This window comes from Carettochelys insculpta, chromosome 2 (assembly GCF_033958435.1).
Source record: "Carettochelys insculpta isolate YL-2023 chromosome 2, ASM3395843v1, whole genome shotgun sequence".
Taxonomy (NCBI): domain Eukaryota; kingdom Metazoa; phylum Chordata; order Testudines; family Carettochelyidae; genus Carettochelys; species Carettochelys insculpta.
Genome location: NC_134138.1, coordinates 230,400,991 through 230,472,873, shown reverse-complemented (window position 1 = coordinate 230,472,873; position 71,883 = coordinate 230,400,991). Strand labels below are relative to the sequence as shown.

At 44.3% G+C, this 71,883-nt stretch overlaps 2 protein-coding genes across 3 annotated transcripts; one reads left to right on the top strand and one right to left on the bottom strand.

The window, feature by feature from the left end:
* The first annotated feature begins 2,040 nt into the window (after nt 1–2,040).
* Nucleotides 2,041–12,628, top strand: TAC1 (tachykinin precursor 1). Of its 2 annotated transcripts, XM_074986214.1 has the most exons (5): nt 2,041–2,163; nt 3,269–3,365; nt 4,356–4,379; nt 7,193–7,246; nt 12,012–12,628. In XM_074986214.1, exons 1-5 carry the CDS (start codon nt 2,041–2,043, stop codon nt 12,059–12,061), a joined length of 348 nt encoding a protein of 115 aa, XP_074842315.1. In that variant the 3' UTR covers nt 12,062–12,628. The 2 variants fall into 2 exon arrangements, with proteins under 2 accessions (XP_074842315.1, XP_074842316.1); XM_074986215.1 differs by lacking the exon at nt 7,193–7,246.
* A 35,349-nt stretch (nt 12,629–47,977) lies between these two features.
* ASNS (asparagine synthetase (glutamine-hydrolyzing)) lies at nt 47,978–71,612 on the bottom strand. Its single transcript, XM_074986213.1, has 12 exons — nt 71,396–71,612; nt 65,553–65,848; nt 63,632–63,869; nt 59,806–59,991; nt 59,436–59,537; nt 57,327–57,454; nt 55,784–55,910; nt 53,262–53,368; nt 51,582–51,682; nt 50,578–50,659; nt 50,150–50,305; nt 47,978–48,523 (listed from the first exon to the last, which is right to left on the bottom strand). The coding sequence occupies exons 2-12, from the start codon at nt 65,799–65,801 to the stop codon at nt 48,314–48,316; spliced, it is 1,686 nt and encodes a 561-aa protein (XP_074842314.1). The 5' UTR covers nt 65,802–65,848; nt 71,396–71,612; the 3' UTR covers nt 47,978–48,313.
* Nucleotides 71,613–71,883: the final 271 nt, after the last annotated feature.

The window sequence follows — 71,883 nt, the reverse complement described above, 5'->3', positions numbered from 1 at the left end:
AAGATGGTGTATACCTAAAGTTAAATGAACATCATCATGCATTCTGTAACAAATAAGATAGATGGGGCATTTGAACCTCAAGGGAGGCCAACTGGTTAGCTGAGATGAATATTTATAAGTAACACAAAACTGTCGTGTGGAAAAGGATAACAATCCAAAGTCTCTGCTGTGGCAGACTGGCACCACTCCAGTAAAGTCATTTGCACTGTCAGAGAGTTTGACCCCAAATCTTTATCCTTCAGCTGCCTTAGATTAGGAGATTTGGTAGTGGGCTATAGCAATGTTTAGGGATAAATGTTCCTGAGTTTAATGTAATTATGTCTCAGAATTCATTTCTGGTTACAAGCTAAGCTGCTGTAAGCCAAACAAGACCATCCAAAGAAATAATATTGCAGGAAGTAAATATAGTTTAGCCGTAATGGTAAAATAATGTATTTCCATAATATGCACAAAAATAAGCAATGTTATAATTAAGCGGAAAGAAAGAGCGAGAGAGATGCAGTAAGAGCTCACAGCACAGCACATTTTTTTCTGTAGGGATTTATGTTTCTCATCCGTACTTTTATTGTTGCTATAATCATCTCTTACCATTAAATACACCCTGCACAGTAAAGTGCAAATTACTGTCAAAACCACCTCTTTTATAACCACAAAAAGAAAAGACGGAGAGGGGGAATCTGGCAAATGAAGAACTGTAGTTTATTGCACTGCTTTCACCTGTCAGTGGATCCTCCCATGGGCACCCCACAGTTGACTTCCTTTTTCAGAGGTTACATGCAAATCTATTATCATAGCTGTGTCCATTCAAGAAAGAGAAACAAACACTAGAGCAAATCTTTTTTTCAAGAGGTGTGTGATAGAAAAAAATGCTCTGGGGGTAGCCAAGGTGTGAGAGAGTATCTGAGCCAAATATCACTGAAGTCAATGGAAAGGTTCCCACTGAATTCACAGGGCTTTGCATCTGGCCCTTCAGGCAAACTCAACCTTCATTATTTCCTTCTCCAAAGTACCAGTGGAAAGAGAGCCTGCAACTGTATTGGCCGTTTGAGGACAATACAAGAACCCCCTGATAAATGAGTGCCACTGAGCTAGCCAAGCTGACAAGGATACAAGATTCATCTCTTTGACTTTGCAGGAGGTGATCAATAGGAAAATAACGTTCTGCAGCTGAGTCCCACGGCTTCCTAATGCACCGTGGCTTACAGTCAGGGCCGCCGAGACATGGGCGTTATTTTCAAGGGCTCAGAGTGATTCTTCTGGTCTCCTGCAGCAACACTTGGGGGTCCCTTCCGATCAAAGTCGGTGCACCTGCCCTGACGTCTGACATAGCATCGTGCAGTTGCCTTGAGTGCCTGAATGCGTCATTTCCTCTGCTCGGATGACTAATCTTTGGTGTCAGGGGACAGTGGATCAAACCTTAGCTCCGTGGGATGGCAGGAGTTGCGGGTTAGAGATGCGCAGCCTTCCCCTAACACTGCGTCACTGGCAACCCAGGAAGGTAGTTCATGCCTGACCCCCAGGGGCCCCTCCGAGGCACGGCTCCCTCGGGCAGGCAGAGGCAGGAAGGGGTACCCGGCGTAATTGACTATTGATCGCAAAGCACCGCGGGGCGGGGAGGGGCGGGGGGGTTGTCACGTGTGTCCCATAACTAGAAGGGAGTAATTAGGGTTAGGCAAACGAAGCTGGCTTGGCCCTCCCCATCACCAGGTATATAAGCCGGCGCGCTCTCGGGCGTGTCTTCAGATCCACTCGGCGAGAGCCGCGGAGCGCAGCGCAGCGCCCCTTCCCGCCGCAGTCAGTGCGCTCAGCCGCTTTAGCCCGTGAGTTCCTCTAGGCGGGCGTGTGTACGCGGCCCCTCGCTGGCTCCTCCGCGCTCATAACGCGCGATCCCTCTCGGGGCGGGCGGACGAGGAGTTGCAGGCAGTCCTCACGCCTTTCTTCTCTCTTACAGCAGCCAGTAGCGCCTGGCCGGAGAGCCACCCCCACCGGAGCCCAGCAGCCACTGCACTAGAGGGCCTGCGAGCAGGAGGAGAGGCCAAGATGAAACTCCTCGTCGCCTTCGCGGTGTTCTTCCTCGTTTCCGCGCAGGTGTTCGCAGAGGAAATCGGAGCCGACGATGATCTGAATTACTGGTCGGACTGGTCCGACAGCGACCAGCTCAAGGTGGGAGAGAACCTGGGGACGCAAACGCAAGGGGGTAGCGGGGCAGCTTTCTGCTGCGGGCGCCCGTCCGCTGAGACCCTCCGGCTCTTTGCCCGGGCAGGCAGCTTCAGCGGCTGCAGTGGGTGATTTATACACCCGATGGAGCCCCATGGCCCCAGCAGCCCGGTAGAGGCGAGGCAGACGACTTGCTGGGTAGCTGCTCACAGGCAGCCCCTTAATAGGCGGGACAAACGATTTACAAGAGGACCAGCGCGTCCTCCGCTGGACTAGCGCGGGCATCCTGCAGGGGAGACCAGGGGCGCACCGAGTAACCGCGGGGCGCGGTCCCGTTCCGCAGTCCCCTGCAAAGTTGGGTTGTGGTTATGCAGTTGTAAGGCGGGGAGCGGGCGGACCGGCCGCAGGGAGAGGGCGATGCGTGAGGGTGTGCCGGGAACTTGAGTCCCAGGACTTTCGGGCTCTGCAGCTCTTTGCCCACAGGCGCGCCAGCTGCTCCGCCTCGCCGGGGCCGCGGGAGGCTGGCTTGAAAAGAGCATGGCAGGTGCAAAACTCCGCCATTCCCGCGCCCTTTCCCGCCTCGCTCCAACGCCAGCCACACCCGGTGGGGGCGCCAGGGGACGGGGAAACTAATGCAAATCCCCGTCCCCCTGCAGGGCGTGGCCGGGGGGGGCGCCGCAGTCGGGGTCGCTAAACGCCGTGCTCTCCGCGTCCCCCACCAGTCTCCGTGACGCTGCGGGTACCTGTTGCTGGACGGCCGCGATGTTCGAGGGCTTCCCGCAAAGCGTGCGGCTTGCGGTCCCTGCAGGCGCGCGGCTGTTCCCGGGGAAGCTCGGGTGGGTGGGGGAGCGGGGGGGGGACTTTGGTAGCCGGGGGACGGGGCCCGGGCCTGGTCGGCCCTTCGTGCACAAACCAGTTTCCTCCACTTTACACTCGGATCGAAACTGCCCCGTCGTCGGGCTGCGTCTGGGTTGCAGTGGGTCTGCGGGCGCGGCGGCTGCAGCCCGGAGCGACGGGCGGAAGTTTGTCATGGGGCTGGCTGCTCTGCCGGGCGCTCTCCCCCTGCCGGAGGAGCCAAGGGAAAAGCTGACGCTGCCCCTCTCCGTTGCAGGAGGAGCTGCCCTTGCCCTTCGAACACTTCCTGCAGAGAATCGCCAGGAGACCCAGGCCCCAGCAGTTCTACGGGTTAATGGGCAAGCGCGATGCCGGTGAGATTGCATGCTCGCGCGGGGCTGGGGGAGCGGCTCGCACGCGTCTGAGCCCGGGGGTCCGTTTCGCGCCCGCCTTTTAAACTCCTTCCCGGCTCACAGTTCCCTCTTAGCGACTGGGGAGGCACGACTCTCCACTCGTGGAGAGTCTGTGAACGGGGCGGCTGCCTGGGTAGGACATCTCGTTCTGAAGCACAGGTAATGAGAGGGGAAAATGGGGATTGGTTTCGGATTTTTTCTGTCCGGACAATAAAGATGACAATCGCTCAGGGTAACCACACACACAAATGTAAAGCTGACCCTCAATACCTAAAGAGAAAGCACATGCAAAGCTATGGAAATGTCTTGGTTTTGCTCCTCAGAGTCCAATCAGAATAAATTATTTTGAGAACAAATTTGGCTGGCTTATTGTCAGGACCAACTCAGAGGTACATCTTTGCAGATCACTTTTCAGCATAAGTGTCCAGGTGTTTATAATATTTGATAATTTGTTTTAAAATATGAATTGAGTTCACTGCAGCCACTGGAAGTGTTTTCTGTTACATATAAAATTAATCTTTCACTGGGGGGAAAAATACAGTGGACACATCTTTATAGTAAATAATTCTTAAGTGCACACATTTTTATAAACATAATTAAGAAAATAATCAAATAGTAAGTTGAGAACAAATATATATGCCTTTAATTAAACTTATTATTGTCTTGCTTTCTAGTTGAAAAGGTTTACCAGATTAAAAACAGGGAGGGAGAGTAGCTATTTTAAATCTTAAAGAATGTTAAGCAGTTGTCTTTATTTACAGATTATATATTATTCATAAATACGTATCTCCATGATTGATATGGAAGTAAATTATCAAACTAATTCTTCAGGACTGGGAATATACAGATTACACAATAGAAACTATATTTTTCTTTACCTTCATAGAAATAACAGATTATGTTTATATTTCATCTCTATTAAAACTACTCTTTTGTTTTCTCTTGCTCTAGGATATGGCCAAATCTCTCATAAAAGTAAGTTGAAAATGATTTTTGTCTGAACACTTACCTAAAAATTATAAAATGAGAAACTGAATTTCCTATGTTTAAGGTTACTATTATGTCACCATAGCAAAGTGTTAGTGTTTGTTACTAAAGACTCTACGCAAGAGTGTAGGAGAAATGTTTTCTAGCTCTGGGTTTACCAAATAGTATAGCTAGAGATAGGCTTGAACATGGTGACCTACTCTGAACAGCCCCTCTTTGCCATCTTTACTCACTGTCATTGTGTCCCAAAGCCAAAATACATTAAGTTGGCAGAAGTGAGGGAATTGGAATTTCAAACACATGAAGTTTAATTCCAGATTCAAAATTTGCACTTGAGAAATATCAGGTCCTAAGTTGTATCTAACTGATGAATGTGATGTCATGTAAGCAAGGGCACCTGGCAACATGGATTAGTGGCAACATACATTATTATGGACTCCTTTATTCCTGTATGTCATCCAGGAAGAGTCATATCTCTTACACTGGTATTTCTCACTCACTCGCACACAGTCAGAAAATGACAGATTAAGGAATTTTATTGAGCGAATGTCTGCAACCAGTAACAGCCAAATTGCATAGAATAAGAGCTAGAGCGCATATGTCATCTGCAGTGCAGAGGTGTGTTACAGCAGTTAACAAGCACTGAACATGGCTAACAGCTACAGATCATAGCCTGCCTTGACCTGGATACACGTGATTTGTAGATTACACTTTTAGCCAATATAACTACATTTAATCTTAGCCACAAAGGCCAAGAAGCAAAGATGACAATTTAGATGAAATCCAAAAGCTTTACTTTAACCTCCAGCTGTCAAAGAGGTTAATAAGCATCCCAGAGTTCTATGCTAATAGCTAGACATTATCAATGGGTTTACATGTCTGAATGACAATTTTTTTAAAAGGCCTCATCCAAAATTTTAAGCCAGATAACCAGATGTAGCTGCTGGCTGAAGTCAACCTTATAGTCTTAAAATGTCTCCTCTGAACATCTGAGAAATTGACTTGTGAGATGAGTATTTATCCTGTATTGTGAACAGATATTAACCAAGGGAAACTCTTTCCAAAGAAGAACTTACACATTTGTTCACATCTGAATACCTGTAGTAAAAGATAAGTAGACCCTTTTCAAAATGTTGTTCTCATTACTTGAAATCAGGCTAGCTACACTACATGTGCAGCATACTTGATGGGCTAAATCCTGCAACTCTTAACAACTCAGTCAATGCTTCCAGGATCACAGATGGAATAAGAACTGCAAAATGTGGCCTTGTGAGAAGTTAAAAATCCTGATATGTGACCAGGCTGTGGAGTATTAATACACGTTGGCAGTAACAGAGAGGTAGCCGTGTTAATCTGTAGTCCAACAAAACAAAACAGCAGAAATGTAGCACTATAGGACAAAAAAAGCAATAAAAACTGTCAAATCAAACACACAGGAAGGGGATTGAGTTGTCATCACCTATAGCCCCCAGCTCAAACCCCAGCAATACATCATTGAAGAACCTACAACCTATTCTGGATCGTGATGCTATATACTCCAGAAGGCCCTGGGTGACAGGCCTATCCTTTCCTACAGACAGCCTCCTAACCTAAAAGATTCTCACTTGCAATCATAGGCTACACCACAGTAATATGGATCCTGGAACTTTTCCTTGCATCAAACCCCACTGCCAACTTAGCCCACACTTATTCTGGGGACACCATCACTGGACCTAACCATGTTAGTTACAAGATCAAAGGCACATTCTTGTGCGCTTCTAGCAACATTATATATGCCATTATGCACCAACAATGCCTGCCAGTAAGTACATTGAACAGACTGGACAAAAGCTTCGTCAGAGAATAAATGGACATAGAGCAGACATCAGGAAACTCAATGCACGAAAGCCGGTCAGTGAACACGTCAGTGGAGTGGACCATTTGGTTAAAGACCTGAGAACTTGTGTCTGGGAGCAGAAAGAATTTAAACTGATTAGAGTGAGAAATATGAGTTGGAATTCATATTCAATTCAACATTAACACATGGTATGAACAGAGACATCAATTACCTCATGCATTACAAGGACTGCTTCCCTTCCTTTGATTCTTGTAATTATCTCAGACAGGACAATTAACATCCCCCTCTACGTATTTGATTTCAGTTTTTATTGCTATATGTTTTTAGTCCTCTGTACTTATAAATGCCAGTCTGTATTGGAAATGAGATTGATCTGATGAAGTGGGTCTGTCCCACGAAAGCTCATTGCCAAATAAATCATTTGGTTAGTCTTTAAAGTGCTACATATTGGTAGGTACTTAGCACTTACTCCTGTGTAGTGCTTTGACTGTCCAGTATGACAAAGGACTCGATTATCTAGCCCATAGAGAGTCCTTTGCTCTATAGAAAAATAGGAGGAAACATTTCTGCAAAAGAACTAATTCATAGGACAGATGAATCCAACAGTTCCAAATTATAGAATGAAAAGTCTATGAAGTTATGGGGCCTGATCTACTGCATATATTGAAATCAGTGGAAGTTTTATCATTGATTAAACTGATGCCAAAATTGGGGTCAATCTTTTCTGTCTGCTTAGTCACAATGAAGAGGCTCTTACTGGCTTGATGGAGCTTGGATCTGACCCTATGAGAGGCGGGGGTGATGATTCTCTGTTTTACTAATGCTTCAAGTGGTATCAACTTGAATAAGTAGGAAGAATATTTGTGGAGTCTACCTCTTCCTTGTATTCCTCATGAAAACACATTACCTCAGAAAAACTGCATATTGAAAATGTATTAAAACACCCCCAAATATATTTTTTCAGGGCATAAAACAGACTCCTTTGTTGGACTTATGGGCAAAAGATCTTTAAATTCTGGTATGTATAAACAATGGCTAAGACTAAAACTACAACCTCTTAATTCTACTACCTTTTTCATTCTCTACCAATAAACCAAAGAAGACTCATAACAAGAGTCTTAACAGATGATATTTTATGACAAAGTTGTTTAATAACAATATTTTAATCAGTCATTTCAGTGCTTATGAAAGTGATTGAGGATGGGCAATCGCTTCAGCCAGGCACAGTGCAGGGGATGCTGTATAAATTTCCCTAAAGAATTCTGCTTATGCGCCTCATCAGTCCTGACCTGTAGCATCCACGTTATTCTAGTTCTCCGCTTCTTCAGATCAGAAACAGAAAACCACATTAAATTTTGGTGACGTGGAAGTCTTCAAAGAATGAAAGTGTCAAATTCATTTAACGAGTGGGCTTGGACATAGATCACCTCAAGTAAAAGGCGTACTACTCCTGCATCAGCAAACTTTTGGAAATTTAAAGGGAAACTGATTTTATCATGTATGCTCCTGATGGCGATCATAAAGTCCTCCCATCAAAAGTGGCCCTATCTTGCCAAAAGGCATCAAGGTTTTCTGTGTTAAGCACCCCCAACCAACTTTTTTGTAAATGTTTAATTGTATTTCAAATAACTCAAACAAATTAAGCAGCACTTTAAACTACTAACAGAGAGAGAGCCATGTTAGTCCATATTCTATCAAACCAAAAAGACAGTCCAGTAGCACTTTAAAGACTAACAAAATAATTTAGGTGGTGAGCTTTTGTGGGACAGACCTGGCTCATTATATGGACCTTTTTTTTCCCCCCACATACTTCGCTGTATCTGACTCTTGACTTTCCTGCTTCCTGCCACCCCTAAGCTGTTTTGATTTGCCCACCTTGATTACACTTTTTTTGATTTGTTTACCTTTAACAATTTTTGGTTCTCTGTGCCTTTAAATATTGAGTCTTTTCTGGTGTGGCTATGGTCTGAGGAAGTGGGTCTGTCCCATGAAAGCTCACCACCTAATAAGTTATTTTGTTAGTCTTTAAAGTGCTACTGGACTTCCTTTTTGTTTTTATTTAAACTACTAAAGTATTGCAGACAACTGCTTACCGTTACTTTCCCTCCCTTTTTCCCCAATCTTCCCTGTCTCTGTGAATATCACAGATGGATAACTCCACTCTTCCATTAGCTGTAAATTCTTATCCATAGACTGTCACCTAACCAAAAAAGGTTTTTAAAGTGATCTAATGTCTCTTTAAAGTTACTGAACTAGTTCTTACCGTTTTATTTAAATGGATTATCAGAGTTAAATTGCTACATGACATTTATATTACTCAGGTGCATAGTTTACAATATTTTCTCTAATGACAGTTGTCAGTGATTTTTATTTTTTACTACTCTGTAGTCAGAGAAGTAATATAGGTCTGTATATCCTAATTAGTTTTGCAAATTGCCCTGCATCTGGAGCAATTTAGTATAATTCTGTTGGTGAGGGTAACAGCTATTAAATGTACATATATTTGTAAACACACATTTACCACTATAACAGTGAATGACATCAAATTATAAATCAGGTTCAGCGTGCCCTGGGATTAAATGTACCTATTTTACATATAATTCTGGGGTGCAATGAGTATAAAATGCTCTTCTTTGATTGCCCTAATTACTTTTAAATTTGCTGGTAACAAAGCTGTGCTCTGTTAGGGTTTCTAATAGTAATATGCTAGCCTAGTAGGTAAACTAGTTTCTTAGACTTTAGCATTTGTACTCCTCTAGTCAGGACAGGGTGGAAGAGAAATAGTATAGGTTTGATTCTGTTCTTGAAAAGTATGCAACAGCCACAATTTCAACATTGTTCTTTTTGCTGTATAAGTAGAAAATGGGTTCCTCAGGCAGATATTCTTTTAGCAGTAATATGACATACTGAAAGTGTGCTAGGTTTCTCCCCTCCTTAATATAATTTCTCCAAAAAAAAAAAAGTGAGCCCTGGCATTAGGAGAATCTTTTGGATGGAAACTATGCCAATGTTCCTTCTGGTGTATGGAAATGGAAATTAGAGGTCCCATGGCTCTATAATCCTGGTAATTTAGCTAACATTTCCTGTTTCAGCAATGCTGGTTCCGATATGTAATGCCTTGATCTGCCATGAGTTCATGCAAGCAAGAAGCTTGCACTAACTCAAAGCCTCACTGAAACCAACAGTCTGCAAATAGCCATAGTAATGAAATAACTGCAAATGCAGGGCTGATCAGTACTGAGAGGGGCTGCTGGAATTAGTGGTGTGACCATATTCTCTGACTTGAAGTTTTGTTCAGTGGTTTCCAGCAGCCCACTATAAAAACTGTTACAATACTGCTACTGTAGATAATTTGTATATAGTCTGGAATATAATAGTAATACCTGATACTTTTTGCTAAAGTAAGTAGTATTTTAGGGGTTAGTCAGACACAGACTGAAAACTGTCTTTTAATTTTGATCCTTGCTTGGTTTTTCTTTGTATGGTGCAAGTTGTAATTCAATCCCCTGCAAGAGCTGCACCACTGACTCACTCAAAATTAGTTGAGTATTTGCATGTAAAATTTATGCACCTGCCTGTTTTACAGAGCAGGGCCAGGAATATTGCTGATGTCAGAAGACAGGGCTAATTTTCCCCCATGATTTATGACCCCAGCCTTCTGCCTTGGTGGCAGAGCTATACATGGTATTATCATTAAAAAGTGATTCCATAAAAACAGACTTTGGAAGGGGCAGAGTTTGGTTGTAGTGGCTCCCTAAAAGCTTCCTCTAGAACAGCGCTTCTCAAACTTATTTGATTGGGCTCCCATCTTTGTGCCTTCAGGCATACATACACACTGCCACCCAGTTCTGGTGGCAGAACAGGGTAGCACCTGCTGGCTGAGCACCTACCTCTGAAAGCCATATCACTTATCACAGCAGACATAGTGCCCCAGTGTCACTTATTTCTGAGCTAGGTTGGGAGTGGGGAAAGAGGAGAGCCCAAGCAGCAGGCCTCTGAGTGTGAGCCGCCTCCCATGGAGGGACTGCAGAGCAAGAAGGAGAGCCCAGGGCTGTCCTGAGGAGGGAGCAGGGCTTGGGGTAGCCCTTCCACCTATATACACACACCCACTGCTCCAGGCACAGGCCGGGGGAACCCTCTTGCAGTGCAAAAGCCCAACCTCTTCTCCAGTCCCACCTCTGCTCTGCACACCCCGTGCCCTCCCCCAAGCAACACTGCCAGGTGGATCATGGGGCCTGGTGCTACAGCAGCAGGGGTCACCTCTGCTATTCATCACATGGGTGGCAGGAGCTGGAGCAGTACCCTTTCCTGCAGCCCTACCAGCCTACTGTGTCCTGCTTCTCTGTGGTTGTGGAAAGCGGAGCTTCCTGGTGCTGGGGCACCCTGCTCACTGCTGCTGCAGAGAAGTGTGATGCAGCAGGCCGGGAGGGCAGCACAGTAGAGTGGATCAGGCTGCTGAACTCCTGCTGTCCATGTGGTGGGCAACCCCTGCTACCATGGTGCCAGGTCCACTATAAACCCCCAGTCCTCCTGTCCATAGAACAGTTGGGGCAGCTGCTGTGGAGCCCCTAAAAGCATGGGGTTGGCGCAGCCACCCTGCTTGAGGCTATGGACGGGAGAGCTCTGGGAAAGCCTAAGCAGCAGACATCTGTCTGTCTCTTTTAACCCTGCCTCCCATGTACTCTTGGTCCTTTTCAAGTCACAGCTACTCTTAAAAATTCGTACACAGAGCTCACACACCTCCCTGGGGAAGCTCATCTCAGAGCTGGAGAACTTCTGCTCTAGAACAGAGGCAGAGCGCACAACTGAGAATTCCCACCTTCTGTGGGGCACTATGTGAAGAAATTGATACCACTGGCAAAGCAGGAAAGGAATCCTAAAGGACTCTGGTTTGTGCTTTTGTTTAATAAAAAAAAAATGCAAAAGGCCAAAGCAGGATGCTCTACATCCAGGCAGTGCTCCTGTTGTGGAAGGGGAGACCAGTCACCTCCACAGTAGTTTCTACCTCTCAAAGAGTTTGATATCTGTGAGGCAGTAGTGCATTGGGGCGGAGACCTCTCTGAGGAGAAAGAACAGTGTTCTGTCAACTAGCCTTCTGGAGAGTAGCAGGGAGAGGTGAACCTGGGCCACTTCACATTTTCCACATGCTGTAGTGAGAAGGTCCTCCTTAGAGAGGCATCCTGGGGTGGCTGGGGTCAGTAGAGTTCCTCATAACTAGACACTGTTAAGAACCATCCAGTAAGGAATCAGGGTTGGCCATCCAGCATACAAAGCTAGTGCAGAAGCTCAAGTCCTCCATGCAGGTATATATGATCTATTACTGATCCCAAGAGATCATCAGTGAGTTGTCGGGGGAGCCTCATACTCAATCCCTAATCTGGAAGTGACCTATCCTGTCTTGCTCCTCAACCTGGCTGAGATTGAAATTACTGGGGATCTAGCATGTACACAGAGCTACCAGGAGCAAACTGCATCAAGGAAATAAAGTACATGGGGCCAATCTTGAAATTCATATTGAAATCAGTGGGAGCTGAGAGCAGTGACAATCTGTTAGCATCGTGCCCTTTATGTAGTGCTCAGAAATGAATGGCAAATACAATTCCCGAATAAGCTTATTAGTCTTTTAGGTGCCATAGGACTGCTTGTTATTTGTGAAGCTACAGACTAACACGGCTACCCCTTTGACACAATGAAATGTGGCTGGTGATACATAAAATTTGTTATGTTTTATGCGAGTCCGAATGCTTGTTAAATTTATACAACACTTTACACCACTTTTTCAGGGTCCTCTGAAAAGAACACAGCACAGAATTATGAACGGAGGCGTAAATAAGACATTCCTGTGTATTTATTATATTTCATTTGTTTAAATGGCCAACGCAGTGTAATATAAATTATCCACTGTAAGGAATAATTATTTATTTAATAATTGTTGGGTTTTTGAGTTGTAAATTCAATAAAATGATTATTTTTCATAGTGTGGCAGCGATACATGTTGTGTAAGTGTGTTGTAGTTCTAAAACGAAGACTCCCTATGGAACGGAAATCAGTGACATTTCACAAAAAGCACATTATTTGATATGGCCTGTAAAGATATGTTCACCAGTTAACAAAAAAAGGAAATAAATGTCTTTTGTTAACTTAAAGCAATCTTATCAGCTTCACTACCCGTGCAGAGCAGAACTGATGTACAGGCTAGTGCCTCAATTTGTTTTCATGCTTTAAAATGTACTGTAATTTTCATATCAAAAATATATTTGTATCATTGCAGCATGTTTTGTGACTGGGTGTGTGTATATATATATATTTAAACAAAAGAGGTTTGACTATGAATCCAAAGTCTTCAGTTCATGATCTGGAATTTTATGATAGTAACGTTTTAAATAAACAATACTTTGGGAATTTTGCAACATACCTTCCTTGGGTAGAGTGACTGAATTATTTCAAACCCAGAATAATCTCAAATAAGATGCAAATAGAGGAAAAGACAGTGGCATCTGAGAGCAGAAGAAAGCCCATTGTAATTTATAGTACGGGTTGAACCTCTCTAGTCCAGCACCCTTGGACCTGAATGGTGCCAAATGAAAGAATTTGCCAGACCACGTCAGATCTAATGGCATAGCTAGAGTTGCGTATCTGGGATCGACTTTATTCCCTAGTGTAGACCAGGCCTTGCTGTTCTGTTCTGTTATTTAATCCTAAATGTCCACTGCTATTGTTTAGTATTGTTATCAACATTTCCACTGCTTAGTGGGCTCTTAGAAGACATTTAGGATTAAATAACAGCACAGAACTCTGAGGCCTGGTCTACACTAGGGAACAAAGTCAATCCCAGATATACAATTCTAGCTATGCCATTAGCATAGCTAGAATCGACATATTGAGATTGACTTTGTTCCCCAGGGAAGACTGGGGCTCTTCAGGCTTGCACCAAAGTCCCTTACTCCATGCAATAGCGTGGAGTACCAGGGTAGACGGCCAAACCCAAAGAGATTGATTTTGCCGTGGCAAGATCAATCTCTAGAAGATCAATTGCAGCGCATCAAACTCCCCATAAGTATAGATGTATCCTGAGGACCAGTACTTGTGGCCGTAAACAAACTTTATGGGACCCTGGGAAACTTGGTCACATCCATAAGTGGCCATCAGGCTACCTAAACTCATGCCGGATTATGGATATTGCCAGAGGAGAGAGTGCTGGGTTGAGAGGTTCAACATGTACTTCATAGTAGTAGGTATCCTTCAGTCGGCATAGACTATGGATCACGCCCTTTATAGTTTCAATTGAGGACTTCATTTACAGCGTTTACTGTGACTATGAAGACCCACACGAGAGTGACAGTCCTTACTGCATCTCTTGCAGATGTGGTGGGTGTCTGGCAAGTCCTTAGTGTGCTTTCTGTGTGCTCGCTTCTCCTCTGCTAGCTGTCTGATCCTCATCTCGCCCTTCTGAAGGCCCTTGTGTAACCCCTGCCTCCATCTGCTGCGGTCGTCTGCTAGTTCTTCCCAGTTGTCCAGCTCGATGTCTACCTCTCTGAGGTCTCTCTTGCAGACATCTTTGTAGCGCAACTGGGGGCGTCCAGGAGGTCTTTTGCCAGAGGCTAGCTCACCATACAGGATGTCTTTTGGGATCCTTCCATCATTCATCCTGTGGACGTGGCCAAGCCAGCGGAGCTGACGCGGCCTGAGGAGGGTGTGCATGGTTGGGACTCCAGCTTGCTCGAGGATGGCGATGTTGGTCACTCTGTCCTTCCATGATATTCCAAGGATGCGCCTGAGGCAGCACAAGTGGAAAACGTTCAGCCTCTTTTCCTGGCGGGCATACAGGGTCCAAGTCTCGCTGCCATAAAGGAGGGTGCTGAGGATGCAGGCTCTGTAGACTTGCATTTTGGTGTGAGTGTACAGCTTGTTATTCCACACTCTCTTGCTGAGTCTGGACAGAGTTGTGGCTGCTTTTCCGATCCTCCTATTTAGCTCAGTGTCCAACAACAGGGTGTCAGTGATGGTGGACCCGAGGTACACAAACTCGTGGACGACCTCTAACATATAGTTGTCAACGCTGATTGATGGGGATTCAGCAACATCCTGACCGAGTACGTTTGTCTTCTTTAGGCTGATGGTAAGCCCAAAGTCCTTGCACGCTTTGGAGAACTGATCCAGCAGTTTTTGAAGCTGGTCTTCTGTGTGAGACACTACAGCAGCATCGTCTGCGAACAGCATGTCTCTGATGAGGACTTCCCGCACCTTAGACTTAGCTAAGCTTTCTAATATTTGAAGGGGTGGGGAGGTTAAACCTTTGGGGAGTCTTTCTAGTTCTGATTTTTTTGTGGTAGGGACTCTATGCCACTGCTCTTGAGTTGATCTGCTGTGGGCTGAGTCCTACAGGGTGCTGAGACCATTCAACTTCTATTGAGGTAAATCTCCATGCTGTGTAAGGATTGGGCCCTGTGCCCAAACTCCCCTGGATTCTAAAACTGTGAGGCCACATAAGTGACTGTGGAATTAATCCCTTGCTGCATATTCATGCTTAGAGGCAAAGGATTTTTTTAACTATAGTTTTAGCCCATATAGCACAAGGGAAATATGCTCTGAGAGTAACCAATGCCATGATGTCCTACTGAGTTTGCAGACTAAGGGATTGGAACGGTCAAATTCATCTCCATGTGGTGTTGACTTTGAAACCTAAGTAAGAGTATTTAAGTGTTCACCAAGTCAATTAACTAAATATTCAGCTAATGTCCTTATTGTACAATCTCAAACTGCCACTCCCACCTGCTGATGGTTAAAAGTCCCCAGCTATGCCTTATCCAGCTGCTAAAACCTCCAGCTTTCTTTGGAAATTTCTTTGATGCCCTCAATACAGAATTCTATGAGCTAGCCAAGAAATTAAAATATGTATGGATCCTTTAAAATAAGCCAAATTTATTATCAAAATAAGTACCATGGGGGCCACACTGCTGGTTAGCTAAAACTCTCAAGTTGAAAAGCTTTCAAGATTTACTGATGATGTTACAAGCTATGAGAACATCCAGTTGCACTGTATAGGGACCTTGTTGCAACATCTAGGTCTAACTTGCTGCTGTGGTCATAGTACTTGTGCAAAGGAAGATCTCACTGCTGTTTACAGAATAGCTGATTCTAGTGAGGCTTTGCTGAAGAGCTGATTGTGTGTTCTTCATGTGACCTAATGGTGTCACAGATGTCACTGGAATACTGAGTGTGCAAGAAATGCCCAAATGAGTCCTTGGACCTTTCATGGAAATCTCCCTTTTTTGTCTTATATCATCATATGGCCCCATCAACCCCTAACAGGGAAGTTGCTAATGGGCCACAAGAGCAGTGCCTGGTTTCAATATGCCACTAGCCTAATTCCACTATAAGGATTGCAGGCTTTTGGAGGGTTGCACAGTATGTCTTCCATACGTTAGCACTCAGAGTGACAAGGACTCCCTAGGGTTCAGTATGCAAGAGAGAGTGTTGGGACAGGACAATTTTAAACCATTTTTCCTTGTGGTGTTATAAAATATGGGCTCCATAATGCAATGTTACCTCATAATTCCAGTAGTGAGTTGCAGCTGTACATGTGTATGAATGCAAAACTGAATTGAGTTAAAGGAACTTGTAAATCCACATTTAAGAACAGAGTCTGGCCCTATAGGACTGACTTACATTGACACACACTAAGAAATTCAGGCTATGTCTACACTAGAGTGATCTGTCAACAGAAATTGCCATCGGAAGAGCTCTTCCAGCAAAACTGTTGACAGATCGCAGCCACACATGAAAGCAGATCGCTCTTTCGATCTGTTCCATCGGCAGAGAGTGGCCAGACTGCCCAGCCGCTCTCTCAACAGAATGGGCAGCTGGAAGCACAGCAGTCAGAGCTGTTGATGACCTGGAAGCTCTGTCTCTCGACCACGGGCTCCCCAGAGGGCCCAGATAGCTTCTTTGTTAACAGACTCTGTCAAGAAAGGTGTCCTGCCTCATGGGGGCGAGGCAGAAGGCTATAGACAAAAATGCCAAGTTCTATCAGCAGTAGGTTGACAGAATTCATTTTTAGCGTGGACACTCCACAGGTTTTGTTGACAAAACACCTGTTTTATCGAAAAAACCCTCTAGTGTAGATGTAGCCTCAAACCAAAGCTAGAAACTCAGTAAAAATAAGCATGCTCCTCCTGGTCTTTAATTTATTTGGAGAACCTTAATGGGATATGTATGCGAATGCCACCTTTTACAGATGGGGAAATTGAGGCAGGAAGGTTACAATAGGCAACAAACCAAGCCCAAGAGGGGAAATCAGTGTAAGGAATGAGATGAAAATCCAGAAGGTTCTGTTACTGAGTTTTGTCTCAAGACCAGTGGATTATGCTTCTCCATCAATTTCCTGGGAGATCCAACTGAGAGAGAGATCTAATGGTTGGAATAACAAATGAGGTCAGAAGTGTGAATTTAACAACTCTCAGTTAAGAGGAGAAAATAATCCAAGACGCTTCTATCCTGAGGATCTAACCAAATCAGAAACCGTAAAATTGTAAACCATGAGATGTACAGAGGAAAAAGAGCTTTTTATATATAGCACTCACACTCCTCTGCACAAAAGCAAATGCTGAAAAGCCACTCAGCAGGGGAAACAATACATAGTAGTGATCTACATGTTCAAAAGTATTGTACTCATAATGACTAAGGGCAACTTATAGAGCTGGTCAAACAAAATGACTAAATATTTTTGTGTTAGAACATCCACTGAAATTGAAACACGGTCCAGGAATATGCCAATTTTAACAAAATTTGATTTTGAAAAAAATGAAATGAAGCATTTTTCATTTTTTACTTTGAAAAGGAACTGCACTTTGAGGTGATTTCCTCTTTATTTTTGTTAAAATGGAATATTAAAAAAAATGAAAATGGCGAAAGTCAAAGTCAAAAAGAAACATTTCAGTTCTAGTGATACAATATGTTTCTATGGATCTGAACCAAATTCTTTTTTAAAATTTCATTTGGTAGGATCTTTTAAATGGCATTTTCTTATAAAGCTAATCTCTAGAGAGGTGGGTAAGTAATAACCCCATTTACAAATAGCAATCTACCCCAGGCCCTCCAGTGAGTCAATGGCAGCACTAGGAACTTCAGATTCCCAAACTTGTTCATATTCCTAGACTAACATGTTTCTCTCACATAGCTTGAAACCCGGTATCTTGGTGTTTCATTTAAACACAAGGCTGTTGTAACAAACACTGTCTGCTAATTTTGGTGTAGTCAAACAGGTATATGCAACGGTCATTTTGCTTCTCAACCATCACCATCATCTTCCTTTTTCTGTAGTATGTAAGGGTAGTAGTGGTAGTAAGTGAAACAAAGGGACTGTACATTTAGTGAAGCTTAATCTAAAGTTGAAGAAAGTTTTAAGTTTAAAACCACATACTGCCTGCTGGGCTAAACTGCCTGTTGTCTTCATTATCATTCACTGAGCAGCTTTCTGTGTTTAAAACATAATTTGACTTTAGACAGCACCACTTTTCCTGCCGTCACTCTGGGTGATGTCAGCTAGTAAAAACAACTATACAGTTGCACCTGTCGTGCAGTCTGCCTTGCTTTCTAATTCATTACCAGCTTTCTGCGAGACTCATAGCAGTACGTGAAAGTCATCCACCTATTCTGGTGGTGAGAGGCTGCCATCACCCAAGCAGACTGAGACAGTCAATAAAGCTTCAGCAAAGCCATTGCTCAATAAAACACAAACAAGGTAAGAAAATTAAAGAAAAAAATATCCAGGAAGGCAGATATGAAAAAAGTCACTGAGTGAGATACAAAGTTATCCTCATTTTATATTCTCATTTAACTGTGTGCACTACAATAAGAAGAAGAATTAGGAAATTCGGCCATGTGAAAAGACAAGTTGAGATTGGCACAAGAGCAGAAACTCAGGCCTCATCATCGCATGCACAGCTCACAGTTATAGTGCAGTTATAATGCGGTTGCATTTAACACTTGTTTCTTTTTACTTTGGAAGTACCTTGCAATGCTAAGACTGATTTTTCCTGTTTTTGTTGGACCTGTTGCCACTCAAATTTACAGCACATTCTTTATGGGCTCTAAAATCTGAAGTATTGAATTTTTAACAAAAATGCCCCTGATCCAGCATAGTATTTAGTGATTAAAGTTGTGTGCTGGGAGATGAACAGTCTCAGGGATGGGTTAATGAGCTGCTGTGGGCTGAAGGGTTATGTCTGCACAGCCAAGTCATTTTGGAATAGCAGCCGCTATTTCAAAATAATTACAGGAGCATCTACACAGTGCAACCACCAGCCATTCCCCAAAACATGGTGAAGCTGGTGCGGTTGGTGATGGCCATGGCTACTCCCCCTGATCCCCAGGCCCCCACAGCCATGCCTGCCCTCACTGATCCCCAACCCCACCCTGCTCCCCCTGCTGAGCCTGACCTGCCACAGCCCCACCACCTCAGTACCTCGTTGTGCTCCTGGCCTCAGCCCAACTCTGACAGGAGCTCCTAACCCGCAGCAGGAGAGGATTCCCAAGGCCAGCACCACTTGGGGTCCCACGCCTCCATGGGGTTGCAGCTCCGCACCCCATCCTTGGACTGATGTTCTCCCACCCCCACCCCAATCCCCACCACCACTGTATATAGTTGCCTGGTGTTGCATATTGTACATAGGTTTTTTTCACAACATTTATTTTGAACACATTTTTCTATGTTGAACTAAAAAGTTATTTGTTCACCACCCTCGTGTCCTTCTATTGAGTAGGGTTTGGGAGGTTGTGCAGGGTACAACACGCTGCCACAACTTGGGGGATGTTGTGCTCGCCCACATCCAGCTGAGGAGGCACCTGAAGTATGCCTTGAGGTGGCTGAAGGCACAGTCAGCCTGGCTCAGGTCCAGCTGCCCAGTGCAGGGCTTCATAAGCCAGGGCACAAGGGGGTAGGTAGCATCCTCCACAATGCACAGTGGCATGTGCACGTCCACGACCACCAGCTCCCAGCGGGTGACGAAAGTTCCATCCTCCGTCACAGGCTGGAGTTGCAGAACACCCATGATCATGTGCCTGATACATACATGTTGAGGAACTGTCCCCCGTGGTTGACCAGGGCTTGCAGCACAATGGAGTAATATCCCTTACAGTTGAGGAATCTAGCTGTACAGTGGTCTGAGGCATGAATGGGGATGTGGGTCCTGTCAATCCTTCCAAAGCCATTGGGGAACCTGAGGGTGGCAAATCTGGCCAGGACCACATTTAAAACTTCTGGAGCCACTGTTGGTCATCACACTGCCCCGTGAACAGCTAGTCCCACCAGTTGGAACTGATCCTGTACCTCGTGGAGGGAGGAGGGGGCAGTGCAAGCCTGAGGCTACTCTATCACCGTGGCTAACTGGAAAGCAAGAAATCTCTCTCAGCTGTGCTTTCCCTCGAGGAGGTAGGCAAGTCTCAGCTTGGGCAGGGAATGTGTGTCTAGGGGAGCGTCCCTTTAAGAGTGTACCTCACTGGGGCTCCTGGAAGGGGTTGCTGGCCATGTGACCCTGTCTGATGGGGGTCTGTGGGCTGTTCCATTGAGAGAGCAGCCAGGCAGTCTGGCTGCTCTCTCTCAGCCGAGTGGATTGGCAGCGCGATCCACTTTCATGTGTGGCCGCCCTCTGTTGACTGAAGTTTTGGCAGAAGACAGTAACTTCTGTTGACAGATTGCTGTGGTGTAGACATAGCTTATGGGTGCAACTGATCGTTCCTTTCCCAGTGGAGGTCTCTGCATTTTGTCCTTACTGAATTTCATCCTGTTTACTTTAGACCATTTATCTAGTTTACCCATATCATTTTGAATAATAATCCTATCCTCCAAAGCACTTGCAACCCCTCCCAGCTTGGTACTATCTACAAACTTCATAAATGTATACGTTATGCTATTCTGCCAAATCACCAGAGAAGATATTGAAGAGAACCAGACACAGGATGATCACTGAAGAACCCCACTCTATGGCCGTTTCTACACATGCTAATAAATGGCCCGAAATATGCTAATGAGGCATGGATGCAAATTCCCCATGCCTCATTAGCATAGGGTCACATGATTTGGAGTCCAGAAGATGTTCTTCCGGACTCCAAAATGCCATTTAGAAGTGCAGCCCGCCCAGGGGTCTCCTGGAGGGAAGTCCTTCTTCCGGAGGCCCCTTCTTCCTGAAAATTTTTAGGAAGAAGGAGCCTCCAGAAGAAGGACTTCCTTCCAGAAGACCCCCCAGGGGCCACACTTCTAAATGGCGTTTTGGAGTCCAGAAAAATGTCTTTCAGACTCCAAATCACATGATCTTATGCTAATGAGGCATGGGGAATTTGCAGCCATGCCTCATTAGCATATTTTGGGCCATTTATTAGCATGCCACTTTTGATGTGTAGAAACAGCCTATATGCCCTTCCAGCTTGATTGTGAACCACTCATAAGTAGTCTTTGGGAATTGTTTTCCAACCAGTTAAGCACCCATCTTACAGTAGCTCCATCTAAGCTGTTTTCTACCTATTACGTATCATACTTTTGATTTAAAGTGTCTGTTCTTAGTGTGTCCACTTGAACTCGAGAAACTGGGGAAAATGCAAGCAGTCTCATGCACCAGACATTTCAAATGTTTTCAGTAGGAAAGTTCATTTTCTTATCAATTTTTGAATTAATATCCTAGGCACAAAACTGCTTCAACTAGAGAAGAAGCAATTTACTCAGATGAAAATGAAAAATGAAGACTTTTAAGCTTTACACGATAGTTCTTCATTTGTGATAGCAAGATGAGTTTGGGCAGAAGTACCTTTCATATCAAGCTCTCATTTATGGGCAGAGCACTAGAAAAGAGAACTTTATTTCGTAAATGGAGTTTTCTTAAAACAAAATTATTAGGCTTCTGGAATTCTCCCAAAAGACATTTAACTGCCCTTTGGCTAACATTGTGGAAGCGTCTGTACTGGATCTCAGCCAGCCAAATCTGTTCATTTCAAATAACAGTATAGGTAGAAAAGCTTGGTTTGCTGTTTGCTTTCTTTAGAAAAAGGATATAATAGCTGGAATATGTAGTAAAGAACTTGCTCCTATTCTTTACCTTCTTCCAGGCCCCACCAAGCTGAACCAATTTGTTACATTGTTTTTATATTCCTAAGGATTCAAGTCCTTACCTAAGAAATTCCTTGGACTATGACAGCCAGCAGTGATGCAACATTGCCAGTTCTCATGGTCTGATTTTTTGTTAAAACCCCAGCTCCCAGTGTCATGTGAGCTATGGAAGATGCTTTTTTTCGTTTTCTAAAGTACACTTCTAATCTAAATGATTACAAAGAAAATCTGGAAAAGGTGAACACTAAAGGCTCAAAAACCAGGAGACACTTCTCCCTGGCAGAATACAGTATTCTTAAAAATCTCATCATTAAAATCAGTCTCACGATTTTGGACACTGCACTCTTGCTTGGGATTGGCAACACTGTAAAATGTCAGAGGTGCAATACAGAAATTCAGGGCATAAATAAGTCACATAACATGGTAAGGCCCTGCAGGAAAAGTCATTTTCTTTTAACCATAAACTTTATTCTAACGAAGAAACAGCATTATCACTGAAAGTTCCTCCCCTCTGTTTCAATGCAGCATTTCTGCCTTGAACTTTTTACAACTTTGCCTCATGTCTGGCCGCCTGCTTCAAGTTCATGGAACAAGTACCCTATCCTCCCAATGCATTTCTGAACCCTCAATGACTATACTTGCTGCTGTAGCCTTTCCTAACTTGGATTTCAGATGTTTTTTTTCCCCCTCTATTTAGAATGTCTCACAAAGCAGCAAGGTTTCTTTTTCTCTAAATGATTTGTCATGCCTTCTCAAAGAGAATTGTATTGTACATTGTCATTCCACATTTTCCCCTTCTCTATGTTGCTTCTTCAGTAGTCATAACATTTCAGGACAAATCATAGAATCACAGAATGCTAGGACTGGAAGGGACCTTGAGAGGTCATCAAGTCCAGCCCCCTGCCCTCATGGCAGGACCAAGTACTGTCTAGACCATCCCTGCTAGACATTTATCTAACCTGTTGTAACCAACCAGGCTCGGGTTCCCCAGAAACGAGGCTGCACCCAGGAGGCGAGTGTTATATTTGGTTTATTGAAAGTGCATGACACCCGCAACGGGAGCCCCAGAGACGCCACAGTCACCAGTGCGGGAAAACCCAACGCGTCAGAGCTTTGCTCGGGGGTAGGGTCTGTAACGGGCCTCCTAACACTAGCTGCTAAAGCTTAACTCATTAACATAAGATTGCCTAAAATTGCCTATGCATTCCTTATCACTATCTCTTGTGGCCTCCTGCCAGCATAGCTTTGAAGTGTTGGCAAGCGTGCTTTGTTTTACAGGTGTTGTCATAGGATTCCTCTGAGGGTTCACAGAGGGGTCAGACTGCTCTCATGAGACCGTTACAAAATCTTCTCTCACCCTACACCTGTTCTTAAATATCTCCAGAAATGCAGATTCCACAACCTCCCTTGGCAATTTATTCCAGTGTTTGACCACCCTGACAGTTAGGAACTTTTTCCAAACGTCCAAGCTAAACCTCCCTTGCTGCAGTTTAAGCCCATTGCTTCTTGTTTTATCCTCAGAGGCTAAGAGGAACAAGTTTTCTCCCTCCTCATTATGACACCCTTTTAGATACCTGAAAACTGCTATTATGCCTCCCCCCCATCTTCTTTTTTCCAAACTAAACAAGCCCAATTCTTTCAGCCTTTCTTCATAGCTCATATTCTCTAGAACTTTGATCATGCTTGTTGCTCTTTTCTGGACCCTTTCCAATTTCTGCACATCTTTCTTGAAATGCAGTGTCCAGAATGGGACACAATACTCCAACTGAGGCCTAACCAGCACAGAGTAGAGCAGAAGAATAGCTTCTCGTATCTTGCTCACAAGACACCTGTTTATGCATCCCAGAATCATGTTTGCTTTTTTTGCAACAGCATCACACTGTTGACTCATATTTAAATTGTGGTCCATTATAACCCCTAGATCCCTTTCTGCCATACTCCTTCCTAGACAGTCACTTCCCATTCTGTATGTGTGAAACTGATTGTTCCTTCCTTCCTTAGTGGAGCACTTTGCATTTGTCTTTATTAAACTTCATCATGTTTACCTCAGACCATTTCTCCAATTTGTCCAGATCATTTTGAATTTTGACCCTATCCTCCAAAGCAGTTGCAAGCCCTCCTAGCTTGGTATCATCTGCAAACTTAATAAGCATACTTTCTATGCCAATATCTAAATCGTTGATGAAGATATTGAACAGAACCGGTCCCAGTACAGACCCCTGCGGAACCCCACTTGTTATACAGTTCCAGCAGGATTGAGAACCATTAATAACTACTCTCTGAATATGGTTATCCAGCCAGTTTTGCACCCACCTTATAGTAGCCCCATCTAAGTTGTATTTGCCTAGTTTATTGATAAGAATATCATGCAAGACTGTATCAAATGCTTTACCAAAGTCGAGGTATACCACATCTACCACTTCTCCCTTATCCACAGGGCTCGTTATCCTATCAAAGAAAGCTATCAGATTTGTTTGACATGATTTGTTCTTCGCAAATCCATGCTGGCTGTTCCCTATCAGCTTACCACCTTCCAAGTGTTTGCAGATGATTTCCTTAATTACTTGTTCCATTATCTTTCCTGGCACAGAAGTTAAACTGACTAGTTTGTGGTTTCCTGTGTTGTGCTTATTCCCTTTTTTATGGATGGGCACTATATTTGCCTTTTTCCAGTATTCTGGAATCTCTCCTGTCTCTCATGATTTTCCAAAGATGATAGCTAATGGCTCAGATACCTCCTCTATCAGCTCCTTGAGTATTCTAGGATGCATTTCATCAGGCCCTGGTGACTTGCAGACCTCTAACTTTTCTAAGTGGTTTTTAACTTGTTCTTTTTTTTTTATTTTATCTTCTAAACCTACCCCTTTCCCACTAGCATTCACTATGTTAGTCATTCCTTCTTCAGACTTCTCAGTGAAGCCCAAAACAAAGAAGTCATTAAGGATCTCTGCCATTTCCAAGTTTCCCATTACTGTTTCTCCTGCCTCACTGAGCAGTGGGCCTACCCTATCCTTGGTCTTCCTCTTGCTTTTAATGTATTTATAAAAAGTCTTCTTGTTTCCCTTTATGCCTGTAGCTAACTTGAGCTCATTTTGTGCCTTTGGCTTTCTGACCTTACCCCTGCATTCCTGTGTTGTTTGCCCATATTCGTTCTTTGTAATTTGTCCTAGTTTCCATTTTTTATATGATTCCTTTTTAATTTTCAGATCATGCAAAATCTCCTGGTTAAGCCAAGGCAGTCTTTTGCCATATTTTCTATCTTTCCTACACAGCGGAATAGCTTGCTTTTGGACCCTTAATAATGTCCCTATGAAAAAGTGCCAACTCTCCTCCATTGTTTTCCCCCTCAGTCTTGCTTCCCTACCTACCAGCTCTCTAAGTTTACCTAAATCTGCCTTCCTGAAATCCTTTGCCTCTATTTTGCTGTTCTGCCTTCTACCCTTCCTTAGAATTGTGAACTCTGTGATTTCATGATCACTTTCACCCAAGCTGTCTTCCACTTTCAGATTCTCAATCTGTTCCTCCCTATTTGTTAAAATCAAATCTAGGAGAGCTTCCGCCCTGTAGGTTTCAACCTTCCGAAATAAGTTGTCGCCAATGCAATCCAAGAACTTATTGGATAGTCTCTGTGTCACTGTCTTCGTTTCCCAACATATACCTGAATAGTTGAAGTCCCCCATCACCACCAAATCCTGGGTCCTGGGTAATTTTGTTAGCTGTTTAAAAAAAGCCTCATCCACCTCGGTAGGTGGCCTGTAGTAGACTCCTAGCAGGACATCACCCTTGTTTTTTACCCCTTTTAGCTTAACCCAGAGACTCTCAGCACATTCATTTCCTATGTCTATCTCCACCTCAGTCCAAGCGTGTGCATTTTTAATACATAAGGCAACACCTCCTCCCTTTTTCCCCTGTGTATCCTTCCTGAGCAAGCTGTACCCTTCCATACCAACGTTCCAATCATGTGTGTTATCCCACCAAGTTTCTGTGATGCCAACAATGTCATAGTTGTATTTATTAGCACTTCCAGTTCTTCCGGCTTAAAAAGTCAGCAGGCTACTAGATGTGGGATTTGAATCCATGCCTGTGTGCAAGAGACTGCAACCATAACCTAGCACAGTAGGCTGCTCAACCACCCTGATAGCCAGCTCAATATTCAGACCTCTGAGCTATGCCTCTCCCTTAACCCCCTTGAGACATTTGCTATTGATTGTAGACCCAGTTACATGCAGGAAATAACTGGAGTTGCATTGTATATCTGGAAGGGTTTGTCTGTATAAATCACTCTTATACTGCTTTACCTTGTCTAAATTATGTCTCAAAAGAAGTATGATTTTTGCATCATGTAAGCATGTGCTAGTACATCTAGGCTACGTCTACACGTGCAGCCAACATCGAAATAGCTTATTTCGATGTTGCAACATCGAAATAGTCTATTTCGATGAATAACGTCTACACGTCCTCCAGGGCCGGCAACGTCGATGTTCAACTTCGACGTTGCTCAGCCCAACATCGAAATAGGTGCAGCGAGGGAACGTCTACACGTCAAAGTAGCACACATCGAAATAGGGATGCCAGGCACAGCTGCAGACAGGGTCACAGGGCGGACTCAACAGCAAGCCGCTCCCTTAAAGGGCCCCTCCCAGACACAGTTGCACTAAACAACACAAGATACACAGAGCTGACAAATGGTTGCAGACCCTGTGCCTGCAGCATAGATCCCCAGCTGCCGCAGAAGCAGCCAGAAGCCCTGGGCTAAGGGCTGCTGCCCACGGTGACCATAGAGCCCTGCAGGGGCTGGAGAGAGAGCATCTCCCAACCCCCCAGCTGATGGCCGCCATGGAGGACCCAGCAATTTCGACGTTGCGGGACGCGGATCGTCTACACGGTCCCTACTTCGACATTGAACGTCGAAGTAGGGCGCTATTCCTATCTCCTCATGAGGTTAGCGACTTCGACGTCTCGCCGCCTAACGTCAAAGTTAACTTCGAAATAGCGCCCGACGTGTGTAGACGCGACGGGCGCTATTTCGAAGTTGGTGCCACTACTTCGAAGTAGCGTGCACGTGTAGACGCAGCTATAATGTCATACAGGACACAGTAAATGTTGTGATGTCTTATATGTCAATTCTCTCTTTAGATTAGTACAGTAAGTAGGAGAACTGGTAGGAAAAACAGCACAGTATTGGAGAAAAATAAACTTGACTTTTCTTTCCACTGAAATTTCAGAGATCTGAGGCATGTCGGTCAGGAGTTCTCAGATTTCCTTGGACCACAACCCCCTTCTGACAACAAATGACTCCAGGACCTCAGAAAGGGCACTGAAGCCTGAGCCATCCCGATCTGCACTGCCCTGGATATGGGGACCAAAGCCTGAGCCTCAATGTTTTGGGCAGGGGGGCCAGATAGGGCTTCAGCTCCAGATAGGGTCCTTCAACCTGACCCCCGTTGACCAGGGTTGGAGCCTCTGGGCTTTGGCTGCATCCCTGGGCAGCGAGACTCAGGCTTTATTCCTAGGTCATGGTAAAGCCAGCCCCAGTGACCCCCATTCAAAGGGGAATCACAATCCACAGTTTGGGAACCACTGCTCTAGATATTCAGAGCTTTGCCACAAGCTGCTGAGGAATCTTAACCAAGAATGGAAGAATGTTTACAGACCACTAATTGGTCAGGTAGGTTCTAGAACTGAGGCAGTGTGAACACTGTCTGAAGGGAAGCAGCAGCCTGCCCTCCACAATGGGGGCATTGACAATACCCACTAGCAATAGGCCCGAACTTGTCAACTGGACTTCACCAGCCAAGGAAAGCACAAAGCAGTCGAAGTATGACATCATTCAGAGACTGGCATAGCAGTATATTTTACAACACTGCATTCTGTAAAGACATCTCAGAGCATCATTCATGACACCACTATAAACACAAACCTTTAATCCACTTGAAGCAGCTTCCAACCATCGTAAAATATAAGGACATTTCCTGCACTTTTCTAAGGCTTAATACTTTGTCAGAGTCCAACCATCCTAAGGTTCCATATATTGTCCCAGCAGGACTCCATGAAAGGAAAAGACAAATCAAAGGAGGCCACTGAAACAATCTGGAACATCGTTCTTGTTAATTTGTTGTGGTACACAAACCCAAATGTTTGAATTAAAACACCATGTTTGGTGAGCCATATGGTTTTTATATGCACTTTCTGGAGCTCCTGCACTTTGTATTTTTTAAATTTTGGTTTATTTTTATGGAGGCCTGGAGGAATCAATGAAAAAAAAAACATTTCTGAGACCGACTATGTGAACGCTTAGGCCAGGGTGAAGGCACTACATGTGTCTCTGCCCACCACAATGGAAAGTCTCAACAGGATAGCCAAGTTAATGTGTATCTGTAAAAACAATGAGTAGTCCTGTAGCACCTTACAGACTAAAGGATTTGTAAAGCTTATGCCCTAATAAATCCATTAGTCTCTACGGTGCTACAGGAATTCTCATTGTTGTTACCACAGTGGAAAAGCAGGCTGCAGCCAACCCCGACACTGTGGTGGGTACCGATATGGGGCAATGGGAGGCTCTAGCCATGGGAAGGCAGCAGGGAAAAACTCCTCCAGCAGGACATTACACTACTAAAACAGCAGTGTAGATATGCAAAGTGGTCTTGGGCATATACTGAGCCAGTGTACACTGGGTTGACCCTGGACTTCGGCAGGATCTGGGCAATGGGGGGAGGGGAGGAGCTAGAGAGGTTCAACCTATCCTATGGCAGCAGCAATGGTTGGATCCTTAAGCCCTTTAAATTTCCATGGGAGCCCCTTGAGGTACTGTCCAGGTGCCAGTAGGGGCTCTCTGGGGAAAGCTACCTCCTAGTCCCTCCCCTTCCACCAAAGGCTCTGTCCCTTGTGTCCCATAATGCAACATGATTTTACTTAGCCAGATATCCACTTACCATGGGTGTGGCTGAGTTTCCTGTAGTCCCATGAAGTTTGTTTACAACCACCAATCCTGGCTCTCAGGCTACAGTTACACTCCAGCGATCTGTCAACAGAAGTCATTGTCAGAAAAGACTTCCTGACAAAACTTCTGTCGACAGAGTGTGGCCACACGCAAAAAAGCCAGTCAGAAGAGCGCTCCGTTCTGTCATCAGAGTTGCCGGACTGCCCGAATGCTTTCTCCACAAAGCAGGCACCCGGAAGCATAGCAGACAGGGCTGCCCATTGTTCTGAATGCCCTGTCTGTCAAGAGAAGGTCCCTACAGAGCATCTGCACAGCTTTTCGTTGGCAGAATCTGTTGACAGCAGTGATACGCCTCATGGCTGAGAGGCAGCACGCTGCCGGCAAAAGTGCTGCATTTTGTCAACAAACACATTTTGTGTGTGGATGTTCCACCAGTTTTGTCTCCAAGGGCTGCACCGGCTGGGGTCACCCGCCCCTCATCCGGGACCAGGTGAAGTACAAGGCGAAGGAGCTCCAGCAGCGCTATTGCAGGGCCCAGGACATGGCCAGGCGGGTGGGGGTAGCACCCACCAGCTGCCCCTACTTCAGAGAACTGGACCGTCTCCTTGGGCCGCCCTTAGCGGGGTGACATGCTTGTGAGTGTGGGGTGCAGTGTGCCTGCCCATCCCCATCCCCTGCAGGGCAGGCCTCCCTGGGGCACTTGGCCTCTGCCCCCTGCGTGCCTGCCCGTCCCAGCCTGCCCCCACCCCTTCAGTTCCTGACAGTGCCCCTTGCGGTCTAGGTGTGAACCAGGCACAGCTTACCTCATTGAGGATGGCCCTGATGGTGGCCCTGCCCACCCTGAACTGGTGGCCGATGGATTGGTGACTGTCCAGGGTGGCCAGTTTCTAGAGGGTGATGGCCACCCTTTTCTGGAGCAGGGGCGCCGGCCTCATGCAGGTGTCAGGGTGCTGAAGGGTGGGGCAAGCCAGTGGCACAGCTCTAGGAATGTCCCCTTGGTCATTCTAACTTCTGTAGCCAGTGGTCATTGCCCCAGTCCTCCAGCACCAGCCAGTCCCACCAGTCGCTGCTTGTGGTGGCCACCCAGAGTCACTGGTACTCAGCGGCCAGGACCGCAGGCAGTGTGCCAGCCATGACCTCAATGGAAGGGAAATGGAGCTGCTTGGAATCCATGGGGGCCTGGGGTGCCTCCTCCGCTTGCTCTCCCTGCATGCCTTGGGACAGGTAGCTGGCCTTCAGCATATGCAGGCCGAGGCTTGGGGTGGGGGGCCCTCAAAAGGAACAGCAGGCAGCGGCCCCAGAAGGGCTCGTCCACCACACGACCCTGCCCATGGTGCTTCCTGCCCCTGTATGTTCTAAAGAGAGCCCTGGGACGTGTGGATGGTCTCTTTCCAAAGTGCAGTGGGGCCCTCTCGAAAGGGCGAATTGGACCTTCACTCCCCTTTTGCCCGTATGGACACTCCCTTTCAGAAAGCTGTCTGTCAACGTTTAGTTTTGAAAGCTTTCCTTTCAAAATGGAGCTGTAGTGTTGATACACCCTCGGAGTACAGTAGCTCCTGAAGTGGAGTTAACAAGGGACCTACTCTGAAGCTTGGCAGTTTGGAGATGGAAGGGCTGTTAGTCTGCAGGTTTGTTTGGACTTGTATTGCCCGTACTTGTGCTGTCCAGGAAAAGGTTTTGACCTTGATGTGACATGGCAAGAGAGCCAAGCCACAGAACATGCAGAGGGAGAGTCAGGAGAAGGTTCAGGCTGACAGAGTCCATTGCAGGTCCAAGGGAGTGTGCCAGAGACAAGGATCCCTGAAATGCCATTGTCAGGCTGTCTGGAATGACTCACAAATCTGGCTGCCAACCTCAGGGCAGACAATCAAGGAGAAGAGCATGAACCCCACATTGACTGTGCATTCTATAATTATATTTTAGCAATCCAATAACTAGTGTAAACTCCTAAAGTGTTACAACAGACACTCCCACTAGACATATGAGTCTATCTTGCCACCCACACAAGCCTGAGTATATGATAGATAATCCCTCACACATGCCCACACGCACAAATATTCAGGTTACTTTGAGTCCCAAAGGATGGATCACTTACATCAGATCACTTGCACCTCAGACCTCAAACCAAAGACAATACTTGTAGCCAATCTCCTAATAAATGAAAAGGGTTGTTGAGTAGGGAAAAGACATCAAAATCATTTACAGGATTGAAGCAGGTAAACATACACAAGACAACAAGACATAGTCTTAGCTTCTATAATTTGCAGGCTATATGTATTCCTTAGGGGTAACCCAGGCCAAGCAGCTTGTGGATCCTTTGTTTATGCTCAGAAACATTGCTCTCTCCAAATTCTAAGCAGCATAGTGATAATTTCTCTTTAACAAGAATTTTTGTCCTTTCCCCAAACCTTCAAGCTGTGATGGGATGAAGGCTTGTGAACATAGCCTCTTCAGAAATGTGGAAGAAACAAATTCTTTTGGCCACTGATGTTCCATCGTGGCCTATCCTGCATCCGTAAGCCTTCTTTTGTCTGGAGGAGGTAACATCTTGCAGTAAAGTAGTATTTCGCACTTGGCAATGCTTCTTCCCTGACTGTGGTGTTTACAGTCTAAAGCTATATCTACATTGCAGCCTCTGTCAGTAAAACTTACATCACTCAGGAATGACAAGTATCAGAGAGGTAGCTGTGTTAGTCAGTATCTCGAGAACAAGAAGAAGTCCTGTGGCACCTCATAGACTAACAGATATTTTGGAGCACTAGCTTTCATGGGCAAAGACCTGTTTCATCAGATGCAACTGATGAAGCAGGTCTTTGACCACAAAAACTTGTGCTCCAAAATATCTGTTAATCTATAAGGTGCCACAGGACTTCTTGTTGATCACTCAGGAGTGTGGCTATTCCACATACATCCCTGAACAGCCTAAGTTACAGCAACATGAGGAATGACGTGCACAGCACTACATCAGGGCACAGCAACTACCAACAGAGTGTACGCTGCTCATGGAGGTGGGTTCTTATGCTGACGGGAGAGCTCTCTCCTGCCAGCAGAGTTTCTTCAACAGACACACTGCTGTGGTGCAGCTGTATCAGTACAGCTGTGCAGCTGCAGCGCTGTATGTATAAACTTATCATTGGGCAAGGTCTGTATGAAAATATTAGTTTGGTATTACCATGTCACTCAGGACTGAAAAACCCATTCCCTTTAGTGACACAGGTAAACCAGCCTAAGCCCCAGCATAGACAGCACTGTGTCGAACAGACAGCTTCTCCCATTAGCGTGCCCCGCTGCCACTTGTGCAAGTGGAGTACCTAAGCCAATGGGAGAACCCCTCCCATCCACACGAGCAGCATCTTCACTCAAATGCTGCAGCACCCTAGCTGCTCCGGTGGTACTGCAGCATTAAATGTAGAGCTGCCTTTAACAAACATTTTTATAGTTTGAGAGCAAACATGTAAAGAACACCTTATAATATGGGATACAGGTGTTATAAGAGTAACACATGCAGCATCCTACCGGTGTGCCAGGAAGTCTGATCATCAAACACATTCTTGTAACGCTAACACCTAACAGTAACAGTACTACCACACAGGTGAGTCAGACTGATTTCCAGCTATGCATTTGTCAATGTTCAGTGAGGTCTGGAGGGTTTGGAATGAGGTCACAGCTCTGCCCAGAGGTGCCACACCGGAAGTAAAAGACAAGTTTTATGATGTGCTTAGTGATGCCATAGCACAAATACCGGCTTGCGAACAACTGTACATTCGGGGTGACTTCAATGCGAGCGTTGGAGCCGATCGTGACTCATGGCCTTCCTGCTTAGGCCACTTTGGTGTGGGAAAAATGAATGAAAATGGTCAGCGTCTTCTTGAACTTTGCACGTACCACAATCTGTGCATCCCAAACACATTTTTCCAAACCAAGCTACAGCAATGAGTGTCATGGAGACACCCACGCTAAAAACACTGGCATCAACTAGACATGGTCATCGCTAGAAGTGATAACCTCAAAAACGTCCTTCTGACATGCAGCTGTCATAGTGCTGACTGCGATACAGATCACTCGTTAGTTTGCTCCAAACTCAAGGTGATTCCCAAGAAGCTGCACTGCTCTAAACCAACTGGAAGGCCCCACATTGATGCCAGAAAGATGGATAACTCAGAGAGAGCTGAAAAGTTCAGAGTGACCCTGGAGGAGAATCTGCACAGCAACCCTGGGGGTGCCAATGTGACATCCAGATGGCAGCATCTGAGGGATACAATGTACAACATGGCCTTGTCGGTATTTGGAAGAAGAGCTTGAAACACAAATGACTGGTTTGAAGCTAACTCCGATGAGATGATTCCAGCCATCGAAAAAAAGCATGCTGCACTCCTGGAGTACAAATGTTCGCCAAGCCAGAATACCCTGCAAGCGCTCAGAGCAGCCAGAAAAACAGTACAGCAGACAGCCAGGCACTGTGCCAACAACTACTGGCTCGAGCAATGCAGCAGCATCCAGACCAGTGCTGACTTTGGTAACCTCAGGGGAATGTACGAGGGCATCAAGAAGGCATTAGGACCCACCCAGAAAAAGATGGCACCTCTGAAACCCAAATCTGGTGAAGTCATCACTGACAGAGCCAAACAGATGGAGCGCTGGGTCGAGCACTACTCCGAGCTGTACTCACGCGAGAACATTGTGGTCGACTCAGCCCTCGGTGCCGTCGAACTCCTACCAGTAATGGACGAACTGGACCAGAAACCAACTGTGGATGAACTGAATAAAGCCATCGACACCACTGCAGTAGGAAAGGCCCCGGGCCAGGATGGTAATCAAGTGTGCCACGGACACTCTCCTGGAACCCCTACATGAGCTACTGTGCCTGTGCTGGAGAAAGGGGGAGGTTCCACAGGACATGAGCGATGCTAACATCATAACCTTGTATAAGAACAAAGGAAACGGAAGTGACTGCAACAATAACCGTGGAATCTCCCTCCTAAGCATCACTGGTAAACTGTTCGCTTGCGTCATTCTCGGCAGACTCCAGAAGATTGCTGAGAGGGTGTATCCTGAATCACAGTGCGGATTCCGCGCAGAGAGATCTACCATCGACATGGTCTTCTCTCTGAGGAAGCTGCAGGAGAAATGCAAGGAGCAGAGGAAGCCAGTCTATATTGCCTTCATCGACCTAACCATGGCCTTCGACTTGGTCAGCAGGGATGGACTGTTCAAACTGCTCCACAAGATAGGATGTCCACCACGGTTACTCAAAATGATCCAGTCTTTCCATGAAGACATGAGCGGAACCGTCCAATACGATGGCACATTATCAGATGCTTTCAGCACCAGGAGCGGCGTCAAACAAGGATGTGTCCTTGTTCGGACACTGTTCGGGATCTTCTTCGCACTCCTCTTTAAACACGCCTTTGGATCTTCAACAGAGGGCATCTTTTTGCACACAAGATCTGATGGGAAACTGTTTAATCTTGCAAGGCTGAAAGCTAAATCTAAGGTGCAGGAAGTCCTCATCAGAGAGATGCTGTTCGCGGATGACGCTGCTGTCGTGTCACACACAGAAGACCAGCTTCAGAAACTGCTGGATCAGTTCTCCAAAGCATGCAAGGACTTTGGGCTCTCCATCAGCCTAAAGAAGACAAATGTACTTGCTCAGGATGTTTCTGTGTCTCCATCAATCAGCATTGACAACTATACATTAGAGGTCGTCCACGAGTTCGTTTACCTCAGGTCCACCATCACTGACACCCTGTTCTTGGAGACTGAGCTAAATAGGAGGATCGGTAAAGCAGCCACAACTCTGTCCAGACTCAACGAGAGAGTGTGGAATAACAACAAGCTGTACACTCACACCAAAATGCAAGTCTGCAGAGCCTGCATCCTCAGCACCCTCCTTTATGGCAGTGAGACTTGGACCCTGTACCCTCGCCAGGAAAAGAGGCTGAACGTCTTCCACTTGTGCTGCCTCAGGCACATCCTTGGAATATCGTGGAAGGACAGAGTGCCCAACACCGCCGTCCTCGAGCAAGATGGAATCCCAACCATGCACACCCTCCTCAGGCAGCGGCGGCTCCGCTGGGTTGGCCACGTCCACAGGATGAATGATGGAAGGATCCCAAAAGACATCCTGTATGGTGAGCTAGCCTCTGGCAAAAGACTTCCCGGATGCCCCCAGCTGCGCTACAAAGATGTTTCCAAGAGAGACCTCAGGGAAGTAGACATCAAACCAGACAGCTGGGAGGAGCTGGCAGCTGATCGCAGCAGATGGAGGCAGGAACTATACAAGGGCCTTCAGAAGGGTGAGTTGAGGATCACACAGCTAGCAAAGCGGAAGCGAGCCCACAGAAAGCACAGCAAGGACCTGCCAGACACCCATTACATACACAACAGATACAGCAAGGACTGTCACTCTCGTGTGGGCCTTCACAGTCACAGCCGACACTGCAAATGAGGATGCCAAACAGAACTACGAAGGGCACGATCCATAGTCTATGTAGACTGAAGGATGCTACTACATGCAGCATCCTACCGGCATGCCAGGAAGTCTGATCATCAAACACATTCTTGTAACGCTAACACGTAACAGAAACAGTACTACCACACAGGTGAATCAGACTGATTTCCAGCTATGCATTTTTCAATGTTCAGTGAGGTCTGGAGGGTTTGGAACGAGGCCACAGCTCTGCCCAGAGGTGAGTGGCCACCGATGTGCAGCTATGCTGGGCTTGTAAACATGACATAGAAAGCACAAAGTGAATGGCAGCAGAGCTCTGAATTTTTTCCTAAAACCTGATGCTGGAGAGAGAAGCATAAATGAAGAGAAGAAGACTGGATGGTGAACTAAGAGAAGACTCTTCAGCCCAGCTCCCCAAAAGTTATTTAGGTGCCTAACACCCATGAAACTAACAAGTTAAGCATCTAAATACACTGAAGACCTGAACCTTCCTCTCAGCAGCTCTTATTTCTCCCATGTGGGATCACATTCTTTTCCTCTTGATTTATCTTCCCCCTCTTTTCCTCTATAGCCAACATGGGCAATGGGTGAAACTGCTGTTTGGGGAGGCAAGCTCCCTAACCTGTGGCCCACAGGATGCTGAACCAGGGAGGTTCAACCTTTATCCCCTTCCCTCCTTTGCTGAAAGTTTCAAACAGTTCTGCAGCTCTTGAAGGCTTGGGCTTAGGTCTACAGAGCCCAATGGGAACAGTAAAAGCTGGAGGGGTCAACACAGAGCATTTCCTACCATTCTCCACTGCAGAGCAAGCAGGGGGCATCAAAAATTCATTGTAGAGATATCCGGAGGTTGGAGTGAGGGTTTGCTCAGCTACTTAATTCTCAGCTTCTGTCACAGCTGAGCATCTAGAAGGGAGGGTAAAACAGAAATGATATTCTCTAGTGCCATAATCTTGTAAACACTTGTGTGCATGCTTAATTGGACTATTATGCATAGGCATATTTATACAGGACTGTTCATGGCAGTGAAGTTAAGCAAGCGTGTGTTTACAAGACAAAGGCCTCGGTTTCCCTCCATCCCTGCTGATCATCACTAATGACCTGTGTTTTCATGAGAATCCTTCCTCCATTAACTCAAACCCCACCCTCAGCTGGGCTTCACGTCTTGGAGGAGACTTCAGGCAAAATATTGCCGGCAGTGATGAGGGATGATACACAAGATATGGATTTTCACTGGGTATGTCCCGTGGGAACTGCAGAGCCCTAGATCAGCCTCTGTGAATTTCAGGGTGGTGGGAGATGATCTCTCTCTCTCACACATATGCAGAGTTTTCTGTGTATCTTAGACATCCTCGGCCTGTACAGTAAACCCTGGATTTTACAGACCCTGATTTAGTGGCCTTGGGGAACAATGGCGTCCGTCATTACCAAAGTTTACTTAACTGGAGCCCATAAAACTCTAAATACTTGCTGCCTTCCCCCGACAAAGGACTTACCACTGTAGAGCCAGAGCCACTGTCTCTTCCCCCAGAGCCGCCATGAGCCCCTGCCCCCGCCGCCCCCCGCCACCAGGGCAGACAGCACTCACATATGCGCCCCACCACTGTGGGAGAAGTGTGTGGCGGTTTCAGCAACAGCAGTGGCTCTTCCAGGCGGTGGCAGCTCTTGCTGCTGCGTGCAGCAGGGATCCCAGACATGGCAAGGCCCCCCCATATGACTTTTGCTGCCAAGCACAGCAGGGCCACCAGCCATGGCACAGCTCAAGTGGGGAGGCTTTTGCTGTCACATGCAGCAGGACCCCCAACCACAGTCCCCCAGCAGTGGCAGCGGCCTCTGGAGGCTCGTCCTGTGGCAGTGAGTAGCAGGCATTTTGAGAGGAGGGGTGGAGGGGGTGGGGGAGCCTGGTGGAGGTGAGTTGTAGTAAACCCTCTGATTTAACAGATGCCTGGGTTTAACCCAGACACCCCTCCCGCCATTAGTCCAGTAAATAGAGGGCTTACTGTATTTCCAAGCATTCACCCTCTTGGCATCTTCTTATAGAAGGACTGAGCCCTGAGCTTTAGAAGCAAGCAATGCTGCAGCCATGCTCAAGGACTCTGTTCAGACCACAATACTTTCGAATTTCTCAAACGAAATGATTCTTATACTGAGTTAGCCAGACTCAACAAGTGCCCTGACTTGTAACTAAGCCCATCAAAGCACAGATTATCTAGCATCCTCAGAGGCTTTCCCCTCTATAGTTTGTCTCCTTTGTGGACCTGTTGAAACTTTTGATCCCTGAAAAACACATCAGCATCTCCTAATTTTGTACCTTGCTGTGTATTTTAACAGCCGCTACACTGTAAGTACATATCTACTAATACATATGAACTTTTTACAAAGTCTTTTCCATTATTCAACCAGTTTGTTGAATCTTATGTAATGGTTTGCATGCACGTGGATAAAAAAAAAACAATAGGAACGTTTGCTTATTTGAAATTGCACTTGGTTTTCAATTACATAATTCTTCACTTTAGGCTAAATTACTATGTATTTAAATAGAAACTGAATTTATTAATATTTCCCTAGTCATTACTGTCTAGACATTTAAAACAAATGATGGATTTAACAAGCATTTAGAATTTAAATCTATGCCACTAAATAAAGATAATGGAGAATAATTAAGTAAAAAATCCTATTTTTCTCTTCAATGCACTTTTATAGCACTTATCACCAGGGTATTTAAGGATGGGTTCCATTTAATAGAATTATTTAAGTATAAATGCATTCAGGGTGAACTTCACCCTTCTTAGGCAAAGACCAAACAATTGGGTTTTGAACATGTGTGACCAACACACCTAGATGTGGTTCACGTTCCCATGTAGTGGCACCTAGACCACTTGTACAGAGGAAGGATGAGTCTCCTTTACAGCCTCAGCTGACAGCCAGCTAGCTTTTAGCTCAAGCTGTAGAGGCTCATACACTAAGCTCCAGAGGGCCCAGTTTTGAGTCTGCCTCTGGGTGGCTACACATTGATCTTAACTGGTGTAATTCTTCCTCTCTGAAGAGAGGTGGAATCCCCAGTGCTGGCAAGAGGGCAATTGAAAATACTGTCTAGGTATTCATAGGCTGTTTCCACATATGCTACTTTCTCCAAAGTGGCATGCTAATAAATGGCCCAAAATATGCTAATGAAGCATGGATGTAAATTCCTGGTGCCTCATAAGCATAAGGTCACATGATTTGGAGTCCGGAAGATGCTCTTCCGGACTCCAAAACAGCGTGTAGAAGCATGGCCCCCAGGACATCTTCCGGAAGGAAGTCTTCCTTCCCGAGGCCCCTTCTTCCCGAAAATTTTTGGAAGACCAACCCCTTCCTCCCCCCCAGGGCCACGCTTCTACGCTCCATTTTGGAGTCCAGAAGAGCCATATAGCCTTCATTGCTGTAGCTTCTGATTTCCCTATAGTCACACATGAAGGCTTTGCTAGAGCTAGGAGCTGAATTCAGGTGTCCAAGCCACAAGCCAGTTCCAAATTCACTGTACCATCCCTGTCTGATCATAGGCTTTACTAATTCTTTTAAAATTTCGTGGGGGGAAGTCTGCTGCGGGTAGGGTGGAAAGACAAGTAGCTTCCTGTAACAGAAGAAAACAGCAGAAATGTAGCACTTTTAAGACTAATAAAATGATTTATTTGGTGATGTGCTTTCTTGGGACAGATCAACTTCATCAGATCCATCAGACAGTGGGTCTGTCCCACAAAAACTCATCACCGAATAAGTCATTTTGTTAGTCATTAAAGTGCTACATTTCTGCTGTTTTTTGTTGTTGGAGTACACACTAACACAGCTACCTCTGTTCCTGTAACAGGATCAGCATTTGCATCTCACAAGTGGCCCCCATTCTTTGGCCCATATACCTGCAATCACAGTTTTTTCAGCAGTCTTCACCTCTCTTCGGAGGGCCACCTTGGCTCATTTGCTGTGAGCCTTCTCTTGGCTTTAGTTCTTTCAAAATGGTGGCATACACCTGTCAGAAGTGCCCCCCTATTGATGGTTCTCTTGGTGGGTCTTCAGCCACTAAAACCACACACATCTCCCTTCCAGGATATACAAACCAAAGTTCCTTTCGCTAACCTCATCTAAGACCATGGTTCTTAGGCTTCTTCCCAGAGGCACCGCCTTCTTCAGCCTTCAGCTCTCATCCATCTTGGTACCCTCATCTGGTCTGTCCTTTCTTTAGAAAGAAACTTCTTTTTGAAAGAGCTTCTTTCAGAAGAAGAAAAGCAGTGTAGACGCAGCTCTTTCGAAAGTAAACCACATCTTCAAACTAACCCTTCCCTTTTTTTATGGGAAAAGGGGTTCTTTCAAAGATGGGGTTTCCTTTTGAAAGACCTGCCTCTACACTGCTTTTCTTCTTTCAAAAAGAGCTCTTTCAAAAGAGTAATATGCAAATGAGGTGTCAGATATGTAAATCTGCAACTTATTTGCATTTTTGATTTCCCTCATTTGCATGCCTATTTTGAAAGAGGAATACGAGTGTAGACACAGCCTTAGAGAGAAAAAGAATGAGTTGCCTCTACAGCCTTAGCTGCAAGCCAGCTGGCTTTTTGCTCAAACTATAGCAGCTCATACACTAAGCTCTAGAAATCCCAGGTTTGAGTCCACCGGAGGTGATTGCATCTCTTCCTTTGAAAAGCCCCATGGCATTTTTATAGATAAAGGTTTCTAAATGTCTTTTAGACTCATAACTGTAATACCCACTGTTAGCAATTGTAATCATAAGAGGAGAACAATAACCCAAACCTTTGCTAAAAAAATATTAATTTGCAACAAACTGGAAGAAGCAAGGGAATTCAAAGTAAAAAATAACATTTATCTTTCCTTCTGTACATTCTCCTCAACAGTTACTAGCAAGGGCAGAGTACCATCTATACCTGTACATTTTCTGGCACGTAGTATACCCCTGTTTAGATTATTTTCCTAATGTCCTAATCTTGCCGGCAAGATTTTTTAAATATAATCTTGCAGAAACAGTAGTCTAAAACCTATTATGTTCTTTTCTCCAAACCCAGTGCAATAATCTTAATGACTGTACTTGAGAGAACAGAAACAAAGGCGGCAAAAATAATATACTTTCTATGACAGACGCATGCCTTTTAAACAAATTATTAGCTACTGCCATCTGCAGACTACTCACAACAATAATTTGATTGCATATCTATATTTTTCAAAAGAAATCAGCAAAATCTGAACTCAGATATTAACATGTAGCAGTGCACTAAACACGTACAGAAAACACTGGATGACACTGTTTCTGTTGGTTATATTTTAATTTAAATAGTTATGATAATAGCACATGACACAACACACAAAGCAGCAGTGTACAAAACTACCTGACTCACCAGCTCTGACTTCTTGACACAGTTCCAATCTCAGCAGCTCTGTAACTGAGCATTAGGCCCCATAATACATAATATACAAGGGTGCATTAGGCAATTGATGTTTGCAAGCCACCTGCTGGCAGCAGGAAAAAATGTTATGTATCCAAAGACACACATGAAATAAAAATTATTTGCAATGGCTTATAAATTCCCCTGACTGGAAAAGTCTTGAGGCTGCTAAATGAAAGGGTGTCCAATGATGGGGGCATTGTGTAAGCCTGGCCTTAGGGAAAGGCAGTCACAGAGGTCACGCTGGGAACCAATTTAAAAATAAACTGGGGAAGAGGGGGAGAAATAGTATCTCAGGGGCGGGGAGAGAAGGCACCACAATACTAGGCAGCTGTGGGGAGGGCAATCTCAGCAAAATGCCTTTGGTGGCAGGAGGAGTAAGACAGAAAGAAAATAAGAAGTGAAGGATTTTAAAAATAGGAAGACTGTTTATATATCTCTCCTCAACTGGAAGATATCAAGACGGTATCAGTCATGATTCCACTCTTTGTTCTCACTTCAGTTCCCTTCGTCATTAAGCTTGTAAGATAGGAGCTATTATCTCTGTCCCTTAAATTTAGCTCACCCTTATCATTAAACTTTTTCCACTGACAACCCGGATGGGAATCACAAATTATTAATTCATATTATTTGGATTTCACTAGCACCTCCAAGTCCTAACAAGATCAGAGTCCTTCCTGTGCTAGGCATTGTATAAACATGTGCTAAATGACTGTCCTTCTTTTGAAAAATCTCGCAAAGCATCTACACACAAAATGCATTCTTTCAATATGAAATCGGAAGCACGCAGCACTTTTTTCTGAGGCCCTCCTTCCTCTCCTGGATGAGGAAGAGCACCTGGTTTTGAAAGAGTCTTTTGGAAAGAAAAAAAAAAAAGAAAAACCGTGTAGACGCCCTGGGGCTCTTTTTTCGATCAGATGTTTTGATCCCTGGCCTGTTCTTTCAAAAGAGGCTCTGGGAGTGCTCTCTATTAAAAGAGCAAATTGCTTTATTCAATCTGTTTTTTTGGGTGTGGATGGGCTCTTTTGAAAGAAGTTTTTCTCGGAAGAGATCTTTTGGAAGAACTTATTTCAAAGGATCGCTATAGTGTAGACATAGTGTTCTTGCTTTTTATCATTTTTCTGTGTGAGCGCATCCTACCGAGCAACGATTATCTGGCCTCACCCAAATCATTGTTATCGGGACATTGAGTGCTCTGGATGAGGTATAATCTATGTTGGGTTAGGTTGGGTTAGGCATATGTTGGACACATGGAACTTGAAGGGTTGTTGATTACAGTGGCATTGAAGATGTGTGTGCTGATTTTGCCTCGGTTGCATTGAGTGTGCAGTCCTGATTTGATGTTTCTTGGTCTGTGAAGACCTTGCTTGTGATGATAAGCATGGAGAGGTTGGAGGTTTTCTGAAGGCCAGAAGAGGGGATTCATGAGAGATTTCTTACAGAATGAGCATGAGTTGTAATTGTTTGATGATAACTGATGTGTGTGTGTGTTCCAGTATGGACTGATAGTGTGTACAGACAAAGAGTTTTGTTTCTGTGCTGAAGAAGGTCCTCTCAGTATCTTGTGGCCTATTGTGTGAACTACGTCTCTGGTGAAGCGTCCTTGTTCTGTGCAGGCCGCTTTGAGCATGTTGTATATACCCCAGTTTTTTAACTTGGAGTCTCTTCTGTGCTGAGGGCCCAGTTAAAGATATCAGATTTTCTAGTGTGTTTGGGGTGGTTACTGGATCAGTGAAGCAGGGTCCTAACTAGAAGAAAATGAGCAGAGCAGCCAACCAGGCCACAAAGCTGTTGGGGGTAGAAAAATGAGGTGGATAGGATTGGGCCCAGTGGTGTCACCCCAACCTCAACCCCAAAGGATCAGGCCCAGCAGCAGCATCTAGAGCAGAAACTGATGTGCTTCCTTTCACCCCAGCACTCCCCACATGGTGCTCAGCCTCAGCCTCCTGGCCTGTGGAACCCTGCTTCTCTCTGGGCACCTGGGAGGCCTCCAGCTGCTAAGTGGGGCTCAGCGGACCCAGAGGATGTGGTGAAGTGCAGCATGGGGAGTGCAGGGGGCATGGAAGGATGCTGCAGGGAGGTGATCCCCTGTGGCTGCTGCTGCCGCCCGGCCCTTGCCTCAGGTAATCCCCAGCCAGTTGGTCAGGGTGGGAGCAGAGCAGGGAAGGGGCTAAGCAGCCCACGGGAGGATCCAAACATCCCTCCCCCACACCCTATCCGCTGCATACAGACCTGTTCTGGTACTGAGTCCTGGGCCTGTGCAGCCATCCTCTGACTGTGACAGGGAGCACAATATTGCCCCACACCTTCCCTGGTTACCCCACTGTGCATACCACCATTATGGGCACCCTTCCAATATCCCCTGCACAACCCCCAAACATTCCCTCGATGGTACACACACGCCTTCAGCCCCAGAAATCTCCTCCTCGGTCACACACTCCCATCAAGCACCCCACAAATACCTCTTCCAGCATACACACATGCCTTTGGCAGCCCCCAAATAGCCCCTCCTAGATCACACACAACCCTCCAGCACAACCCCCCCAGTATGGACTCCAGCAAACCACCCCCACTCCCTCCGGCTCCAAGGTCACATGCACCCTTCCACAATCCCTACTAGTAAACTCACACACCCTTGCAGGACCTCCAGCCTGCATCCCCTCTTCAACTTAACCTCCCCCGCCAGTGTCCTCTCTCTGAGAACTTGAAATACGGCAACACTAGCTTGGTGACTGTTCTCACAGCCTCAGTTTCTGCAGCTTACGTAAGCAAGTCTGACCTGCCAGGAGCAGCCAGTTGCTCCCCAGTGCCTGCTCTGGACAGGCAGCAGCCCAGGGAAGCAAAGGCGCTACCACCTTGCACACAAGGGCTGCGTCTACACCAGCAAGTTCTTTCGAAAGTTTTTTCAAAAGAAGCAGGCTCTTTCAAAAGAACCAGCAGTGCGTCTACACACACAAAGTGTTCTTTCGAAAATAAATCAAAAGAACGAAGTGCTCCTTTTGAAAACTCTCTTCCATTCCCATTTAAGGAAGACCGCCCCCTTTGAAAGCTTCTTTCAAAAGAAAGCATGTGTAGACGCCTCACAGGCCCTTTTTTTCAGCAGAGCAGTCCTCGTGGGACCTGATTTTTTTGATCCCCAGTTCATTCTTTAGAAAGAGCAGGGGCTGTGTGGACGCTGTCTTTCGAAAGAGCAGGTAACTCTTTTGATCAGCTCTTTTTGTGTGTGGTTGCGCTCTTTCAAGGGAGATCTTATAGCAGGGCATCTTTCAAAAGATCTCTGTAATGTAATGTAGCCAAGGAGCATGGGGAAAGTAACCCGGCTGCAATGGCAGGTCCCCAGTTGGCGAGTGGGTTGCAGCAAGGCCGATGCCGGACGATGAGTACAGCAAGTTGCATCTCTGTCTCCAGGGGGTGTTGCTAGATGGTGCAAGGCCGTTCTGTGGCAGAGGCAAAAGAATGTCTGGGGTGCAGTTCAGAACAGTGCCGCCTGCCCTGACTGGAGAGTAGCTAGCCATGCATAGACAGTGTGGCTCAGGGAGCAAGCTACGAGGGCTGCCAGGCAGCCAGCAAATGCCTCAGCTCCCTCAGCACAGACAGACAGAGGCCAGAGTGGGCTGGGCAACCCTACCAGCTTCCAAGCTGCTGGCTGCTCAGAGGCAGTGAGTTTTCAAACTGTGTGAGTTATCCCCCAAGGGAGACACGCCTCACAGTTTGAAAAACCCTTTGCTAAATGGAAGACAAAAATCTGGGGGTTTCATGTGACCTCATGTGCCTCGCCACCACTTCCCCCCACATCACCTTTAAGGGGAACAAATATATTTGCTTGCCCCAGGTGCTAAAATGCTTGGTTACCGATAAAGTTAGGTGTGCCCATCTGCAGGTTTCATGTATACACTTCTCTGCAGAGTTCCATTACTGGAGCCAGTCATAGTGTTCAGAAACTTGAGGTGAGCTTAAGTGCATTCCAGAGAGTTTAATGGTTGGGTCTGGGTTGTAGATGGTGTGGTGAAAATCTGTGACAGAGCTTGAGTCATCAGTCCAGAACTTATTCTTCAAGCACATTTCCCAGACCTGAAGAAGAGCTCTACATATGCTTGAAACCTTCTCTCACCAAGAGAAGTCCATCCAGTTAAAACACAAAAATTATTTCACTCACCTTGTCTCTAATTTCCTGGGACGAGTTGCACATAATTTTGATTCCTGTAATTTAGCTTTTCAAAAAGGTTTTTTTTTGTTTGTTTGGTAAGCTTAGAAGTGCTAGTTAAGCATATACACCCTTACATGGTCCAGTCAGGTTAGGGTTCTCTTCCAGAGAAAGGGCCCCCTCTCCCACAAAGGGGTCACTCTATGCTGTGCTTAAGGAACAAACATCAGTTTCCCTCCTTGATGTGAATTTTAGGGCTCCTCTTTCAATAATTTATATTTTTGTAAAATTATAATTTATATGATGTATCAATTTCGACAAAAAGGTCCCAGGTTTGTAAGATTCTCTGTTGGATACTCAGTACTCATGGCTTGCCTGACAACATTCTGCAGTATCCCTGGAAAGCCAGTCCCAGGCGTGTTTGAACTGTATACTTAGGGCCCTTTCTCCTGAGGAGCTGTTTAGCAGCCAAAGTGCAAGGCAGTTTTTTTTCGTGTGAGGATAGGTGCAACTCCTACTGCAAAGGGGTTCTCATCCATAATAGGCTTCTGCACAACACCAACTTGTAAACCAGGGTCACCAACACCAGCATGGGTGCCAAGAATGGCATGTGAGCCAATTTTCATCAGCACGCGAGGCAGGAGCTCAGCCTTGTCCCTCCCCTCAATGCAGCTAGGAGCTTGCTTAAAGCCATGGCGCCTGTGGATTAACAAAAGACCAGCTAGTGCTACCAACCATTGCTTGAATGGTGAAGCTCTGCATCTTAATTTAGTTATTAATGGAGTTGTTGTAAGTAGGACTATTAGTGACTTTAAAAAGCGTCACTGGCACTCGGACCACGTGGAGGTCAAATTTCAGCACTCTGCCTCGGAAAGGTTGCTGACCCCTGTTATTAACCGTATAATCTTGATTAGCCAGAATGTGAACGTGTGTCAACCCAAATACAGCCATGTGCATAAAGCCACCAGAGAATTGTTCATGGGCTCCTGGATGCCACCGTGGGATTTCAGAAGATTCCTGAAGAGAAATTTAGCCCTGAAAATAATGAGCTCTCAGACATCTTCCAAAGAACCCTAATGCTTCATTTTAGAATATCACGGAGAAATAAACGTTTATTCAATATACCTAGATTTTTGTTACAAAAATCAGGAAGTTCTGTATAACTTCTACATTTCGTAAGCAATTTGGAGGTTGCCCGCTAATACTGAAAACAGTGAACTGATCACCATTAATATAAAACATGTTTTTTAAAAACATACCATCCTATTCAAATAGTCTGCTACTGGAATAATGAGCTGTGTGGAAACACATTTGGTATGCTACAAGGATATGTAGAAAACCTCTCATTGTGAAGGAAGAACTAAATCAGGGGTCTCAAACTACTTACCTTAGAGCCAGTACCAGTCCTCAAATCATCCTAGTGAGCGAGCAGGCATTCCTCAGTGGCAGGGCTTTTGTGGGCGGGGAGTAGGGATAGGGCAGGGGTTTCCATGCTCCCCTTCCTGCACCCCCCATGCATCCACTAGCCACACACATGCCCCACCCCCACCATCACTACTGGTAGCACAGTGGGGCTAGAATGGCTTCCACTGCTAGCACATCCCTCTGGCCCAGAACAGGTGTGTGCAGAGCCATCCCACCCATAGGATGGTTCAGTGCAGGGGCCCCTCAGTGGCCACCTCAACCATCCTATGGTTCCCCATACTCAGGCTAACCTGGGTGGGAGATGTAGAGAAGGGGGGCTATGCAGGAGCCTGCTCCACTCGCCTCTGTCTCCCAAGCCAGCCTTCACTGGGGCTGGGGCATTCTGCTTCCTGCCACCACAGTGAAGGGAACAACCACTGGCCTGGGAGATGGTGGTGAAGCAGAGCAGAGGCAGCTATGTAGCTCCACCTCTCCACAGTACCCACTACCACAGTGAGAGCGGGTGGTAGAGGAAACTAACTCCCTGCTGCTGCCCCGTGCCAGGCCCACCAGTAATCCCCAAAGCCCCAGCCCTCGGGGGGAGGAGGCTCGAGGGAAGGAGGGCCATGGAGGGGAGACGACCGAGCACAGGCTGGACTTGGAGGGAGTGGAGGGGTGTCCAGACCCTTCCCCCAGGACCACATGTGCCGGCAGCTGTGTGTGCACCTGCTGGCATTATGGAACTACTGGAGCTGCAGATTGTCCACAGGCCATGAGTTTGACACCCCTAACTAAATGCTCTTTCAGACAGGGAATCCAATCCTTACAGTCCTTACTCTGGTAAAATGCCCAGTGAATTCCAGGAGGGGGATTCAGTGATGTGTTTACAGGGGAGCCAGCACAGAAGACAAGGGGATCCTGCTGGCTTCTGGGGTGCTACTCAACCCATCACCACTCAAATCAGCCTCCAGCAGCTTTAACTTACTGCACCTCATCATTGTCTCTACAAGCCTGTGCACTACACACCTAACCCCAATCCACCACTAGACCTGTTCTTGGGAGAGGGGCAGGATAGGGCTGCTTACAGGTGAATTCTTCTGTTGTGACTCCTGTACAGCTGCTATATGCCACCAGGGTGGCTTATGAGAGCTGAGTGGGAGCCAGAACCTATCCCAACTTATGTGCTGTGTCTAAGAAAGAAGTAGTGGGTGGATCCACCAGTATGTTACAAGTTCCACTTACATGCATGTTTTCTTGTAAGTGAAACTTTTTATTATCACTTCTAAGTTTTCCCAGATGTTGTACAGGTATTTAAGCCACTTGACTCACATTAGAATCATGCCCCGTTCATCTTTCAAAATCAAACCCTTGAGCTGGAAATGAGTATATAACTAGTTAATTTTATTCCACACTATTCTACTTCTTACACCACACCCATGACCACAATACATATAAATAGGCCAGGTCTGCAAAGGCATTTCAAGTAGGTCTTTACAGGAACAAAAGTCTCATGGCACAGCTGCAGTTGGCCCCGGTTTGCAGTCTCATGCTCACAGGACAGTGGTTGAGGGGCAAAAAATTATTGTTTGGACATTCTGGCTTAGGCTCCAGGCTGAGCTCTGGGACCTTCTAACCTTTCAGAATCCAGAGCTCAAGCTCCATCCTGAATCTTTACACAGCTATTTTTCAGTCCTGGAGCCTAAGCCAGTGGACCCAGGCCAGCCACAGATTGCAGAAAATGTAGTGGGATTTTTCAGAAGCACCTAAGCAGCTCAGATAATCACCTGCTATTGACACGTTAGGCATCTAACCTACTTAAGAACTTCCATAAATCCTACTAGCTTCCTCACTGTACCTGTAGGAATTTGTAAATCTCTCTACGTGTCTTACCCAAGGTCTACAGTCACTATATGAATAATACACGTATTAAACACAGGAGCCTTGACAGAATGTCCAGTCCATAAATGTTCCATTTTATATCCCCAAGGTGAAATTCAGGCCAGTATAAAGTGTATGAACCATTCGAGTCCTCCAAAGAGGTTTTCCATTAGAAATACATGTATATTTGTAACTGAAGTCAACCAATATGACTGAGTAGTAACAAAGAGACATCTGTGCTAGTCTATATACTATCAAAACAAGAAAGCAGTAAAGTAGCACTTTAAAGACTAACAAAATAATTTATTAGGTGAGCTTTTGTGGGACAGACCCACTTCTTCAGACCATAGCCAGACCATGGCTGTGGCTATGGTCTGAAGAAGTGGGTCTGTCCCACAAAAGCTCACCTAATAAACTATTTTGTTAGTCTTTAAAGTGCTACTTTACTGCTTTTTTGTTTCAATATGACTGAGTGTGAACAAGAGGCAGAGATGTTAAATATGATGGTGCCCTTGCCTCACGATACTTTTTCAGATGAGAACGGTAGTTTAAGTAAGGCAGAGATCCCCGTGTAAGCTTCCTACAGTGAATTTCACACTATTCTATTGACTAAAGAGGGCTCTTTCGTCAGAAATATAGTTGTCCAAATCCATTCACGATACTCTTTAGACTATTTGGTTGAATGACCAGCTTTAGCGCAGATTGAGCTATTTGTCAACATGTTTCAAAATGACTGGAACGCTTATTCTTTGGTAGACGACTTATAATGTTTCAATGTGCGAGCTGAAGGATCAGTAGCTTCAATCCACCGTGGCATCCAATAATGGGGAAGCCAATCACCTCGCCCAGGGTAGTGGTTCTCAAAGATCTGGCGGTAGTAATAACCTTCTTTAGTCTTTGGAGGATTAAAAGGAAATTTCTCTGCTGCTTTTTCCAGCAGAAAGTCATCAACCTATGAACAAAAGTGAAATAAAAGCTAAGCTGTGACATTGTTTTATAAATTATTCACTAGACCATCAACTGCAATCAAAATACCGTCATCTCAGTGTATAAGGATTTACCATTAAACTCCACTGATTGTTAAAGTTGCCCATTCCAGAAAGAGATTAAAAGCTTTCTAAAAGGTGAAATCCTTCCCTAGGATGTACACATGGCTCCCCTTGAGCTCAGTGGGAAACTGATCTGCACTTTCGAGAATTAGTCCTGTAAATGGCCCTATTAGTGTGATATTGTTTCTGGCTCCACATTAGCTGTCAACTTTTTAAAATCTAAAATTCTCTTTTCCAATAAGTTTACAAAAGTATCTCCCCATTTCCTTCCTGACTCACCACTGAATGATTTCAAAACAGCTCAGGCTATGCAGTTACCTGCTTCTTGTTAGGTTTTCTCTTCTGCCTGTGTACAATGAATCTCAGTTCTTTCCATCAGTACAACCTAGTCTGCAGCCTTCTCATACCAGAAAGTAACCCAGGAGTAGGGGTGCAGAAGTCAAGTCAACTGCAGCTGCCATTCTGCCAAGAGCAGGCATGAAGAAGGTTGATTCCAGGGGGCTGTGCTGATTTGGGTGATCTCCTGATTAGCTTCCACTGGGGGGCACCAACAGAGCACAACCATAAAATTAATCTCCTTCCAATGCTCTCAGGGAAACAGAATAGGGATCCTATCAGCCACTCCCTGGCGGGGGTTAGATGTCTCTGCTGGCACAGCTTTCACTGTAATACAGGGGTATAAACTGCACCATCACAGGGTATGCAATTGAATCAGCATTGACACTACATGCAGGCAGCTCCCCTTTATACAACAGGCATAAGTTGGGCACTACTGTCTTATCACTAGTGATCGATCTCTCTCTCACACACACACACAAAATATCTACTTTTATACTCGTGTGTGTGTGTGTGTGTGTGTGTGTGTGTGTGTGTGTGTGTGTGTGTGTGTGTGTGTGTGTGTGTGTGTGTGTGTGTCCCCCTATAGAGAGCAAACAAAGCTACAGTTACACTACCTGGCTCAATAAGAAGTCAGCACAAAAAAGGGCCTAGCTACAAAACAGGTGCAGCTACCAAAAACCAACACTATACTAACTCTGCAGTGGATAGAGATGATATAAGTAGCTTGTGTAAAGCAGAGCAGCTGCCCTAAGTGGAAGGATGTCCCATAGTACCACAGCTTTCATTTCTCACATGAATCCGGAATCAAGATAGTTCGTCCATGAACTAAACACACAAAATTTTGCAGCCCAGCTATTTCACTCACTTAGCCATATCAATTACTTACACAGTCCTTCCCATGAGATTTCATTTCTTTCCATCTGAAATTTCACCTCAGGCTATGAAAACTGAGGTAGTATGAAGTACTTTCATTTCTTAAAATCAATATTGCTCCTGTAATATTCTTGAACAAATGGCAATCTGAGAACTTCAAAAATGCAAATATTTGTTTTTCTGGAGTACATGGAAATACCACCTTTCATTGGCTGATGCCATTTCTAAAACATCTGTAATGGCTTTAAAATGTAGAATGAAAGAAAGCATATGGTTCTGTAGATAACAAGCTGAAATTTTAACATAAATGTGTGTACCTGGAGATCAATATGCTCTTGGAGAATTGAAAACCAAGACTTCTTGAGAGATGTTATACCATCGCTGAAGGCTTCTTTGGGTCTCCAGAGTATTTCTTTTGGAAGCAAGTTAGAATCCTGAAATGCTTCTCTCAAGAGATGTTTTTCAATTCCATTCTATTGGCAGAAACCATAATAATGCTGTCAATGTTCAGAACTTAAGGGTAACAAACCCTACAAGACAATTTTAAGGCTAGGTTTTCAAAACACATTTTCCCCTTTTGAAGCCTATTCAAGAAAAAGAGCTGGCCACTGGCATCAATCCAGCAAAGAAATAGCATATACAAACAGTCCCATTAAAATCTATAGGATTACTCGTGCTTAATGCTCTGCTGAATCACAACCTTAACCTCCATGATGACTTTTGGGGGCTATGTATGCTTGTTTACCTTTGGAATTCTGAGTTCTGCTGGCAAGGACAAATAATAAGAGGTAAACCGGTGATCCAAAAATGGGACTCTCAGTTCAAGACTAAAACAAGAGAAAATAAATTACAACAGAAGACATACTACAACAATCCCATGACACATTACTTTAGAAATTCCATAGCTACTAACACGCATTTATTTTGAACAGAAGGAATGCAAAAGGTTAGTATTTCAGTATCTGAATATAAATTTCCAATTAATAAATTAGGACAATCCAGTAAGATATCAACCAAAAAAGGTTGAAGAGTTTTCTTACTGTGCATGCTGCCATCTACTGGAAAGCGTAGGGTATCACACAAAATGCAGGCATTCCTACTGCAGGTTCCACAAAGGCCTCCATAAAACAAAGCATTTTGCATATACACACTGAAAAAATCCTGTAATTCTAAAAGAATCTGTTAAGAAACAGCAAATTGCCTGTGAGGAGATGCATCAGCATGCTTTAAGTTGTTGCAGAATCTGCTAAGTTTCCCCCAAAAGCATATCTGAGTTTGGTTTTCAAATATGATTGCAATAAAGAAGTACCAATGGAAACTCTAAAGACATTTCATAGTGATGCTGCAATGCTCCCATGCAGCATTCCCACTAAATTCAGCAGGCGTTCCAAGTGCAGAAAGACTGCTTATGTTCAGGCCCAATATGTTGCAAAACCAAGCAATTAGTATAATTTCTAAGTCTTCAGATTTGAGGTATAAAATGAATTAAGAAGAATTTTGCCTTTGGTAGCAAGGAACTTCATCAGTCGCTCCCATACTTGCTTTAAACTAACACGCCCTTTAAAATATACTGAATTATAGAGGAAGGCAATAGAGGGTAATATGTTTCTCTGCGTGTTATACCAAATGCTCCACTGTTCAAAAGTTGGTAGTTTCAGAGAAGACAGCAAGATCTTTAAGATTCTAGTCTACTTAGGTTCTTAAACTATACCTACAACTGTGGTCTGTGGAGCCTAAAACAGGCCTTACCCATGAGCTGCAGTAGTTCTGTCTGCACGAAGTACATCAAACAGATACAGTTCTCTCAGAAGCCTCTCACTGTCTTCCATAGCTGCTTCGGGAGACGGGGCCTGTAATATACATGTCTATGTAGTACATGCTTACATTGCATAGATGTATTGCAACTTTGAGAACTTTCGGTAGCCTCTGGCAACTTCCAATGATTTCTTTGAACAGGCAGAAGTGGGTAATCTGCAGCATAATATGCATAGTACAGTAATGCACTACTTTTAAGTCATGAATGTTAGAGCAACTTGTACACAAATCTATATTACAGGCCAAAATTTCACAATTTCCAAGCGTCTGAAGAGAATACATACCGTCCGATGATTAGGACTCCTTTTCCCATCTCTCCTCGTACCCACAGGAACACACAACATGCATGCTTGCGCCCACAGGTTTACTTAATACGGTACAACAATAAAATGTGTTTTGGAAGCTATTACATGGAGATGCTGAATTTATAAAATGATTGTTTAATATTGTCCATTTGTTCCTACAATAATTCTCAACACAAGCCAAGAGGATGTAAAAGATGTTTATTACACAAAAAAGTATCAGCTGTTCAGGCCAGATTCTGATATGATGTAAGTCAGCATAGGGCAGTCTCAGTACAGAAGACAAGAACTGCAGGGAAAGAAGACTGTATTGTTTGTTCGCTCTTAGAAGTGTTCTCCGCAGGTCTGTGTTGAGACACATCAGCAGGACAGTATGGTGAAAACCTGCACTGCTGTTATAGGATTGTCCCTGTCCCATGAACAGGAACTAACAGAAAGATCCTCAGATGGAGAAAAGCATGAGAGCTTCCTTGCACTATGACAATTTACACTATTGAGGATCCACCCTTCAATTTCCAAGCTGGCACCTCAACCAATTCTAAATTTGCTTCTAAAAATATAGAAAAGAAACAAAATGTTTCAATTAAAAATTACTAAAATGTGTGTAACAATCTCTAAAAAGAAACTTCTATAAAAGGAGGAAAAAGGAAATGTCTGGACACAGCTGGCGACATTCTCTTAAAACCATTATTTGAGTTTAGTAGGACCACTCACATAAACAACTGCTTGACTATGTCTACACTAGCCCAAATCTTCTAAATGGCCATTTCAAAGACTACTATTGAGGTGCTGAAAATGCACATTCAGCGCCTCATTAGCATGCCACTGGCCACAGCTCTTCGAAATTGCCGCTTTTCACTGCTGAGCAGCTCGTCCTATCTCCTGATAGGAATAAGGGGATTTTGAAGTTCCCAGGGTCCTTTTGAAAAGGACTCCCATTTGTACAAGCTGCGCAGCAGCGAAAAGCGGCAATTTCGAAGAGCTGCAGCATGCTAATGAGGTGCTGAATATGCATTCCAGTTCCTCATTAGTAATCTTCAAAATGGCCATTTGCATAGTCATTTTGAAGATTTGGGCTAGTGCAGACATGGCCCTGGTGTGCAAAAGCATTTGAGACACTGGAGTTGTGAGAACTTTTTTCTTATATGTGCACTTTAATACATTAGTTATTTGTAAATGGACAGAAAGTACCAGTACCAGAAAGAATTAATGTGCTATTCTCCAAGGATCCTTTTCCAATTATTTTGTCCCAATATCTGCTCGCACAGATAAGAATACTCTTCTTTCCTTGAGAACAAAATGTTATTCTTACCTTATGGAAATAGATATAGCCTTGTGTAAGCTCATCTGAGCCTTCGCCTGAGAAAATGACCACACTGTCTGTTTTCTTGCGTATGTATTTGGAAACCAGGTACATACCTAAAATAATGAAATCAGATTTACAAAGTTATTGTAAATTCAGTTACAAGTGAATAGAATTCTCATTTCAGAAGTAAAGCCTGAAGAGATATTTTGATGTAATATTGCAGTGCCTCTCTTCCAGACTAGAAATTAGGGGGAGAGTAGCTGAAATCCACAACAGCAGCAACCCTTTCTGCTGTTCAATGCCATTAAAATAGCACTGCCTCACATAATTTTGGGTAAATGTTCTCAACTAAAATTGTTCAGCTGGCTGTGCTTTCCCATAACTAGTCCTTAAAACTCAAATAATTGAAGGGATTCTTTGAGTCAGGAAAACTAAGTCCCAGTGAAGTCAGTTGGACTTAAGCACATGCTTGAGTACTGTCCTGAATAGGAATGTTTTCCTGAATTATGGCTTATATTTGTAAGACTTAAACTAACCAGTTAAGAGAAACCTATAGAAGTAATAAGTATTTAACAGTCATATTGCATAGTCCATTTAATTTGCAAAGCACTTAATAAATTCTCCCTACAGGTTAAAACTCCCAAATCCAGCATCCTCTCATCCAGCCGGACCAGAGTCTTGGGGCTGGGAGTGGGAGGAGCCAGCCAGAGCAGCAGCAGGAGTCCAGGGCAGGATAGCCACAGTTGATGTGGTGGCAACGGAGGAGCCAGCAGCAGCCGCCACAGAGCCCCGGGCTGGGAGCAGCAGCAGGGAGCAGTAGCCTGGGCTGGTAGGTTGGCAGCACAGGTGGGGGAACGGGCGGCTCATGGCCAGAGCCACGGCTGTGCGGAAAACTACAGGCCCGGGAAGGTTTGGCTGGGGCTGTGCAGAAAGCTGCAGCCCCGGGAAAACGTTAGTGGGGCCGGGCAGAAAGCTACAGCCTGGGGAAGCTGCAGCTGGGGAGGGCTGGCTGAGGCCAGCAGCCAGGGCACCTACGTAGTGTAAGAGGGGTTGGGAAGCTGCCGTCGGAAAGCCCAGGAGCAAGTACCAGCAGGGGGGCAGAATTGACCACACCTGCTCCAGCAAAATCTGGGAGTGCTTAGGTCCCGAGGGTGCCAGACCAGGGAGGCTGAACTTGTCTTCTCTTTGTATACATATAATGACTTCAGCCTTTCATCACTGAATCTTTCCATGGGATTTACTTTAATAATAAAAATAGTTTGTTTTGTTTTAGAACATGATAGATTTTATTAACAAGTGTTTATGTCAGTGAGTTCTACTTCATTGTCATATTAAACCACACCTGAAAGCAAACAAGATGTGTAAAAAAAAATTGAAAAATGATTCGTTTCCATATCTGCACAGCAAAATAGTATGCATATTTTGAATTCACGAAACTGGCCTGTCTCTGACAGATATGCTTTAGTCAAAGTTTTTGTCTCAGAACAGGAGTAAAATTTCTATGGCTTGTGCTTCACAGGAGGTGAGATTAGATAATTTAATAGCCCATTCTAGTCTTAAAAATCTGGATCTCAGTCTTTCATTTAAGGATCTCAAAGCCTCAAAAAAATACCACAAAAGAACAAAAGTGCTGTTATCTGTGTTGCTGGTAAGATAAATAACTTGCCATTGTCCCACACTGAGCATTTGTCTAAAAAAAACATTTTGGCTATGTCTACACAACGGCAATCTGCCGACAGAAGTTAGTCAGAAGAGATCTGAAGAGATGACATCCACAGACAAAAGGGAATAAAAAAAGCAATCTGCTCCATTGACAGAGAGCAGCCAGACTGCCTGGATGCCTTCTGGACAGAAGGGCCAACTGGAAGCTCAGCAAACAGGGCTGCCTGGTGAACTGGAATCCACGTCTGTCAACAGAAGGCCTCCCAGAGCCTCTACATAGCTTTTTGGTCAATAGAAACTGTTGACAAAGGCATTATGCCTCATCATGGAGAGGCAGAACGCTGTCAGCGGAAGTGCCAAGTTTTGTCGACAGACTGTCAACAAAAGACTTTTCGTGTGCAGATGTTCCACAAGCTTTGTTGACAAAACCCTGGTTTTGTGGACATAACTCTCTAGTGTAGACATAGCCCTAGTTACACTACAGCTTTTGATATCTAGCCACACTAGCTTGAGACAAACTTAAGTGTCTGTGTAGACCCGCCTGCCATGCATTAACAGATCCTTAAGGACCTCTGCTTTACTCCTGTTTCAAAGCATAATAGATCAAAAAGCACAGGACCTGTTAGTGTGTGGCAGTGGAATCCACACCAACATTTTGTTTAGTACACAGCAGATTTACATCCAGCTTGCCATGGAGTAAGTGTTTGTTAAGACAAGCCTGGAGACAATGGCAAAATTGGCAACCAAAATCAAGATTCTTGTCTTCCAGGCTCTTTCTGACCATTAGACAGTATATAAGGATAATCCCTTTTGTGGAAAACAATACATCAGTACTTAGTAAAGATCATTATTAAATCAGATCTTACCAACTGAAGCTCTTACTGTTGTAATATCATAAGATTCCAAGCTAAAAATAACATCTTCTATTGCCTGAATTCCTTCTTCAGAATTAAATATTACTTCATGATGTTCACTGCCAATATAAGTAGCTACCTGTTTATAAAAGACTATATTAGTAACCTGCCTTTTAATCAAAGGTGCTTTGCAAAAATCATCATCACTAAAATACCAGAGCTCTTGTGCAACAAAAATTACAAGAAAATAAAACAGGTATCCACTATAAACTCTGGTGGAAAATATTTCCCAAATTATAATTTACTCCAATCCCAATGTTTACACAAAAATACAGTGGACTCTGTTATGGCTGGAAAAAGTTGTGACTTTTTTTCCCCCAAGTGCTGCATAATCTAAAAGAAAGCACAGTGTCCCCAAAAGATTTCTCTAGACTAGAGTTTCTATGTTCTGGGGAACATGAGTGTTCCGTGAACAACTCACAGGTGTGCCAAGAACATCTGAAACTTTTTAGATACCATACACCAATGATCTATATTTTCTGTTATTAAAACCAAATACAATGTTACTCCTACATTGTTAAAATTCCTGATTACTACTTTTTTTTTTTAAACCGCTGTTTGGGATTTTTTGGTCTGACAGCAATGTTTTGTTTTTAAAGGAAAATTTTCATAGATATTCAACATAAAAATATGGTTGCGTGTTCCATGGTTTCAAAAAGTTGAAGAAACACTGCTTTAGACTACAGCTTACAGTGTTACTTAAATTTGAGTACCTCAGGTTCATGGGCAACTAACTATTCACAGATGCTAGACACTCCCAGTGGTTCTTCCAAGATCTAAAAGTTTAATGGTAGAATCAGCCACAAATGGAGGCAGAATTGAGACATCTTTGAAAGCATGGCCCTTGCAGCAGAGCCTTGTACAGAACTCTTATTTTAATCCTGCTCCCATCCTTTACTGCAATACCCACTCCCAACTGCTCACACATTACTTCTTGTATTCTTTTATCCTGCTCTCTCACTCAAAAACCTTCAGTCTTTCAAGAGAGACAGATTTCACCATGCAAAAAAAAAAAAAAAAAACCTCTCAGTTTCATATATATATAATTTTTACCACTAAAAAACAAAACACAAAACTTTATTTAAACCTCGTAGTAAATGCCCACAATTTCTTGCTCTCTGGAGGTTTTTTTTTTTGATCACCCAATCAGTTCTGCAACAAAGCACTTTACTACCCACTCCTGGTATGGCAGCAAGTCCTGTAGGATCCCACTGCTGGGTTCTGCCTTGTAGTAAGACAGCAATGGCAGTTTTGGTTGCAAAAAGAACTTTCAAATATATAAGAACAAATAAAGCCAAATTATTTGTCACTTAATTGAGAAGCAAACCCAAGACTATGTAAACTTGGTTTTACTACAAATTCTGATTCTGCCCAAAAAATAATTACAACTACTACAAGGATACATTATGACCTTAAGAGAGGGAATATAGAAGCAGTATTCCCTATTCAGCTTGAGCACCCTAACTGTAGCTGAAGACAAAAATGATTACTATACCTTTCTGGCAGCCAGTAAATCAGGACTGTCTTCCATTCCAATTGCAAAAGTTTGTAATGGATAAATGATGCCCGACTCTTTCATCAGTTTCAGGAGCACTGCAGCAACCAAACTGGAATCCAAACCCCCTGTAAAGCATTTATTTCATTATGTTTTTCAAGACACAAACACCTGTACAATTCCTTGCTTTTTAAATTATGTATGAACCCCAGATACATGATATATAACTGAGGGTGAAAGAAAGAGTTCAAGAAGACAAAGACCATGCTGTACAATTTCAGAGGATCACCTACAGCAATAATTATTAGTTTATGTTCAGCCCAGGAACTGCAACATAAATCTTTCTTTACTACACACAAATAGATCACCTACCGTGGAATAATGATTCTAAATGAGTACATCTTCCCTCTGCCATCCTGCCAAGACTGGACTGATTCCCCAACTACTTCCAGTACAGAACTGTACTCTTCAACTCCTTTGGGACAGTGCTTCCACATACATCTAATATTCATTTGCCGTAGACTCTGCTTGTCCCTCATCTTTGCCAGTTGTTATCTGTTCATTCCCCATCTTTTCTGCTTGCAGATACCATTGCAGTCATCAGACATGCCCTGGCCACCCTCTGTCAACTTCACCATCCTTCCTGCCACTATCCTTCCTGCCAGTTTTACAGAATGATGTACAACCACCCTTTCATACTTAGCTCACTGACTGCCACATCCCTTGGTAAAACACACTGTTGAAACTTCACACAAAGAGACACACACAATTAGTACTTAGCTGGACTGTATTTATGGAAAATTACTTATGCTGTTGTAGCTTCAGAAATTTTAAATTTTGAAATAGTTTGATTTTGAGGGGTGTGGGGGGATGGAACTGCCCTATCCAAAGCACCACAATACCCTCCCTGGCTTTTACATAGGTAAGTGAAAGGAGATAGCAGAACTAGTCACACTCATGAGCCCTGTCACATTCTAACACACACTTGATAAGATACATCACAAGTGTGTGTCATTATGCCATGCGTATACACAACTTACCTTAATTCAGTCTGCCAGAACTGCTAAAAAAATTGTAACAAATGTCAGATCAAAGACTACACAGCACATCTCTGGGTTCTACAGTAAGGCTACATCTACATGGTATGCTGCTGCTGGCAGGTTCATGCAAATGAGGGCACTCGACAATGCAAATGAGGTGCTAATTTACAAATCACACATCTTATTCTGTTGCCACAAAACAACCTGTGTAGACAGGGTTCTGTCCACCAAAATGCCCCATGTTGACAGCCCTTTATCCCTCATTTTTGTCAGGCATAAGGGACTGTTGACAAGAGGGGGTTGGTTAACAGAAATCTGTCTACACGGCTTGTTTTGGCGACAGAAGCCTCTGCCCAGACAGCAATCACAAGAGAGTATGCAAATAAGGCATGCAGTTTGAAAATTATCACCTCATTTGCACTGTCAAGTGTCCTCATTTGCATGACCCTGCTGACAGCAGCATGCCATGTAGATGTAGCCTCACTGCCTCTCAGCCAAGACACTGAACTTCTTCCTTTATCTTAGATTATCCCTATTTGAAAACAGTTAGTTTCGGCCCAGATTCCTCGAAAGCCATACACAAAGGATATGTCTCCTCTTTCTCTGCCCCCACAAACACAAGGAGAGGTGAGGGGCAAAAAGAATTCATCTCCACAGCCAACTTCCTCCTCTTCTTGGGAATATGCAGAGGCCTCTCTACAGATTTACCTCATGATAGTGCAGTGACTTCTCACTTTTACTGGATATTTACCTTCACATAAAAGCCTTAATTTTATGACTACACTGAATTATCGCAAAAGTATTATATTTGTAACATCTTAGTGAAAAATGGCCAGATACTCTTCAATCCAATATCCCAGCTCAAGTATCATTTGGTATATAATGTGGCTCAGTAAAGACCATAACAATTTTCAAAAATTCCTGAAAATTTCTGTTAAAATTGTTGGTAGTTAGAAAAGATGCTTTGAAAGTCCTGCTATTTTAGATGCATCACAGACGGACCAAAGTAAGTAAACATTTTATGGGGAGAGGGAGGCAGGAAACAATCATTTGGGGTTTTGCTATTTACCTGACAAAAGACAACCAATTCTTCTGTGACTCATCAAACGTTTTCTAACAGCATTTTCAAACAAAATCCGAATGTTGCTTTTCACTGTTTCAAGATCCACACCTGCCACAAAAGTAAACAAGCAAAATGTCAAGTCAGGGTTTTCATCATCCAGGCTTTGTTGGATTCAGCAGAAAAGGACACACAACTCTTTGTTATAACATGAATTTCAGGCAAGGATGCAGGAGCTCCAGTATATTTACAAGCAGTCACATACAAAGAGAGCACCCAAACATCATGCCCCTGCAGTATCACTTTCTTTTCAGCTTTTTGACAAATGATTCTACCACTTATACCAAATTACAAAAATCAGTTATTTCTTTGCTGTTACCTGTAGGTAGATTTTCCACTGTATCATAAGCAGCATGCAGGGGTTCATCTTTAAAACTATGAAATTTTGCCAGTTCCACTGATACAACTTTGCCAGATGGCTTTAAATCCAACACTTCATAGTGTCCAGGAAGAAATGGCTCCACTTTAGGACAACAGGGCATAGAATGTTTTAAGCTGATAAGACCTGAGGACATGAAAACATGTGGAGAAGAAATTTTCAGGTGTTTTGAGTATTTACCATGCCCACCACCATGATCTCTCAGCTGCCTAAAATTAGATACAAAATACTTTTCTCCAGATTATCTATTAGGCTACGTCTGCACTAAAAGCATCAGTTGACAGAATAGTAACAGAGAGGGAGCCGTGCTAGTATATACTATCAAAACAAAAAAGCAGTCAAGTAGCACTTTAAAGACTAACAAAATTATTAGGTGAGCTTTCGTGGGACACATCCACTTCTTCAGACCACAGCCTTGAGTCTGTTTTGGTACGGCTATGGTCTGAAAAAGTGGGTCTGTCCCACGAAAGCTCACCTAATAAATTATTTTGTTCGTCTTTAAAGTGCTACTTGACTGCTTTTTTGTTTTGACAGTTGACAGAAGTTACTGTCAACAGAGAAATCTCAACAGAACCTTTGTCAACAGACGGGGCCTTCTGTCGACATAACTCAGGGAGCATCTACACACTTGAAGCATTCTGTCGACAGACTCTCCACAGAATTCTGCATTTGCCTTGACAGTATTATCCCCCCGAAAAATTTGAGGCATAACAATCTGCCGACAGAGTACTGTCAACAGAAGTGCAGTGTAGACACTTCTGTAGACAAAGAGGACTTCTGGTTGCCGGGCAGCCCTCTTTGAAGAGCTGTCATTCCGCTTTCTGGAACCAGAGGGCAGTGCAGTCTAGCAGTTCTCTGTCAACAGGGCAAGTTGTGTGAAGATGCTATCCACCGATAGAAAGAAGAATGGCAGCCTCTGCAAACAGTGCTGCCCAGGAACCAGAAGCCCTCTCCGTCAACAGAATGCTATGCCTCCAATTTTTGAGGGATAACACTGTCGAGAGAAATGCAAAGTTCGGTTGAGACTCTGTCAACAGAACACTTTATATGTGTGTAGACACTCCGAGTTACGTCAACAGAAGTCCCCTTTGGTCGATGAAACTCCAGTATAGAAACAGCCAAAGCCTTCCGTCAATAATCTTGAAGAAGTCTGCATTTGCCTTGACAGTGTTATCCCTCAAAAATTTGAGGGATAACACAGTCAACAGAATGTGCTACACACAACTTTCTCTGTTGACAGAAGTGTCTACACTACACTTCTGTCAACAGTAATATGTTGAAAGAGGTTCTGTCAAGATTTCTCTGTTGACAAATGCATCTAGTGTAGATGTAGCCTTAGAGATTAATTCTGTTCTGATTGGTGTAATGATGAGGAAATATACGCTGCCTGAAAACTCTTCTGAGGCAAGCATCCTGCCAATAAGAGATAGGACTGAGATGTGTTCTAGAGCAGCAGAAAAGTAAACTGCACAGAGATAGAATATGCCCTATAGCTAGGGCATGAGAACGCTGCCAAAAAACCCAAACCACCTCTGGGGGTCATGTTCCCAGGCTAGCACATTATCTTTTAACCCTATGAAGAAGCCAACCACATTGCTGCCTGTATGGAGAAAGAGGCTACTGACATTCACTTCATCACTTCATGCATCCGAGGGTCTGATCCTGTGCTTACTGAAGTCAATGTCAACACTCCTGTGCCATACAGGTCAGTGGGATCAAATGTCAATACAGCACAGTCAAACTTCACTAGAACTCAGCCCCTAGCTACTAGGCAGTATATTTTCCCTAAAACATTCTGGTAGCAAAGTGGCATAATTGAACCTAGTAACAAGGTCAAGTACAGTATATTTAGTCTCTGCGTGAGCTTGAAAGACAGAAAGTAATTTACATATAAAACCAAAGAGAGGTTAATATAATCACTCAGTGGTCAAACTTATAGCAAAGTTGGTAATAAAAAAAGTAATGGATATCAATTTAGCAATTCCAAAATCCCTAAATTACAGATCCCAAACCTGAAAGTGTTGTTTCTAATTAAGACCTCAGAATCAGATTTGCAATAAAATTCTCAAGGGCTGTATTTTGCTTTCATGCTGCACATCAAACTTCTGTGAAACCACAGGCAGTGTTTTGCAGAAATTGAACAGGGAATGCATCACATGGTCACCTGGACGCAGTCAACTGAATTTCAAAAAAAAAAAAAAAAATCAAGCTCTCAGAAGTGATGCAGACAGGAACTGTGAGCTCAGTCTCAAAGTCCTTAGTGGGGGGAAAAAAAACACCACAGACAGTTTTGCACAAATAAAAAAAAAAAAAACTATAGGGTTGCGTCTACCAGATCTCACCATTACAATGGTCTACCTAATTTGGATAGATTACTAAACACACATGCAGCAGTTCAAGGATCAATGTGAGGAAACAAGGTTTATTTGTACATGTTATTTTGTAAATAAACTCCCTTGCTGTCCCATTCTGGTGGTGTTTATACATCTAAATATCTATGGTTCCAGCCAATGTTCCTTCAAAGCTGTGCACTTGGGCAGCCACCCAGGACAGATTCAGGTGCCACTCAGCTGATTGGCAGAGCGCTCACAGCCAGCATCATGCATTTCTTTTGGTGGCATGCATCTGCACAGTCCTCGGTGCACATAACAAAATTTATTCCACCCACGGATGGAAAAAATTAGAGAAAACCCTGTTTCCACCATTTAATTGTTTTTTCGAAAAATAAAGAAGGGGTTAAAGTAGGATGACCAGTAAGGTTAACTGAGGTTATCAGGATCATCCTGATATTAGGGACTTTGTCTTACATACGTGGCCAGACAGTAGCTCGTGAGCCATATGCAGCTCTTTTACAATTACAGAGCAGCTCCCAGAGACCCCCCACCCCACTACCTCGTCCAGATCCCACTCCCCATTCTCTGCCTACAAAGTTGGGGAAAAAGGCAGGTCTGAGGGCTTTAGCCCAGCACCAGAGCATCCAGGCAGAAACTCCACTTTCTGAGACACACCACTGCATAGATCAGGCTGTGTACGTCTTGCAGCTCTTAAGCTTCTGGAGATTATTGTGTGCTGGTGAATGTTGTCTATATAAACAGGGGACTGGTTGCTAGATCTTCTCCACACACACAGGGAGGAGGAGAGGGGCCTGATTTTTCCACACTATCTGGTCACCCAAATTGGAAGTATCATGTTTAAGTGAGGGGAAAAAGGGGATACTGAACTTTGAAATAACAGACAGACGTTACTCCAACGGCATTTGTATTTTCTCCTCCTCTACAAAAATTTAGGACTGTAAACTACTTAAATGATCTCTGACTCAACAGATTCCCAAGACAGCTGCTTGGGAATTCAGTCAGAATTCCCCAGGACCAAACTCTGGTCTGGCTTTCACCAGCATAATTCCACTAACTTCACCTTACTCTTGTCTAACTGATCAGAATCAAGACCTCAAATATCCAAAAGTCAGATAATGCAGATAGCTGGCAGTCAGAAGTATGTAAAATTGATCAGAAAACTGATTTTTAGCTACGTTAAAAGGCCATTTATTCAATGCTGAAGTTTTCCTATTTTTGTCTAAATTCTGCTTGAGACTTTAAAAAAAAAACTAATGGGAACATCACAGGATGTTATTTATACTGACTGGATTCAATTACCAATAATTCTTTTGTTCATTTTATTATACATCTTTAACAATCATCAAGAGAATGACATTCATGTACATCCAAGACCTTTTTTCATTTATTTTCATTTCATTCATTCATTTTACCTTTTGCCTCAGAGCAGACACCTAAGAATCCATCTTCAGTCAGTACCTTAAACAATGGTCTGACTCCATATGTATCTCTTCCTAGAAACACTTTCCTGTTTGCAGTGTCCAGCAGGATGAACGCAAACACACCATCCAGCATACAGGCTGTTTGCTCTATTCCTCCTCTGTTGTAAAGATGAAGGATTACCTCACCATCTACTAAAGTTTGATACTCAAATCCAAACTGCTTTTGTAACTAAGGAAAATTATTAGAAAGAAAAATAAAAGATTAGCATTCACAGACGCTGGACACATTGGCCACGTCTACATGTCCTGCGTCTTCAGCTCCACTGCTGGCAGAGCTAAGATGAACAGGTTTCTGGAATTGCAAATGGCTTTCCATTTGCATACTCACGCAGCTAATTAGCATCACTGCACGAGATTTCGCTCGTGGCAGAGGGATCTGCCGGCAGTAAAGAGGCCGTGTCAATGTGCCTCTGCCAGCTAAACCCGCCTCTGCTACCAGTCCCTTATGCCTGCTTAGGTGCTTTTGCAAATTCCAATAGACCCCAATCTGCATCTTTAGCTGCCCAAATACTTTTGAAAATCTGCCCCATAGCAAATGCTGTATTTATCCATATTGATATTTAAAATATGTCTTAAATCAGCTAATATGCTAAGATTCAGCAAAAACATAAGTTATACTCAAGTAGGACAGTAGAGTAGCTCCCCAAAATAATCTGCAGAACACCAAATTTACAAAGGACTTTTTGTTTTTGTAATTTTACGTTTAATTCTGAATTCTACGTTAGTAAGTGCTGACCATGTGCTTAGCCGCTGGAAGCTTAATATTGGAGTAGATTTCTTTACTAGCTTATTTTTCCTTTTGTCATTTATATATCATCTCGATTCACTGTAAATATTTGAAGACCTATTGTATTCTGAGTCTCTCTCATATACTTATGAATCAGCTCCAGATTTTGCACCCAGACACTTCATTTCTGAAGCTGCATCATTTGCTTATTTGCTCTGACATTTGAGTCTACGGCATTTTAGAAAAGTTCCAAACCTTCACCCACACTGTAGTACAGGTGGGCACTCTCTGGTTGGATAAGAACTGTGGTCTGATGTGATTTTAGTTAGGCCAATGTATGCTTATCGTGGGGGTGGCCAAGTTTCCCACAATCCCGTGAAGTTTGCTTACAGCCACCAGTCGTAGCTCTCAGTGTTCTGTGCTGTTATTTAACTTCAAATTATTCCTCAATGTCTTTTAAGGCCAGGTCTACATTAAAGGAAAGGTGGAATTAAGATGTGCAATTGCAGGTATATCAATTACATAGCTGGAATTGATATGCCTTAATACAAGCTTCCGCGCCATCTCCACAGTAGGACCTCAATGGGAGTGACTTCCCTTTCTTCTTGTAAGGAGCAGGAGTACTAGCACTTATGGGGAGTGCCCTGTGAGTTCAATGTAATGTGTCCTTACCAAGCACACTAAATCAAACTCTGGCAAATCAACCGTGCCATCCTCAATTTTCCTTGGAGGGAAGATGTGCCCTTAGAAACCAACAAGCAGTGCAAGTGCTGGTAATGCTGCTAAGCACAAGCTTTTTTTTCTTTTTTTACACTTTATCTACTTATCTTCTTGTGCCAACACAGTAAAATTATTTAACAACACTAACGCTTTGTTATAAAGTGAGCAGATAAATCTTGGCTAGGCCTAGGCTTATACATGGTATATCAGTACTGTCACAGCATAGCAAGCCGGTGTTCCACTTATTCATGCTGGTGAAATGAAAACAAAGAGACCCATTCCCCGCAATCTTGATCTCCTGTGGTTCAACAAAATTCTCTGATTTGGCACCAGTCAGGTCCCAAGCATGCTAGACTATATAGATTCAACCTGTACTACAGACCACTGTCTATTTTTGTTTTTTACCTTTTTGAAGTTGTAGATTTCTCCATTGTAACACAGCCATAGATATGGAAACTTCTTCACACGAATAGGCTGCATTCCGTATAACTGATCAACAACTGCAAGACGATGGAAACCAAAGCAACAGTTGGTGAAGCCATTGACGTTTTCAAAACGAAATGCATCAGGACCTCGATGAGCAATTTTCATGGCACTTAGACACTGGACAGAAAGGCATTCATCACTTCCAAAAAGGGCCCAGATCCCACACATTGTGAAATCTGTTGCAGGTCGAGTCACAGCTATATAAAATGAGGAACCTGTTAACAGAAAGATGTTATCATACAACGTGCTTTAGCTACAGTAGATCCCAGGAAGCACATTTAAATTGCTTGAATATAAATAATGAAACACTGCCTTATGAAGAAAGCACCTTGTTTTGAGAAGGTTGATTAAAAACAACCCAGAAAAAAAAATCTTTACTATATGTTGCACAACCCAAGAAATCAGGCGTCAACTCAGTTTTAGCTACACTTAAATATATGTTTTGGTTATTTTAGTAGTTTCTTGCTTACAGAACATGAACTCATATTCCATCCACAGTATCACACATTGAACAAAACACCATTCCCATTAGTAACGTAAAACCACAGTGCAGCAAGGGCAGGTGTGAACTGAAAAAAAAAGTTGTTAATGTTTTCCTTCCTGTACCTTCTCAGGGAAAGGCTGTAACCCTAGAAGTCCTTAACCATTTCTAACAGGATATTGCAATACAGTTTGGTTACATCTACATGGCATTCCTCTCACGAGAGGGGAATGCAAACGAGGGACCCTGACATTTCAAATGAGGCGCTGATTTGCAAATCTCATGCAATCGTGCTGTTGGGAGAGATTTTGCCAAAAAAAAAAAAATCAGCCGTGTAGACAGGGTTCTGTCAGCATAAATGCCCTTCGTCAACAGACCCTTATCCCTAAAAAAATGAGGTATAAGCGTTCTGTTGACAAAGGAGGTTTTCTCCAAGTGAACCCCATCTACATGGCTGCTTTTTTTTTCCCCCCGACATGTAGATGTAGCCTTAGATATTTAACTTAATTTCTCCAGTGGACTGGATCATAGGAGAACATAACATAAGAACATAACATAAGAACGGCCATACTGGGTCAGACCAAAGGTCCATCCAGCCCAGTATCCCCGTCTGCCGACAGTGGCCAATGCCAGGTGCCCCAGAGAAGGAGAACAGAAGACAATGATCAAGTGATTTATCTCCTGCCATCCATCTCCTGCCCTTGTACCGAAGGCTAGGGCACCATACTTTACCCCTGGCTAATAGCCATTTATGGACCTAACCTGCAAAAATTTATCGAGCTCTTTTTTAAACCCTAATAGAGTCCTGGCCTTCACAGCCTCCTCCGGCAAGGAGTTCCACAGGTTGACTGTACGCTGTGTGCAGAAAAATTTCCTTTTATTAGTTTTGAACCTACTACCCATCAATTTCATTTGGTGTCCCCTAGTTCTTGTATTATGGGAAAAGGTAAATAATTTTTCTATATTCACTTTCTCCACACCATTCATGATTTTATATACCTCTATCATATCGCCCCTCAATCGCCTCTTTTCCAGACTGAAAAGTCCCAGTCTCTCTAGCCTCTCCCCATATGGGACCCGTTCCAAACCCCTAATCATCTTAGTCGCCCTTTTCTGAACCTTTTCTAATGCCAATATATCTTTTTTGAGGTGAGGAGACCACATCTGCACGCAGTACTCCAGATGTGGGCGTACCATAGTTTTATAGAGGGGAAGTATGATATCTTTTGTCTTATTATCTATCCCTTTTTTAATAATTCCTAACATCCTATTTGCTTTACTAATGGCCGCTGCACACTGCGTGGATGTCTTCAGAGAACTATCCACTATAACTCCAAGATTCCTTTCCTGATCTGTCGTAGCTAAATTTGACCCCATCATGTTGTACGTGTAATTTGGGTTATTTTTTCCAATGTGCATTACCTTACACTTACCCACATTAAATTTCATTTGCCATTTTGCTGCCCAATCACTCAGTTTGCTGAGATCTTTTTGTAGTTCTTCACAATCCCTTTTGGTTTTGACTGTCCTGAACAACTTGGTGTCATCTGCAAACTTTGCCACCTCACTGCTTACCTCATTTTCTAGATCATTGATGAACAAGTTGAACAGGATCGGTCCCAGGACTGACCCCTGGGGAACACCACTAGTTACCCCCCTCCATTGTGAAAATTTACCATTTATTCCAACCCTCTGTTTTCTGTCTTTTAACCAATTCCCGATCCATGAAATGATCTTTCCTCCTATCCCATGACCGCCTAATTTACATAAAAGCCTTTGGTGTGGGACCGTGTCAAAGGCTTTCTGGAAATCTAGGTATATTATGCCCCTTTGAAAAAAGGAAGCAGCATCATGTCCATTCAACCTCAGCAAGCCACACTGGATGGCAGGGTACAGTCATTTTTATTTCCAAGCGTTGAATTGACTACATCACTCTGGGTCACCACCCCCCCTGAATGGAACAGGAGTTCCGTCACCCTGTCTGCTTCTCTCTGAAGATTAGGAGGTGTCAGAATGTTGTGACAAAAGACCTGCCCCACCCCTTTCAGCACTTTTTGCATGCGATGGTATGATTAGCAGACCCAGCTCATGTACTCTAAGCAGAAGTGTCGAGTACCTTCCAAGAGAAACAGTAGCTGAGGTAGTATCTTTTACCTTTTCCTACCCTAAGACCAATATGACTACAACAAAATTGTGAACTTAGAATCCATTGAGTCATTTTTACAGCTCAGGTTGCACACCTGCCCCCCTCGCTCCCCCAAAAAGACAGGAGCTTTATTAATGTATTTTAAACAAGATGTCTAAGCCCAACACTTTTCTTAATAGTAATCATCTCTGGCTAGTATGGTCCAAAGTTACCCTACTAAAGAACTCCAGTGGAGTTACACATGGGATAATTTAGGTCAAAGCACCCCATTTGCAGAAACACTGATTGCCTACAGCTACAAATGAAGTCAATGGGAGGAAGGCATAGAATCACAAAACACTAAAACTGGAAGGGACCTCAAGAGGTCACTGAATCCAGTTCCCTGCCCTCTCAGCAGGACCAAGCACAGTCTAGACCTTCCCCGACAGGTGTCCATCTAACCTGCTCTTAAAAATCCCCAGTGATGGAGATGCCACAATCTTCCTAGGTATAGTATATACGAGGCCCATTGTCCAGGCAAAACTCCTCAGACTGACTTCACTGAGAACTTCCCACCGAGGCTTGGTTTACACTATGGAGTTAAGTTGATTGCAGATATGCAATTCTAGCAACGGCAATCGTATAGCTAGAATCTACTTATCTACAATCAACTTACCTGGCCAGCTACGCAGAGAGAGATAGATGGGAGAAAACCTCCCTTCAACCTCCTTGCGATATTCAGGAGTACAGGGGTCAACTGCTGATCCTAGATAGAGACACACAAAATTGAACTACCAAGCACATGAAATCAAAATCAAACCCCCTGAAAGGGTCAATCTTCCTGGTAGTGTAGACAGATCTAACTTTTTGGTAGGAGAGGGACACATCTGTTTTTGCATTAGCACCAAGGTTTTAATCAAAAACTAGCCTTTATTGAGTTTTAGGAGAGATTTACAATTTCTTTCAATCCCATGCTGCTTGGAAAATATGCTAGCTCACATGCTTATGATTTTGATTGCTTGCTTTATTACAATGACATGTTAACTAATTAAAGTAACTCATATGCTTTCTCTCAACATGCGATGGTCACAAAAATAAATCAAGAGAAAGACATTTCTTTGGCACACAACAATACTTAATCGTATCCAGGGCTGAATATTCAAATTTGTTTGAATGGTCTACCGCATGTTTTATTTTATACTAAGTTAGTGAGGAGTCTTTAACTGCAAATTATGGGTGAAGCTACAGCAGATTATAATCATGGAGATAACTTGGCAAACAACCAACAGAAATAGCTTCTACCTAAAAGACAAGACATTAAGGCCATCCCAGAAACATGCTGAGCCAATGAAAAGGCAACAGCAGATGATAGTGGATACAGTTAAATGCTTGAAAAGGTGAGTCTTCCATTGTCTATGGAAGCAGAAAAAGTATACAAATCTCTTTGGCTACATCTACACTAGCCCCAAACTTCGAAATGGCCATTTCAAAGTTTACTAATGAAGCACTGAAATGCATATTCAGCACTTCATTAGCATGCGGGCAGCCGCGGTGCTTCAAAATTGACACAGCTCGCCCCCCGTGCGGCTCGTCCTGACGGGGCTCCTTTTTGAAAGGACCCCGCCTACTTCAAAGTCCCCTTATTCCCATGAGCAGATAGCATGCTAATGAAGCGCTGAATATGCATTTCAGCGCTTCATTAGTAAACCTCAAAATGGCCATTTGAATGGCCATTTCAAAGTTTGGGGCTAGTGTAGACACGGCCTTTGATAGCAAGGGGACCTTTCACATACTTAAAACCCATGTGCTTAAGTACTTTGCTAAAGGATGGTGTACACTAGAAAATTAAATAGACCCAACTAAGTCACTCTGGGGTGTAAACAAACATGTTCCTCTATATTTCAGTGTTGAATAGTAACTGAGAGGCAGCTGTGTTAGTCTGTACTCCAACAAAACAAAGCAGCACAAATGTAGCACTTTAAAGACTAACAAAATTATTTATTTGATGAAGATATGATGAAGTGGGTCTGTCCCATGAAAGCTCATCACCAAATAAATCATTTTGTTAGTCTTTAAAGTGCTACATTTCTGCTACTTTATGTTTCAATGTATTTACTTTGTGTATTTGACAATATTTCCTGCATAGGCAACTGAGCTTTCTTCACTATTTTGTATTTCCTCCATTATCTATGCCACCTTTCCACTCAACAAGATAGGATTCTTTTTTCTTCAAACAGAAAACAGGGATATGGATTTTGTGGAGCCATAAAATTGGCAGGCAGAGTCAGAGATGGATGTGAGTTTGTTACACTTTCAACATAACAGATTAGCTTTCAAGTCGGTGGTGTCTCTTTAACTCTGGAGAACAAACTTTTTTTCAGTTTCTTGCCCTTGAAGCACATTTGGAGGGCGGGGGGAGGGCATATTTCATTCAGCCGAATGTCTTTTTAAATGCAGTGTTGCCCTTTCTGCAATCACCTCAGCGCTGATAAGCAGCCCAAGTTACACACGTTGCCTTCTTCACAACTTCCGTCTGATGCAATTGTCTTTCCTCTGCTGCAACCGAGTACAGCTTTGCCCAGCAATGGGTCAGTAAGCCTCTCCTCTGGGTACCTACCGCACAGCTCACACGAAACCAGCGCCTAAGGAGCCAGCAGGGCAGTGGGTTTCCCCACGCAACGGGATTGGGACCTTAGAGCACAAACGCTGGGGTGAAGTGGGGCGGATCTCTATCTAGTCACCGGCTGGCAGAATGGGACCCTCGCTCATTACCGAGCTGCTAGGCACTAATGCAATGCACGCAGACACGTGCCACGGGCGGGCCCTAAACGCGTGCGTAAAAGTTCGCAGGATCACGGCCTACAGGCGTTGCTGGCCGGCGAGGAACAGCAACATGCTTCCCACCAGTGACCGGGCCACCAGCCGAAACGCCTCTGCCGCTCGGCGGAGGGGCCAGGGGCCAGCCCCGGCCAGAGGGGGGCGCAGGAAGCCGGGCCGGCAGGAAGGGAGCGCAGCTCACCCCGCCCATGCGCAGCCAAGAAGAAGCAGCGCGGCCCCCGCAACTCCCTACCTGCCGCAGCAGCGCAGCGTGCGCCTCCCCCCGGACAGCCGGCGGCACAGAGCGGCCGCCTCCCGCTCTCCCTCCCCGCCCGTTACCTCCGCGCCGCACGCCGGGCAGAGACGCCGAGCGCTCGTCCGCGGGCTGCCGATCGCCGCCGAGTCACTGCCGGTCAAGCCTGGCTCCTCCTTCCGCTCCAGCTGCTGCTGCCGCTGCCGGCGCCGCAACACTCAGCGAGGTTTCATCATGCGGCCCCGCCCCGTCCTTCCGCTGAGGGGGCCGCTAGAAACCGCTGGGACACCTGCCTCATTGGCCTTGGCCTGGATGTGCCATCAGCCATTTCCTCTCTTTTCCCGGTAGGCGGGCAGGGGAGCCTGTAAATCTCTCTCTCTCTCTCTCACACACACACACACACACTCTCTCTCTCTCTCTCTCTCTCTCTCTCAGAGAGAGAGAGAAAATAGGGCTTAAGGAGGAGGGATGGAGGCTGGGGTAAAAGCCCAGCTGCTGCTGTCCCTATCAGGTTAAATTAAGGTGACCGTCCATCCGGTATTGGGCAGGACAGTCCCATATTTGGGATGCCAAA

Bases quoted from the DNA above. Each gene is read 5' to 3' on its own strand.
- TAC1 (XM_074986214.1), top strand. From the start codon at position 2,041: ATGAAACTCCTCGTCGCCTTCGCGGTGTTCTTCCTCGTTTCCGCGCAG. The intron at 2,164-3,268 runs GTGGGAGAGAAC...TCTCCGTTGCAG, and splicing joins CCGACAGCGACCAGCTCAAG to GAGGAGCTGCCCTTGCCCTT. The intron at 7,247-12,011 runs GTATGTATAAAC...CCACTTTTTCAG, and splicing joins CAAAAGATCTTTAAATTCTG to GGTCCTCTGAAAAGAACACA.
- ASNS (XM_074986213.1), bottom strand. From the start codon at position 65,801: ATGTGTGGGATCTGGGCCCTTTTTGGAAGTGATGAATGCCTTTCTGTC. The intron at 63,870-65,552 runs GTAAAAAACAAA...AATTTTCCTTAG, and splicing joins AAATCTACAACTTCAAAAAG to TTACAAAAGCAGTTTGGATT. The intron at 57,455-59,435 runs GTAAATAGCAAA...AATGCTTTACAG, and splicing joins AATTGGTTGTCTTTTGTCAG to GGGGTTTGGATTCCAGTTTG.